Source organism: Dryas octopetala, chromosome 7 (assembly GCF_963921425.1).
Source record: "Dryas octopetala chromosome 7, drDryOcto1.1, whole genome shotgun sequence".
Lineage (NCBI taxonomy): Eukaryota > Viridiplantae > Streptophyta > Magnoliopsida > Rosales > Rosaceae > Dryas > Dryas octopetala.
The window spans coordinates 12,759,505-12,820,452 of NC_141372.1; the positions used below are offsets into that span (position 1 = coordinate 12,759,505).

Consider the following 60,948-nt stretch of genomic DNA (forward strand, 5'->3'; position numbering starts at 1 on the left):
GGAGCACAGCCCGACGGCTTCTCCGCCGAATCAGATTGACGAGCTTCAAGATCCAGCCGCCATTGTATATGGGTATAGGCGCGGGATCGTTCTTGACGAACTAGAAGATCGCTTCCAGGTCTACACCACTCTTCTTCTCTCTCTCTCGACGTATCAAGTCTCCTTCTTCTCTCTCGTATCTCGGTGAACCAGGTAGTTCATCTCTCTGGATCGTTATGATTATTGATGCATGTGTTGCTGTTTTTTATTTCTTTTTTTTTTTTGTTTTGAAATTTTTGTAGGCAGGAGGTTGATGATGAATTGATGGGTATTTCGTTGATGAAATTTGATATTAATTCGTTAGGGATATTGGATGATAGTTTATAGAAATTGGTTTTAATGGTTTAGGAAAATTTGAGGCACAATCTGAAAATATTATCCCTGTTCTTGAGTACAAAATATTTGTAATTTAATTTTGCAAATGTTACATTGCAAGCTGTTTTAGAGAAACGTGATAGTTCGATTTTATTGCAAATATTATGCACCATTTATGTTTGTTTATAAATGCAGTCGTAATTTGTTCCTAGATTGCTTCTTTATTTCAAGTTTACATGTTTTTTGCTAGATTGTTGTTGTTTTGAGTGTTTGTGTTTTTTAACTTCTGAAATCATGTTTCTGCAGGATATGAGTTTCAGCCTCTTTGACTAAGAAGAGATTTTCATTTGGTGGTATGCATGTATCAATGTCTTTACTCTTCTGTTAGAACTCTTAGAAAGTTAGATATGTTATTATGCTTTTACTCTGTAGTTGCATGATGTAGTTTTCACTACTACAAAAGCACTTATTCATGGCGGAATTAAATCGTCAGGAAAAACAATTTTCTGGTGGAAAAATAGCTAAATCCGCCAGGAATACCAAGTAGTGGCGGATAGAGTTTCCGCTAGCATTAAAACCGCAGGCAAAACACTTTTCCTAGCAGACAGTTATCTAAATCCGGTAGGAATACCATTTCATGCTGACAAGGCATAAAACTTTTCCTGGCAGATGTATCCGCCGGCATTGACTTATTCCTGGCAGATATATCCGCCGACATTGAGTAATTCCAGGCGGATATATTCGCCGGCATTAACTAATTCCTAGCGGATATAACCGCCGGCATTGATAGTATATCTGCCAGGAAAAATAATAAAATATATAAAAAAAATTATTTCTTGGCGGATATAACCGCCGGCATTGATAATATATCCACCAGGAAAAGTAATAAAATATATTAAAAAATCCTTTCATGGCGGATACAACTGCCAGAATTATTAAATAAAAAAAAATAAATGAAATTATATTTGAAATAATTAATATAAAATAAACTAATTAATATAAAACATTTCCAATAATAATTATACACTAATAAAGATAACATATTTCAATTAACAATACATATCAAATAATATTGTTCCATTAATAGAGATAAAATAAAGTAGGCAAACAAAAATAATCTACTCAAGTCCCGCAACAGAACCTGAACCAGAAGCTGAATGTGACCCTGATCCTCCCTGCAGACCAAATTGTCTCATAAATTTTTCATCACCTAAATTACCGGAAAGCAATCCAGAAAATCCAACACCCGTAGAATGATGTGACCCACCAGGAGATGACTGAGAAGGTACCTCTGGCCGATATATAGGCATCTGCAAAGGTGACTGAGGCATAAACGGCATCTGGTACATAGGATGCATCGAGAACATTCCATAGGGAGAATGTGGAGGCTGACTCTGGCCAGAAGGCTGTTGTGGATGCGAGCTCTGCGGGTGTGTCTGTGTCTGCATCATCACTTGCTGTTGCTGCTGCATAAACATCATCATCTGTTGCTGCTGCTGCTGCAGCTGAGTCTTTAACAGCTCAATTGCCTCATCTTGGGCATCCTGCTTAGCCTGTATAGCCTCATGCTTCTTCTGCCATTCAAGGCACTGTGCCTCCAAAAGAGCTTTTCTTGTCTTCGATGATCTCTGAGAAGAAGTACTAGATTGAGCTCTAGCATAAGGCACCATTTCAGGTGTCACCCCATCTCCATAGAGTCGAACTCTATTTTTCCTCTCAGGACCCATCTCCTCAACATACACTTCTGTGCGAAGTTCAGAAGTGTCATCCGCTCCAGACTCAACCCGTGAGTCAACAGAATTCTCCATGGACATCTAATAAACAAATATTTAGATAAATTTGTAAGTAAAATTTAAGAACATAAAATACACATTATGGAAAAAAAAAAAACTAGTATAATTTATACCCCTATCTCCTCCGATGGCACATCAATTCAACTATTGTCTTTGCACGTGTGGGTGACACGAAAGAAAGTAACGGGATCGGTTTCAACTCCATGCTTTTTCTTCTTAAAATTTAAACCATTAAAAAAAATAATTTAGAATATATTTCTGTGCCCTAATTAAATAAAATTGTAACTCAATAAGATGAAAAAAATTAACTATACTCACATAATCTTCACGAAGACGTTCAAATGTCCACGATCCTGATGTATAGCTTATCGTTTGTTGAGAACGATTAGCTTTATTTTTCACAGCTATCTCCTAAAAGATCAAACAGAATATAAATTAGTTATAATTGCACATACTAATATTATTAAATATTTAATTAAAGGTTGTCACCTGAGTTTTTGGGTTATCCCAATGTTCCACCATCTTCGCCCACTGCACATGATCTACATTATTGGGACATCTCAACAGCCGCTCACCCGTCCTGCAAGTGTAATACTTCCCTTTCAAATATGCTCTGTATTCTTTATAAGCATGTTCAGCAATGTGCAAAGTTATGCTCTTAATCACTGAAAGTTTGTATTGGGTGATCTATTCACTTAATAAACTTGATTAATTTCACTTTCAGTGATCGGACCCCAATTTTTGATTTATATGATCATTCAGGAACTAGTCAAACATACACAACTCAGACGATTCAGTAACTAAAATCTGAAACTCCAGATTGACTTCTAAAACCAAAAATCACTTTTGTGAACAACACAAATCAAACATAACAAAGGATCAAGTGACATCCTATACACTCAGAGGACCCATCATAGTAGGCATCTCAGTGTTATCCACAACTACAGTGGTGTGTGATTAGCTAGACAGTTCTATAAGACATATATCAATTTCAAACAAATAGCTACAGTGCAGATTTGTGTTTATAAGTTGAGTGAGTCAGTAAGCATACCAACACAAAAGGGGAGATGAATGCACACAAGATGTTCACCCAGAAAAATCACAAAGGGTAAAAACTGGGGGTCTTTTTCAGCTGATCGGGCAATCCACTAAAGAAGAAGTTCAATACAAAGGGAGCATACAGCACACAAGCTCAATCACTAAGTCCTAAACTAAGTGGCAGCTTTCTTACCCCTTTGTACAACTTCCATAAGCAAGGCAATCAGTCATTCATGAAGAAGGCAGCTCCAACTCCAAGCTCATCAACCCATGTCACCAATTCACACCAAGCCCAGTAGATTCATCAATGTATGAACATGATATGAAAATTTTGGATTCTTTAAAAAAAATCAACCTTCTCAAGCAAGATGCATGAAAAGGTTGATACATAATCCTTCAACTAAAATCTAAATGAATGTGTTTGAAAAATATATGAAAAGATTTAAACACTCAAGCCCATTCAGATTTTTAGATGAAACAAACAAGTTCAGAAAATCATTTTGATTTTGAAAATAAAAAGAAACATTTTCTAACTTGATAAAAGATAAGCACTCACCCCGAAAATACCCAGATAAGAACACATGAAAATACCCACTGAAAATATGCTCATCAACACCCACCAAAAAGTCTGAACCGAATATCTCATATACCCGTACACACACACGTCATTTCCATGTTTGCCCGAGCCACGTGGAAGCCAATCAATGGCTGTCCACAAGAGACGAATAAGGGACATATTCCTTTTGTCCTAGAGGGGTATCCTAGTATTACTAAGGATAGGAATTAGGAGCTGTAAAAACAAATATTGCTTTATTTTGCAAAAATCAGAAATGGAGAAGATGATGAATAGTGCTGAGGTGTGTGTAAGTGTGTGGCGTGAATGAATGAGATGCAATCAGATCTGATTGATACAGTGGGGGAACCAAGTCATGTGCAATGCACATGCATGTTTAGTAAAAAACAGAAAATGAGCTTTCAATGAAATGGGCTTTAAAAGTAAAACCCGAAATGGCCCCACTGCAGTGTCTGTCACTGTATCAACCACTGTACGTGAAAAACATTGTTCTTTATGACTAGTCAAATGGACACAAAACTGATATTTTCATGAATTGAATGAAGTGCAGTATACCTTGAGTCTTTGTTCATTCTTGACTTCTTCAATACAACTGATTTTGTCCTTAATCTAGCCTAAAGCTTGTGAGTGATTAAATAAAAATAAATACAATGGTTTTGACAAGGAAAATAGCCAATATAACAAATCCTAGAAACTAACAATCACGAGCATTTTTACCAAATCCTCATCACGAAAAGTGATAGTGCCCTACATCCATAAAAGATTAAAAAAAACAATTATAAGTAAATATTTACAGGTATTTTACTTTTAATATCATTTTAAAAAAATAAATTGATACTCGTATTCTGTCCCACAAAGTATTCTTTGTTTCTTCTTCAACCAATCTCCAATCATGCACTAGAGGAGCATTATTGGGATCTTTTACTTCAGAAGATATAAACTTGGAAAACTCTATACTGTTTTGAGAAACACACTTCCCGCTCGGACTAAATTCACAATACTCTTTACCCCTATGATCTTTACCAGCCTACTTAATCTTTTCGGGACCACGTCTTCTCCTTTGGGGCATTGCTACATATTAATCCAAATTAATATACATGAATGACAAAAATATTGGAAATAATAGAATAAATAAAAACTTTATATAAAAAAACTATAGCTTACCATTTGAATTAGTCTCAACCTACTCATCATGGTGCTCGTCCATATATTCTTCATTATCACTCATCTAAATAAATTATAATTAACCATATATATATACACCACCAAATACATACTACATAAATATTAATTAATTAAATAAAACTAAATTACTATAAAATAAATATATAAACACACAAATATATTTTAACGTGGAAAATCCTCGAAAGGTAAAACCACAAGACCTAGTCCAGCACAAAAAAAAATTATTACATAAGAGTTCTTTATTACAAAACAACACCAAAAAAAAATTTAATCTAAACATCCATATCATTATCAAGCTCATCGTCAGCAATTGAATTAACCAATTCAATGGGCAAAGGTAATGCTTCATCAAAAGGTGTCTTTTCCACGCCAACCCTTGTTTGCATATCTTCATTGTCAAGTACTCGATCATCCAGATTTGGTATGGCATAATTATCAATTGTATCTTTATCATCTAATACATCAAAAAAATCTCTCGGATTTGTTCGGACCACTACATGCCAATCTGTTTTAATCAAATCTGCAACATAAAATACTTGCATTGCTTGTGAAGCTAGTATGAAAGAGTCATCCCTAAATCCTAATCGATTGAAGTTCACCAAGGTAAAACCATATTGATTTGTCTTCATACCCCTAGGACTTCCACTATCAACTTAATCACACTTAAACAACATCACACAATGACCCATATTTTCTGCCTCGGTAAGACCATAATATCTAACCAGAAACATATTTGTGACAACACCATAGCAATTAACTTGCCCAACACCACCCGAAATATTTGCAGGTACAAATACACCACAATTCTGATTCTTATGCTTATAATTCACCGATGTTATTCGAAATCTAAAACCATTAATAGCGTGGCTTTTGTATTTTGTCACAAGTGTGCGAGGAGGATTAGCAAGCCAATGCAAGTCATCGGATATCAACGGATCATTAACATAAAACCTTGCATTAATCTGTGAAAAAGATGATGTAGAAACATTAGGTAAAAATTAATATTAGGGACATGACGTAGAAACTTAGTAATTGAATTCTTACATGTTTCTTGAACCATTCAGGAAATTCCTTCTTGCTTATCTTCATGATTTGTCGCCTAGTGAACCTTTCCCTTCGATGTTTATCTCTAAAAAGGATTACTTCATCACAATTATCAAGAATGTATATGTGGCATCGATTCCTATCATTTAGATCAAGCTCCACATTTTCACCTGAACCTAGATATTGGCATGTGGAGTCAAAAATTGATAACCCACCACATATTCCACGTCCAATATCATCTGCATTTCGACCCTTACGATTACGACGAGTATCAACATCTCTAAGGTACATGGAACATAAAGATAAACCTTCATCAACCAAATACCCTTCAGCAATAGAACCTTCAAGACGACTCTTATTTCGCACATACCGCTTCAGTGTTTGCAAATACCTTCAATATTTAACATGAAAAAAAGTATTAGAGAACCAAAACTAAAATTAATGCAAATTAAACAAAAGGAAATGACCATTACCATTCAATGGAATACATTCATCTATATTGAACTGGTCTTGCAATAGCAGCTTCATTTGCCAAGTGAATTGGGAGATGCACCATGACATCAAAAAATGAAGGAGGGAAAATCTTCTCCATCTGACATAAGGTCAATGCAATTCTAGAGTTTAGTTGATTGAATGCTGCCTCAGTTTCCTTCTTGTTACACAACTGTCTAAAGATAGCACTCAACTCTAGTAAAATCATAGTGACAGATTTGGGTAACACACCACGTATCGCAAGCAGGAGTAATTGTTGCATCAAAACATGACAATCGTGACTTTTCAACCCATTTATTTTTCTCTCATTCACATTCACACATCAAGACAAATTTGCTAAATACCCATCAGGAACCCGAATAGTAGACAACACTTTGCAATATGAGGTTTTTTCTTCTTTGGTCAATGTGAATATTGTCGGGGGCAAAAATGTTTTATCTTCTTCTCTACGAGGGTGTTGACTATGTCTTATATTCAACACTTCAAGATCTGCACGTGCAGCTAATCCATCCTTTGTCCTCTTCGCAATATCCAACAATGTTCCAACCACAATATCACATACATTCTTTTCAATATGCATGACATCGAGATTGTGTCTGATCAAAAGATGTCTCCAATAGGGTAGTTCAAAAAATATGTTTTTCTTTCTCCACTGACGGTTATTACTTCTAGAAATTGAAGGCCTTCGTCTTCTTTGTCCAACATGAGCATTTTGGTCATGCTTTCCAAAAGTGAACCTCAAATTAGATAGTTGTTCAAGACATTGTAACCCATTCAATTGTCTTGGTGCCTGACGATCTTCTCGATGACCATTAAATGCTGCTTGTTCCCTTCAAAACCTATGCCCAATTGGTAAAAATCTCCGATGCCCCAAATAACAAATCTTACGACTCACAAGCAAATGTTCAGATACATTATCATCCATGCAATGCGAACATGCTTTATATCCCTTAGTACTCCATCCAGACAACATTTCATAAGCTGGAAAATCACTAATGGTCCATAACACAGCAGCCTTCATCGTAAAAGTTTGGTTTGAAAACACATCATACGTGGTAGTGCCAACCTCTCACAACTCATTCAAGTCATCAATTAATGGTCGCAAATACACATCAATGTCATTTTCAGGACTTCTCGGTCCTGGAATCAACAAGGACAATAATAAATTTGGTTGCTTCATACACATCCATGGAGGCAAATTGTAAACAGAAAGCACTACAGGCCATGTGCTATGGGCATTGCTCATATGGCCCAAAGGATTAAATCCATCACTTGCCAGCCCTAAACGCACATTTCGAATTTTTGACGCAAAGTCAGGTACAAATTATTTAAATGCTTTCATGCCGGAGAATCTGACGGATGCCTCATAAACCCATTCTTGGGACATTCAGTTGCGTGCCACCTCATATGTTTAGCAATATGCTTCGACATATAAAACCTCTTTAATCTCGATTTTAAAGGGAAGTACCACATAACCTTAGCTGAAACTTTCTTTCTAGAAATATCATCTCCTTTGTTATCTTTATATCTTGATTTGCCACAAACCGAACATGCAGTCAATTTTGAGGTGTCTTTCTAATATATCATGCAATCATTAGGACATGCATCAATCTTCTCATATGTGAGACCCAACCCATTTATAAGTTTCTTTGCCTTATAACACGAGTCTGGCAAACAATCTCCATCAGACAACATTCTTTTAACCAACTTTAGTGACGTAGTGAATAAAATGTCCGGTAAACTGTCCGGTAAACTTCCTAAACACTTGATCTGGTACAATTTTACAACGACCTCCAATTTCTTAAACTCTTTACAACCAGGATACAACTCTTGATCTGCCTCTTCAAGCAACTTGAAAAAACTTTCGGCCTCTGCTGGACGTCCATCCACGATAGAAGGTTGTGTCGATGACCCAACCTCTTCTTCCGTTACTGGTTGAACAAATATGTCATTAAGAAAATCATGCATACTATCCATCTCTCTTCCTACGTCATCTTCTATCTCCCTTAAATTTGGCTCTCCAATATTAGGCTCCCTATGATGTCGCCACCAAGCTTTTTTGTAATCTTTATCCATATCATGCCAAAGAAGATGATCCACAATAGTTTGTCTTCCAAAAATATATCTATTGCAACATTTTTTACACGAACATTTGAATTTATTTGGATCAACACCATTCGCAGCCGCTTGATCCAAAAACAAATTAATTTCATCTATGTATGCTTCTAACTGTCGCGGTATCGTCAACCAAGTCCTATCCATGCTTTACCTCTTAGATGAAAACTCTAGACCATGACGCCTACAATCTTTCAATCTCTATCATGTAGGCGTACCTATTCATACCTATTAGATTAAATTCAAAAAATATTCAATAATAACTTATGATTATTTATATATGTCGAACAAATAAATTAAATTCACAAAATATTCACAAATAAGTTGTATGTTTGTTAATCTACTTAACCATTTTTTTTATTTGAACTGTAACAAATAAATTATATCTACATATACATATATCAATTAAATCAAGCAAATATAATTTTTAACATATCTAACATATATTAACACATTTCAACACATCAACATATAAAAACATATAAAAAATAAATCCAAGCTAGTCATAGAAAAACCTTGTTGCAAAATCAAAATCAACGCTTATATGCTGCACCAAAATCACCACTTAATTGGCCTGCAAAAAAAAAAACACAAAAAATCACATATATAACAATAATGAAAATAGATATACAAATACAAAAATTAAATATAATCTAGCATATACAAAAATCAAATTCGGCATACCCCCAAAGAATTCAAGAATGAAGTGGATCTTGGCCTCTCAGACAAGAAATTGGAGAAGATTTGGATAAACCTAACAAATTATAAAACAAAATCAGAAAAAAACTTAACAAAATCTGAAAATAAAATCAGAAATAAGCGAGAGAGAGAGATTACCGGAGCTTGGTGGCGAGCGTGGTGGTGGCAGCGATGAGGAGGAAGAAGAAAGAAGAAAGATGGAGGAAGAGCAAGAAGATGGAGGAAAAAGAAAGAATCGGCGCGAGGAAGAAGAGAAGGAGGAAGAAGGAGAAGGAGGAAGAAGCGGCGCGAGGAAGAAGAGAAAAGGAAGGAGAAGAAGAAAGAGGATGCAGACTAGGTTAAGTGCTCAATCATGGCTGTTTGGGACCGCTAGGATTTATTGATGCTTGCGGTCTAATCCGCCAGGATTGAGATCGCACATGAATTTTCCCTCTCACTTAATCCTGGCGGATTGGACCGCCAGGATTGCTAAATCATAACGGTCTATTCGGCCAGCATTTATCAATCCTGGCGGATTGGACCTCCAGGATTGAGTGAGGCGTGAGAGTTTTTTTCTCACTTACTCCTGGCGGATTGGTCGCCAGTATTGATCAATGCTAGCGGAATAGACCGCTAGGATTTAGTAATCCTGGCGGATAATATCTTCCGCCATGAATTCTTAAGCATTCGTGGCGGACAACTTTAATCCGCCAGCATTGTCCGCTAAGAATAACCATTTTTGTAGTAGTGTTTAGATTCCTAAATTTTTTGTTATGATATAGAAGTGATGTAAAACATTGCTGAGTTGATTCTTGAACTTCATCCCTTTAAGTTATGACTTATGGTTGTTATGAATTTAGTATCTACTTGTTTGCCTTAGTTTATGGTGTGTGCGAATTCATTTTATTTTTGCATATGCCAAGTTTCCTTTCATAATTTTTGAACCAAGCGAAATTTTTGTTTGCATTTTCTGCTTGAAATGTTTAGTTATTCAACCTTATAATGTTAACTAGCAAAGTGGAGTTGCTTTTATACTGTTTACATCAATTAATCACTACTAATCATCAAGCTAGTACTCAGGAGCTGAAAACCAAGCTAATTGCTTGGTGCTTGCAACTTGCTTAGCGTAGTAATTAGAATTAGTAAACGAAACAAATGAATGAAGTTTTTCATTTCCTATATGCATGATTTTTTAGGTGAAGTTTTCATTTCCTATAGCCATTGACTGAATGGCTAACATATTGCTCTGTTGTTTCATTCCAGCAAATTACTCAAATGATTGCAGATGTTGACAAGGATGGCAATGGTGCCATTGACTTTGATGAATTTGTGCACATAATGACAACAAAAATTGGAGAAATGGACACAAAGTTTAGCAATTGTCTTGATTTGGATTCTTGGGTTTAGATAATCAACAATAGTTTTCATTTGGATTTAGTTTATTTTTGGTTTATTTTTGAGTTTAGCTTCTTGTTAATATGACACCACTGGTACCTTAGAAATGTTTGTTGATACTTAGTTGCTGCGTTAAAAAGTGGTGTTTGTAGACATAATTTTGAGTGGATGAATTCCAGGTAACATTGGACAATACCTGATTGTTACTTCCAGGTAGTAGCAATATGTGATTGTTACTGCCAGACAATAGCAATAGGTGCAGTAGAAATATGTGATTGTTAGCAATACCTGATTGCCACTAGCAAGTAGTAGCAATCTCTGATTCTTAATGTCAAGTAGTAGCAATCTCTGATTGTCACTGCCAGGCAATAGCAATAGGTGATTGTTACTGTCAGACAATGTCATTATGTGATTGTTACTGTCAGGCAGTAGCAATAAGTGATTGTTACTATTCGATAGTAACAATTATATTTACTATTAAAACGCAAAAGATTATGGATGCCTCATCTTGATTTTTTGGGTTTTATGTTGGTTATTATTTAACATGTTTATGGAATGAAAAATACCTAAATTATGAATTTTTTTGTGTGTAGTTTTTGTACCAATTGACATTGAAATGAAGAAAACAAAATTGAAGTAGAAAAAAAAAAGGCATTTTAAAAATACTATAGTGTGCCGGTTTTTTAAATGTAGGCCGCTACAATATTTTATTGTAGCGGATAGGCCGGATAAACAGTAAATTTTTTAAAATGGACTTAAAAAAAACCCTATAATTAATAAGTGTAGATGAAAGGTTTTCAAATAAGTAATTAGTATAATATTTATTTTAAAAGATAACAACTGTAAAAACAAGTCTTTACATATTTATTAAGGGCAATTTTGGTTGAAAGGAATTTGTAGTTTCAACTTATTAAATTTTTAGTTTTTTGTGTGAATGAAGTCCACATGGCAAGATGAGAAGGGAAAAGGTAATTGGAGAAGGTAGATGGAGAATGTTGCTAGTAGTGAGAATTTTTTCTATGTAACCGATACACTGTTACGGGGTATAGCCAATCCAACATGTAAGGATATTATTAGACGACATGTTTATCTCTCCTAAGGTATATATAATATTAATAACATTCACTCATATTATGTTACATACACTGCTTACACCATGTGACGGTGTATTGGTTATACTGAAATATCTCTCATTAGCTAGCAGCCTAACATTGCCCATAATTTATTAGAAGTCAATGAAGGTCTATCAGTCTATGTGAAAGTTTATCGATATAGAAGTCTATAAAAGTTTATGAACTCCACAAAAATCTGTCCCTTAAAAAAAAGTTTACAAAATTCTATACAAATCCATATTCAATACACAAAACTCCACAAAAATCTGTGACTTAAAAAAAGTCTACCAAATACCACAAGACTTTCATAGTTTTTTAAAAGTCCTAACTAAATATAACAATACTATTATAGACTCTTTAAAAGTCTACATTAAATACGCCTACACTTTCTAATTCCACCAAAATCTTTCAAATCCAATGATTTCCATATAATACACCCCCAAGTGGGTATGCTTGGTTACGTTTTACGAAATAAAAAATGTATATAATACACATTTGGTAGAGCGGATTGGAAAAACACAGGATATTGTCTTCTTAATACAGATTCAGAATTGCACTTAAATTTTGAAAACGCTTTATAGATATTTGCACCGTATTTAGAAAATGTGGGAAACAGATAAAAAACACAGAAATCCTCGCACAAAGCTTCATCCCTCTTTTGATTATTTGTCTTAAGAAATTAGCATCATACCAAAAATCCATTAAGCAAATCAACATATACAAACAATCGATCACACATAAATAAAAATTAAAGAAAAAATAATACTTAGAAAGCTTCAAGATCAATGTCCTCGAGCCATCACCCGTTCTTGTTGTCAATGTCATCCTTTGATATGATTCACACAGATCTGCCCCAATGGGGTTTTGTGGTTTAATTGGGTACACGAGTGACTGAATGAGAGACTAGTGAGGACGTCTACAGTGTGAATGGGATGATGAGGGAAGGTGAGAGAATCGACTTAAATCTGATTGTAATTGGTGCTATGAGCATTGGATTGGTTGGCTGAGTTTGGTTTTGTAGGAGAAAAGTTTGGATCTTTCAGCTGAACCTTTGTGTTTTTAGATTCTATCTCACTATATCTAAGCCCATATCACTCAATATAGCAAATGAGGAGTTGCAAGTCTAGAACATCTTTCATCGAATGACCTTAGGGTTGGCATTTTTTATCGATCAACAGAAAAAAAAGGCCACCGATTGGTTCGGTTATTTTTGTGCCTTTTCGGTTTTGGTTGGCGGAAAGGACCAAACCGCCACCATCGGTGGTCGGAAGCGGCATTGAAACCACTCCCCGCAAAACACCAAACAATTGAATCGTCCCACCAAATACCGTCGACCGACCCTAACTGATCCCAAAAAGTCGGTAACCGACATCAACCGGTTCCGCGACGGTTCCCTTTTGTGCCTTTCGCCCTCTGTCGGTTCAGTGGTCGGTCTTGGATTGTCGGATCAGTTACCGACATCAACCCACTCCTAAATGAAGTAGAGATGGAAGAGCTGCAGCACCAAACGACTTGATTCTATGGGTTTGGGGCAAAAAGTTGGGTTTAATTAAAATCTTTTTGGATTTTTTAGTTATATTCCAATTGAAGAAAGAAAATAGAAATTGGTTGAACTAAGTTCAAAACTAAAATTTAAACTTTAATAACACACATTTTATCTATTTTTATTTTTAAAAAGTTGTTTTTACACTATGCAACTAGACACATTTTCTAATCCTGAAAATACAAAATACAATTTCTCATTTTGGTTTTACAAAATTATTTTTCAAAAATTACTCTGTAAAACGTTACGGGACCGGGCCTTTGTTCATATTTGCACTATCCTCACCATTTCGACTAGTCATAGGCTTGGGAATAACTTTATGAGTCCATTGTGATGTGGTAATGTGTTGGGAAGATCTAAGGTACCACTTTCAATGGAGCCCTTGGGTCGTTTCAAATGATATCAGATCCCAACCCATCACCTATACAAAGCTCAAAGACTATGTTTATGATGGGGGCCCTTTGTAGATGAGGGAAAAGCCCAAAAAACCCAACGGGCTAAAACTCACAAAAATCGACCCGAAATACAAAATTTTCATATCCCTCCAAGCAACAGCGGGAGATTGATGAGAAGCCCAATCCCCAAAACGTCGGCACCCGCTTATTTGACCTCGATAATCCAACGGCCCACATTTGTTCTTCAAAAAACTAGGAACTAATGACGACCCTCCGATCCGACCTTTAATTTCTTAAGGGTTTACAGCAGCATACACTGCGTCAGTGTCCGTTCTCTTCCCTCTTCTTCTACTCAATTCACTCTCCCTGGAAAAACCGCTTTCCCAATCCAAAAGCGGTTCTTCCTTTTATCCCAGATCGGCTCCTCAAGTTTCGATCCGCGTTTCTTAGGTTCGTTTCTACCATCACTGCGTTTCTTTTTTATGTTCTTCGAACCGCGTTTTGTTTCATAAAAGTTATAAAACCATCTCTCTCTCTCTCTCTCTCTCTCTCTGTGAATTTCGAAGTTTTAATTTCTCAGTTTTCGTTCATAGAATTCGACTATGAACTCCTCCTCCCCCCCTTTTTTTTCAAAAAAAGAAAAGATTTTTTTTTCTATGAAAAATTATTATAGTTTATTTCGGTAATGATATATTTTATTTGAAATTTTGAGAGTTTGGTTCCTTATGTACTATTATTTTGGCTTTCTCTGCTTGTAGTATCGTATTAGAAGTCAGACAGATTTTCTTGGAAATGAAGGATAGGAAAATTCGAATTTTGTTGTGTATTGGCTGTTGAAATTTCGGATTTTGTGATAAATAAGACTTCCGAATATCTCAATTCTGTGAGATATTTTCTTTTAAAATCTAATTAATTTGGCCTCATATTTTTCCGCTGAGATTTTTTTTTTTTTTGGGTAAAACTTCCTTTTTTTTTTAAAAAAAATTTAAAGAAAAGAAAAAAGGAAGAAGACCCACATGTCTCTATCAGAAGGAAAAAGGGAATCTAAATGTTTTTTACTGAGGCAGAATCGAATCTTTCCAATGCATACCTAATTTTGTGGCTTTGCTAATGTGCGCCTGTTGCATAAGTTGCACCCCTTTTTCATTCTCTTTTGAAAAAATTAAATTTTCTTTTTTAATTTTATAAAAGGAAAGCTTAAGGGTTAAGTTCCGAGTGAAAATATTGTTATATTTCCCTAACTGGAAAGTTCAATCGGCTAGGGTAACAGTGCTGGACTCTTATAAACACTGGAAGAATAGGAGCTTTCCCTTTTGACTAACCCTTGTTCTCTTCTTTTGCTTATTGGGTTCTTCTCTGCTGGTGGGTTGTAGGCTGAATTGGGTTTCGAAGATTGATTATGGCAGGCGAAAAGAAAATTGGGAAAGGTAATTTTTTGTTGTTGTTTAGTGGGATTTGTTTGAACTTTTATAGAGAATCATAGTTTCTGGGTTTTTTTTTTTTTTTATTATATTCAATTTTTTGCGTACTCGATAGAAATATTTCTTTTGATGCAAATTTTAGTTGTATAGACAAACATCTGATGCTTTTCTTGACCGTCTGTATCCAGCTGAGCCTATAGCCACTGTATTGACATCAGACCCAGTTACTGGATTGGGTGATAAAGAAGTGGTATGAAGCTATCTTTTCTTAATTTACCTTCTCTCTCTCTCTCTCTCTGTCTCTCTCTCTCTCTCTCATTGTGTTGCCAGTTTCATGATTGATTGGATCCCGTTGTCCATTAATACCAAGTTTGCTAAGGTTCATTGATGTAGCATGATTGTGTACATAGTATGTGCAGTGTTTCTTTTTTGTTCAAATTATGAGATTTTCAGATTGTGAGTTTTAATGTATATATGTTTGGTAATTTTCTTTTTTTCATTATAGAGATTAAGTAGCATTAAAGTTGTCTTTTCTAGAGGGAATATTTTAATTTGGTAGTTGGATGTATCATTGTGGGCTAAAACAAGTATAGGCTGCAACGGGGATGGTTTTGATTTGGTTTTCTTGCATACTTTGGAGCCTGGGTCTGAACACAACAGACCTGGCCATGTTGGTTGGTCCCTTGTTGGATGGTCTGAATAAAAAGAATTGAGAAGTAGCCCATGTTGGTAAGTCAAAATACCTCACTTCCTTTTAGCATTTGATTTCTTCCTTTGCCTGTTGTGTCTTCGTGTTAGTGCGGTGCATTGCTTGTCTGCCCTGTGTCTTAATTTTTGGACCACTTATGGTCAGTTTAATTGCTAGATTCAAACTAGTCCATTCTGGAAATCCCAATACCTTTGTAGATATGTTTAAACTTGATACAATGCTTTATGCTCGACAAGAGATATGCATGTATATTCTGTCAGAAATACTGCCTTGGAGACTTGGACCTTATTAGTGTGGATCTTTTCTTTGTCTATAAAAAGAAATTTTATTATTGTTCTATTCATTATAAAATTATTTGGCTTCCTTTATTTTTTTTCCTTTGGTGAGGGGTCGAGTTTACGTTAATGTGTGGCTTTTTGCTCTTGATAATAGTTTTCTTGTTATAATTGTTCTCCTTGTATTTTTCTTGCAGGTTTCCGGGAAAGACGGAATTCCATCTTATTCAATCTCTCCCATGTCTTCTTCGGTGGATGCCACCTCTAGCATCAAAGGTGAGACTGATCAAGAGTCTGTTGGAGAGCATGGTGTTTACTATCCACCTACTAGCTGTTACAATTATTATTACCCAGGTTAGATGTCAAAATGGTTATTTGATTTTAATGATATAGAGTTCTAGTAGAAACTCATGAAGTTAATGGCAAATTTATTTATTTATTTATTTTTTATGGAAATTTAGTTTAAGAGTTATCAAGATCAGTTGTCCCCAAAATTGATCTTGATAACTCTATCTTTGGCCAAAATAAATGTGCTACTTTACTGCCTTAATATGGTTGAGGTTCAACTTAAAGTAATATTTATTTGAATAAACTAACATGAGAGAAGGGCCATGACACAAATATTATGCTTTAATCAGGCGTTAACTTTAACAGAATGCCTAAATTGTGATATTAGGTAAATATGATTCCGGCTTGTGAAATGGAAATATAGCATTATTTATGCATATAAGCAACATAGTGTTCTCTCAGTCATGCTGATTGATCTTATTATTCAGATCTCTTGCTTGATGCATACACTCATGTTTTTGCCTATGCTTTTTTGCATTATGGCTTTTTTAATGGGCAGTGGCTCCTATGGAGTGGTATTTTACATTTATTTATTTTTTTTAAATGAAGCACTGTACCGCCTCATTAAAAGTATGTTTTGTGAAGTCCCATCTTTTCGTATTCTTGGCACAACAATAAACAATATCTTTAGATGGGGGGGGGGGGGAATGTTCATGGGCCAAGTGAGTTTGATTGCTGATTTCTTGAGTTAAGGTGGGTTTGGGTGTGATAAGGGGCATCCTGGGCATTATTAGGCTGGACTACTGTAACAATGCAATCTTTTCGAGATTGTGTTATCACCGGTATGTAGTAGATACATTGAATTTATCATTAAAAACATGACAACCTGTATGAAAATGTTTATGCACTAATTGTACTTTTGCTCTCTTCAGCATTTCTGTACTCATTCCTATTTATTTGTTGAAATTCTACTTTCAGTTAAAGGTACATATAAATTTTTCAATTTCTTGATTCATTTGAAAGGGAAATTTTTAATTTCTTGGGTATTTTGCAGGATATAATGGATCGTTTACGCAATTGGATGATAACAGTTATTTACATGCTAATAGCTCACATACGGTATGTTCTTCCTTTTGAAGTGTTAATCATATGTTGGAAGTTTCAGACAAATAAGATTTTATCAAAAAATTTCCAAAAATGTGTCAATAAACATGTAATGATTTTATTCTTCACTGGGTGCTGGTCCAGGGTGTGCAGTCAGACAATAGTTCAATGGTCTACTATCTTCCCAGCTATAACCCATATGCCCCTGGCACTCTAATGGGAGTTGATGGCCAAGGTGTTGGTCAACAGCAGTATTTTTCGTCCTCGGGATATATTCAACCACCTGTTTCATATGGTTCAGAAGCTGTGCCTTGTTATTCATGGGACACAACATTTGTTGGAGATGTCTCAGCTGCAACAAACACTGGTTTTAGAAATGTAAAGTCTGGACCAGATTCTACCGCTTTATCTAGGTCGAGTGGCTTCGTCTCAACTAAAACCAATGGAAATCTTGCTAGCAAATTTTCCAAGTCTCTCCCTCATACACAACCCATCAAATCCTTTAACAAGGTTTGTACATTTTGTTTAAGCAAGTTTGATTCGGTAACATTATGGGTTTAATGTTTCATCTTATCACATCATTTACAGCTTGACATTATTAGTTATAGAAGGCATATGTGTTGCACTGTACAGTTACCTTCGCACTTACGCCTGATGGTATATGGAATCTGCTAATGTTAAATTCATCTTTTCAATTTTGTGCTACAGGTGCCTCATTTAGGTTCTGATTTCTCAGCCAGTCTTTTGAAGGGATGCCCCCCAACTGGAAGGTTCTCATCATTTACTAACCCGAAGCCTGGTCTGTATTTTCCTAATGGTCACACGAACTACAAATCTAATGGGAGAATTTTGAATGGAAATGATAGTTTGAAGTCAAGGGAAAAATATAACAGGAATGAAGATTTTGAATCTTCAACTGAGCTGACACGTGGTCCAAGGTCTCGCAACAAGAGTTCTCCTTCGGACTCATCAATTGAAAAGGAAGAACTAGGGTTTTCAGTCTGTAGAGATCGATACAACCTACCAGATTTTCAGACTGATTATGAAAATGCGAAGTTCTATGTCATCAAGTCTTACAGCGAAGATGATGTTCATAAGTGCATTAAATACGATGTTTGGGCCAGCACGCCAAATGGTAATAAGAAACTAGATGCATCATTTCGTGATGCTGAAGCAAAATCGAGTGAGACGGGCACACAGTGTCCCATCTTCCTCTTCTTCTCGGTGAGTTTAATATGCAATAATTGGTATAATTTCACATGTTTTGAGTTGGTGAAATGAACACGATTTCATGGCTTCTTTAGGGCAAACCAATTTAATTTTGAAAAGATCGGAGTATCAAGGTCATATTGATAACATTTCAAGTTTTTTCTCCTTTTATTTGACTGTTCTTTTAGCTTGTCCAAGTCTTCATCGTATTGGTTTTTTTTTTTCTTAAAATGAAGGAAATTGTAATCTTTCTTCACTTTTTAGTATGAGGATTTAAAGGACAAAATGAAAAAAAAAAAAAAAAGGTCGTAGGACTAATGACACATGTTTGCACCTTCATTTCTGTTGATCGTTTGGTTGAGCTTTTGTTACTTTTTATTTTTAATTATGCTCAGTCCGATAATAAGATCCCAACTTTTTTTTTTATTCTCAGGTAAATGGAAGTGGACAGTTCGTTGGCCTAGCCGAGATGAGTGGGCAGGTGGATTTCGATAAAGATATGGACTTCTGGCAAGTTGACAAGTGGAGTGGATTCTTCCCAGTAAATTGGCATGTAATAAAAGACATACCTAACACTCAATTGCGGCACATTCTCCTTGAAAATAATGATAACAAGCCTGTTACTTTTACCCGAGACACTCAAGAGGTACTATGTTTTTCTTTTTTAATTTCATTGAAATTATTCTATTTTAAACTAACTTTATTTTATATACTGATGTCAGTCTATTAGGTCTTCTTTGAATTTTTTCCATTAGCTTTTTCATTCTATTTGTAAATTTCTGTAGCAATATATTATTGCTTTTGATGTCGAGTCTGTTAAACAATGTGTACTTGGTCCCTTAGTCAATGTTTTGATTTTTCTGACACGCTGATGCACAAAAACATGTCTGTTTCATTTCCTTTTTGCTCCGATTTTTCTGTTGGAGGTCAGATTTTAATCTATACCATTGTTTATGACATTTGTATTTAAGACTATTCTTGTATGTATTACAATTTGCAGATTGGGCTTAAGCAAGGTTTGGAAATGCTGAACATATTTAAAAGTTACGCAGCTAAAACTTCATTGTTAGATGACTTTAATTTCTACGAAAATCGAGAGAAGTCTCTGCAAGCCAAAAGGAGCAATAAACCTGCTACTTTAAAGATGGAAACTTACGATAATGGAGATATCCCCGTAAGTTCTCTTTTCCTTTTTCTAATAGTTTTGAAGAACATCATTCATTGAATTCTTATGTGTCACATGACTTATTCGGTTAATTTGCATTTTAGTACTGAACAATCAAGTTCACTGTGGCATTACAGTTTCTTTCTTTAAAAAAAAAAAAAATCAAAATGAGTGGCGCCATTGTTGTCATACAAAAATGTTTTAACCACTCACCTGTTAATATAATCTTGAATACAAATTTTGTTCTCTTGTAAAATTACTTTATAGGACAATGATTAACAAAATTTGAGGCTGCCCTAATGCTAGCCCTAAGCTGCTGGCAGCCATCCTTAGAACGGAGACAATTGGGTGTGATTCCCTGTCACTCCTGACAGTACCCCCAACTGGTACGCCTCTTTGGAGAGCGCTGGTGGTGGCCAAGCCTGCCGCCGTTGAAACTTATAAAAGGAATTTGGTTGAGGGTATTTTAGGGATACTGATTTTAAGAGGTGGGTGGGTTTTGTGAAGTTTCTTTTAAAAAATAGAAAAAGGGGGTGAGGGGTTGAGAATGAATAGTAGGATTCTGGTGGGTGGGAGTAGTGTCACTCTTTTCTAATCAAAGTTTTAACAATTTTGTTGTCCCATTCGTTGAGTAGACCAGTAACACGAAGTGTAAGTCAAATCATTTCAGTTATATTTTATTTTTCATTCATAGGTAAATTACTACATTTTTTTTAATTAAGTAAATTATTACACTGATCCCCTCGATTTGTCTTTGCATCATTGCATCTGTTCTATTACTTTTTTACTTTTTCAACATTTCCTCGAAGCAGCCTTTATGATGCTTTAGTCTTACTTTACTGCTTAGGAGAAAATAATGGAAATAGAAAAGACATTTTCTTGTTTGCTTGTTAATTTCTGCATATTCTAGTTTTCATTGCCTATTGCTGTTAACTAAGGCTTGAATCTTGAACTCCATTATCCACATTTTGCAGAAGCATATAAATGCAGGAGGGAGAAACATTGATGTTGAATCGGCTGGGATCAGGATGGCTTCTGATCGAGCATCTCTAATTTCACTCACCAAAAATCTATCCCTCAATGCCTGCCCGTGAAGAGCAATGCTTTAAGGACTGCATATACGTTCCCTGTCTGCACTATTGGCATTTTATGAGTTAGTCACTGACTGAGCTTTAGGTCTAGAGCTTTTGTTTTCATGTTTTTGTTTATCATTTTCTTTCTACTTATATTTTCTGTCCAATTTTTCAGTCTAAGTTGGTTTGTGGGGCTATTTTTTAAATTGGGTCGTTTAATTTCTGAGCAGTGAGTCAAAGTTGAATTTCATGTTACGAATTGGAGTTTGGTAGAAATATTATCCTTCCTTTTTTTTTTTTCCTTTCACTTTAGCATCAAGTTTGATTTTCTGTTAAATAATGGGTTATTTACCATATTGTCCTCAATTGTGACGCTCTAAATTTCATTCTGCTTTAAAATTCTTCAATTCATCAAATTTGTCCATTTAACACTCTGGCGCATCTACGTGGTGTCATGTGGTCGCTTTTCCAAGGGTATTTTTCTAACTATAGTACACTTGATTATAAGATAATTGCTAATTTCTAACATATTAAACTTTCTTTCTCTTCTTAACACCAACGATAGTTGAGGCCCTTGAGGGCATTTTAGCTTTCTCTGCTTGTGACCAAATTTGCCCTAAAAAATGTGACACATGTAGCCTCGTAGGCAGGGCAGATGAAGACATGTGCGTCGCAGTTTGAATCGATTTTGGATCATCTCCTAAGCTCTCTAATTTCCCAACTTACTTAAGCTTTAAGATCTAATGCTAAATGTCCAAAACTACCTAAGTCCCATTAAGATAGGATGCTCTATGTTGGATGAGATGTTTAAAAATGTCATAAATACTCGTTATTGATGCTCTTACTTTACTTACGACCCAAGATAGGTTTGCCAACAAACCTAAGTTTTTAATAAAAAAACAATAAGCACCAACTCTTAAGACAAATTTCCTTGTGTAATGTTTCAACTTTCAACTTTCAAAATTTAAGTTGCTTTGTCTTTTGTATAAAAACCTCTTTGATTATAAAATTATCCAGCCTCTGCACAAAATATTTCATAAACCTAAACTTATGCGCATAAAAAAGGAGTAATAATTTATTTAAATTTCAAATAGCCATAAAAGTTTGGTAAATTCAAAAACTTGGTTTTAAAATCAAATAGCAACTTCCCATATCCGTGCATAATTAATCTTAATCGTCATGTTCATTGTGCTATATCCCTTGTTTTCACCCTTCTCATCTAGCAAGTTCTTGCTTGTGCTTCCAATGTTTAGTTTCTTTGCAATAAATGCATTTTCCCTTATTAGGAGACAAGCTAATTACAAATAACACATCCGAACTATGCCCTGCGTGACACTTTGCACCCTAGACTAATTGTTTTATGTCAAACACTTAGCCCCAGTATTAAAAAAAAAAAAAATTAATCCAAGTTTGCCCTTAGATTTTGTACATGTGGCACCACATGACTTCCTCTCTTTGGCGTCATGCGTGAAAAAATGATAGACAAATGAATTTTTTGACAGATCGGAGTAAATAGTTTGACGTAAAAAAGTTTAGTGGTAAAGTGTAAAAAAAAAAAAAAAAAATTAGTCTGGGGTAGTATAAACAAAATTAGTGTGTTTGGGGGTGGCATATGTAATTAGCCCTTAGGAGTTCATTAGAGTGTTTTGTTGCATAGTTAAGAAGGATGTTAGTGTATTTGGTTATATGTTTAAAATGGTTTAAAAGAAACACATGCCTCCTTTTTATTGGGCCACATCAAAGCTAAGAACAAGAGTGTACTCAAAACCTAACTATTTCCCTAAAAGTTAATCCTTGTTGAGGTACTTATAAAGGGGAATGGATCCGAGACATTCTATTTTTGATACAAGTTTTCAGTAAAGCTCACTTCATATAAGATTTAAATCTTTCGAATCATTTATTTTTAAGGTTTCCACTAAACGATCATTCTTGCAAAAAATTAGGTAAATTAGAAATCATTTACCTATGAGGACTTGGGGTAGGCCAATTGACCAAGCAGTTGTGCTGCTCCCCACCTCACCGGGTTTCGATCCCCCCTTCGCCCTCTAGGCCTCTTTTCTTGGCCTCCCTTTGTAACAAAAAAAAAAAAAAATTTATTTACCTACAAAAATTAAATGGTCAACAAAATAAACACTTGAAATATTGACCATTTAATCTTATATGGTAAATGGTTTCCGATTTATCTAAATTTTTGTAAAGATGATCCCTTAATGAAGACCTAAAAAATAGACTGTTCGGATCGTTGAAATCTTATATGGAGTGAGTCTCATTAAAAACTTATGTAAAAAATATGATGTTATGGATCTTTCTCCCTTATAAAATAACCAAATAACACAGGCAAGTCCAATTCTCTCTTTCAAAAATAGGTCCAATTTGATAGAATCTCTATCAAACTTGGTACGTGACTTGGTACAAGAGATTGAAGATGACACCACCAACTTATAGTACCAGTTTATAAAATGAGTAGATCCGTAACATTTTATTTTTGACACAAGTTTTCAATAAGGCCTACTCCATATAGAATTTAAATGATCTGAACCATCTATTTTTTAGGTTTTTATTAAAGGATCATTCTTGCAAAAAATTTAGGTAAATCAGAAATCATTTACCTACAAAAATTAAATGGTCAACAAAATAAACACTTGAAATATTGACAATTTAATTTTATATGATAAATGGTTTCCGATTTATTTAATTTTTTGCGAAGATGATCTCAAAATAAAGATCTAAAAAATAAACTGTTCAGGTGAAATCCTACATAGAGTGAGTCACATTGAAAATTTGTGTCAAAAATATAATATCATGATAGGTCTCATTGAAAATTTGTGTCAAACAAGTCCAATTCTCTCTTTCAAAAATAGGTCCAATTTGATAGAACTTCTATCAAACTTGGTACGTGACTTGGTACAAGAGATTGAAGATGACACCACCAACTTATAGTACCAGTTTATAAAATAATTAAAGATTCCAAACTTTTAAAGAAAGAAAGTTAAGAAACGCCACAACAATCCAAATTAAGTCATAGTAATCAAATTGATAAAAGGGAAATTAAACCTTCCTCTAAGATGTACAGCAGAGAGGACCACCTGACCACCCAAAGTCTCCATCTCTCAGTTCCCTCTTGCTTAATCGGTTTCTATAGTAAAAAGATCGACCACTAAAATTTTCTCACTTCTCATCATAACCCAATATGGATTTCCCTTTCTCTCCCTCGACCCCTTTATTCCATTTGGTTCCTCATAGTACGTTGCAATCACATTCACCAGTACACATCTCAAAATTATAGAACTCAACTCTCTCATCACCTTGGTTGCTCTTCACTTTCTTAAGCTTACAGTACATGGGTGTGGCTGATGTTGGATTAGATAAAATACTTTCAATGCTTATAAATTTACACACCAATTATGCGATTTTTCCTAGGTGGTTAGGTGGGTTTTCTTTTATTTTTTTTTCTTTTCATGATTCATTAATGTAATATGTATTTTAACCGCATTGAATTAATTGATCATGATTTTGATTCAAGAGCTTTCTGTGATGCATGTCCTTCATAGTCGATACATATTAACTATTAGTAAACTTATGTGATTAGAACATGTGGTCTCTCTAGCATTATTCATAGTCAAAGCACCCTCGTGTTTTTCTTTTTTTCCTTTTTTCTCGCTACAAGTAGCAACTATATGGACAAACCTCTCTTAGGCCCTTGAAAGTAGGGAACTATATATACATGGCCAATACTATTTGGGTGCCTTACAAGCCTGACATTCATTGATCCTACACTTTACAAAACAATGCCAACTTCAACTTGCCGTTTATAGATTGTGATCCTCCTCCTCTAGTTCCATATCGATCTGAATATATGAGCCTCAAAACTCCAATCATCATCGTTGTTGCCGCCGCCGCGGTAGTCCTCCCCACCAAGGCTAGGAGGTGCATGCTCATCATCTAACCATATATCCATATATGGCAGCTTCCGACGACATCCTGCCACCACCTCCTGGCCACGGCCAAGACAAGAAAAGCAACGCTTCCTCTACACAACGACATGTCGTTTTCTCCGAATTCCCAGCTTCTTCCAAGAAGGCCGACCACCAAGCCGTGGCCCTCGAAGAATACGACGAGAATTCCAAACACACGTTCCGCCCGCATTGCTATGCATGCTGTGCATGGGGCAGTCTCTTCGTCTTCGCTTTCTTCCTCCTCGCTCTCATCGTCGGTCTCATCTTCGTCTCCATCTTCAACTCCTTCTTGCCCCAGATCCACATCCGACGGTTCAACTGCTCCACCCTCAACTTCCCCACCTCCAACAAGGACATGTCCGTGAAGGGAAAGGTGGGTTTTATGGTCGAGTTTTGGAACAAGAACGACAAGACTGGGCTCAAATATGGGCCTTTCAAGGTCACTGCTTCCTCGGCCCATATCCAGCTTGCCAACACCCAGTTCGGTGCGTTTCAACAGAGCCCAAAATCCACAAAATCGATCAACGTCACCGTCGGGGTTAACCACATTGGGGTCGACGCATACGACGCGGACCAGTTGAAAAACGACATAAAAAACAACGACGTCACGCTTCATCTGGGGTTAAGCGGGAGTGTGAGTTTCCCTATTGGAGGAATGCATATGAATAACATTCCAATCATAGCTTCATGCGATGCCATGCAAAGGGAAGTTGATTTTGGGAAAAAGGCTAAATGTGATTATAGGATTTTCCCTCAGAGTCGTTGATACATTTCAATATATATGTTGTTTGGAAATGCTTCAGAAGTCAGAACCCAATTTTATTTTATTTTTTTCCTAATGAGTCTGTTGCATTTGGTGTGGTTTAATGAAATTAATTATGGGAAAAAAAAAAGTTGGATTCGATAACATGTTCATATGGGGACAATTAGCTGCCAATAGTGTTGAGATGAGGAAGATTGATGGATCAATCGTATATATAAGATTGATTGCTATATTTTGTGTGGAATATTGTTAAGATCGATTTTTCCCTTCTTGCATGTTTAGCGTGGTAAGACTAATTTAGAATGATCAATAAAGATCTCTAGATTTTGAGTACTCTTGAGTAATATCGAATTAGTCCTCATTGTTGTATGAAGTTCTTTAATTTTCAAGATTGTATATTCTTCACTATGGGTTACTACTTATGCAGAAGATCAATTTCATATCAAGAAATATGAAATTAATTTGACTTGTATGTACAATATATACAACAAGGATTTTTAATCAATCACTTATTATTGGATCAAAATAATGTGATAGTACATGTACCCACCAATGGGGCAATCTCTAATCAATAAGAGAATAAAATTTCTAAGTTCGTTACACCAATCTAATAATTTAATCCTTTTATTTTCTATAAAATTCTAGGTCATTACACTCGCTTGGTCGTTTGAGAAGGTTGCGTGTCTCATGCCATTAGTACGATGTTCCTATAGTCAGTGTGAGTGAGTGCCCGTTGGCATACATATTAATTCACTGAACATGACCATCTAGAGATCTTGTATGGAAGTTTTATGACATATATGTTAAGCAAGAGCTTTAAGGTTATTATAGATACTGATTAGTGCTTAGACCTGAGACACCATAGGTAGGTGTCTCATAATGGCTAGGTAGTCTTTGACAACACAACATGAGACAATCCTACCATGGTACATGCTACATGTGTTAGGATTTTTTATTTAGTTATCGAGGAAAGTGAGTGTGCAATAAATTAAGGATCTCTCACCTTTTGTAAAGATAAAATGTGCCATCGTAGGGGCGGAGCCAAGAATTTGTGTATGATGGGGCCAATACATAAAACAAAAAAAATAATCTTTCCATAAGCATAACAATGTATATAAAATAAAAAAAGTACAAAAAAACCATATATAGTATAATAAAGTGTTTAAACTCAATTATGTATCAAAATATGGGTGGGCATGAACCCGACCAACCCGATTCACCGCCTATTTCTAACTCGGTGGGTCGGGTCCACATCATCAAGGCTAAGCCCGAAGGGGGTGGGCCGCCAGGCCAAAGGTAATTGGGCTGGAGACGGCTTGGGCCCTCCACCGCCCGCTACTAATCTCATTACCCCAATTATGTGGCATTAATTAGGCTATTAGCCAAGTCCAATACCCATTAGCCCATTAGCCCAAGTATGTTTTTTTTTTAATTTTTTTTTTCTCAATCTGTCTTTCATCTCAAATCTCTCAGTCTCTCTCGTGACTCTCAGTCTCTCGTCTTCTCAGTTCTCAGTCGTCACCATCTCACCACTCACCAATTCACCTCATCGGCTTACCATCTTAGATTCTCACCAGTTACCATCACCTCCACCATTCGAACACCACCACAGTCACCACCTCCCACCACCACGACACCACAACCACGAGATCCACTCTGAAAAACTGAAACCCTCGATCTTGATCTGAAAGATTGAAACCCTCCCCCACCTTCAATATTCCCCAAAACCCTCGATCCCCATTAGCCATCTCCATTCTCCACTACACCAGTCACCAATCATCAGAAATTTTGGTCTTTAGCTTTTGGGTAAGTTGATTTAGGGTTTTTGTGTAGATATGTGCACATTAAATTCATAAATTGTGTGTTTGCAAATTAATTGGACTTATATGGTTTGGTTGCAGGTTATTGGTCACCCGAGTCTCATTTGGAATTGAGAGGGCTTTGCTGCGGTTGGTTTTGCCTAAGTTAGTAAGTCATCTTCACTTTCTGGCTTCTACTTAGTGCACATCATCATCTGTTGATTCTGTTTGAGAGCTTGTTATGATGGAGGGTTCAAAACAAACACCAACAAGTCCAACACCACCTCAATCACAACCACCCAATACTTCTTCACAAACTCCTCAATCTAAAGTTGTTCAAACCCCCAACCCTATTGTACCCATGGGCCCTCCTCCCCCTCAACCTCCAAATACTAGGAAAAGGAAGTCCACATCTATGGTGTGGGATCATTTCACTAAAGAAGACCCCCCAAAAGACCCAAAAAATCTTACAGCTAGTTGTAATTATTGCAAGCAGGTGTATGCATGCCATTCTAAGAATGTAGGTACTTTTTTTCTTAAAGATCACATAGAAAATAAAAGTAAAAAGTACCCTTTTAGATTGGAGCAAAAAAAGCATAAGATTTTAACTTTTCAAAGGAGTGAGAGTGAGTCATTGGGTAGCAATCAGTTAGTGGCTATGGGTTTTGATAAAGAGGCATGTAGGAGGGCATTGACTAGGATGATAATCATTGATGAGTTGCCATTTAGCTTTGTGGAGGCAACGGGGTTTATTGAGTTTTGTAGGATTGCTTGTCCTAGGTTTGACCTTCCTTCTAGGAAAACAATTGGTAGGGATGTCCTTCAGCTTTTTCATAAAAAGCTGAATTGATGAAGTTTTTAAGTGGTCAAAGGGTTTGCCTCACCACTAATACATGGACATCAGTGCAGAATATCAATTACATAGTGCTTACTGCCCATTTCATTGATGCTGATTGGGTTCCTCATAAAAGAATCTTGAACTTTACACATATCTCTAATCACAAGGGAGATACAATAGGGAAACTCATTGAAAAATATTTAGGTGAATAGGGTATTGTAAAACTGTTCACAATAAAAGTTGACAATGCATCTGCTAATGAGGTTGCTATTAGCTATGTGAGAAGAAAACTTAGGGATTGGGACAATGGTCTGATCATGGAGGGGCAATTTTTACACCTTAGGGGCACAACCCATATACTTAATTATTTGATTGTTTGTGATGGGTTGAAGGAGATGCACAACTCTGTTGAAAGCATTAGAAATGCAGTTAGATATGTCAGATTTTCCCCTAAAAGGCTAGCTGAATTTAAGAAGCTTGTAACACTTGTGAGGATAGATAGCAAATGTTTGTCGGTGTTGGATGTTCAAACCAGATGGAACTCCACATTTCTGATGTTACAAGCAGCTGTCAAGTTCAAAAAGGCTTTTCAAAGGATGTTGGAGGATGATAGGGCTTATAAAGAATACTTTAGTGAGGTTGCTCATAGGGTTGGTCCACCTAGTGATGATGATTGGGACAATGCTAGCACTTTTCTGACATTTTTGAAGAAGTTTTATGATATGACTTTGAAGCTAAGTGCTTTCCATTATGTAACATCAAACACAACATTTTTTTTATTTATGTTTTTTGTAATTAATGTTGACTTATTTGTGTTCAAAACAAGATCCCCTCTTAGGGAAAATGGCACAAAACATGAAAGTTAAGTATGACAAATACTTTGGTTCAATTGAGAGCATGAACAAATTGTTGTTGGTTGCATATGTTCTTGACCCTAGGATGAAACTAGAGGGTTTGAATTTTTGTTTTAAGAAAGTATATTAGCTACCTAAGGCCATTGAGCTTACAAATGTGGTTAAAAATGTTTTGGCATCCTTATTTCATGAGTATAATGCCCAAAGTGGCAGCACTAGTACCACTAGTGCTTCCACTTAATATGCTAATTCTACGCAAGATAAGTGAGATTGGTGGGGTGGGGGTGATGGTGAAGATTATTTGATGCAAGGTTTGCGTGCCATGAGAGCAGAGGCATCCTCATGTGTGATTAAAAATGAGATGGATAGGTACTTGTTAGATGCATGTGAGTCAATGGATGTAAGGAACTTTGATGTGTTGAATTGGTGGAGAGTCAATGGGGTTAGTAAGTACCCTATCTTAGGTGCCATGTCATTGATTCATATAGGAGCTCACTAACTCCTAATATGGTCGAAGCGCTAATATGCTCCCAAAATTGGTTGAGGTCGACTCCTATTTGTCCATTCAATGAACCAACCATTTCGGAGTTTTGTGAAGTTGTGGAGTAAGGTAATTAATAATTATTATGATATTCCAGTTTATTCCTTGATTTTTCTTGATTTTTGATATGCATACTTTGCTGTTTTTCGTGGTTTGCAGAGTTCTTGGTATCTGGAGCATCATTGTCATTTCCTTCAAGTTTTTCAACATCTGCTAGTACATGAAATTGCCCTTAATGTCTCTGCCAGTGCCATTCTGCAAGGCTGGAAGCTTAGATTCATGTGAAATTGTGGATTGTAATATTTGTAAATTTCATTTGGTTTTCTTTAATAATTTATAAACTTGTAATATGAGTTTGTTCATTTATTGAATTGTTGGTTTGAAACTTGCACCTATTTTTATATGTTTGATTGGTTGAACTTGAATAAATTTATGTTATTGGATAGCCTGTGATAAATTTATGAATTTATGCTGAATGTTATAAACTATAAAGTTTGTTAGGTTAAAGGATATACGGATTGGGCCCAACAAAATCAAACAGAAAAACTATACAAAATGAGCTCATCCAACTAAAGGAAAAACCTCATTTGTAAACGGGCTGAGGCTGTCTCCGACCCACCCAACGTACCCGTCACCCGCCTAACCCGATTAATTAATGGGTAGGATGGGTTGGCTATTTGAATTACATTTGATCTGCATATATTATGAAAATTATAGGTTGTTAAATTTGAGTGTTGACTGAAAAAAAAAAAAAAAAGGTGGTTATATGTTATTTTGAAAAAAAAAAAAAGTTCAAAAGGTTGGCACCATCCCACTTTGTTCCGTATGGATATGGGATGAGATGTGACACAGGACCATTTCTGAAATGGTCATCCTATCTCGATCCCGATCACGACCAAAAACTTCGGGATGGGATGAGATTCATCCCGTCCCATCCTATCCCGTGCCCAGCCCTACTACCTACATCCTAGAAATGAGAAACTAGTTAATAATCCTATATAATACAAGCAATTTCAAACAAAAACAAAAACCCAACTTGCAAAAATGGCAAGCCATAATCCATTATCTTTAAAATCAAAACCTAGAATCGTCATTTGATAAACAATCAACCCAATTTCATATTCCTATTTTATATACACTATAAACCTTAAAATCATGTGTGCTATAGAATATGCAGATGAGAACATACTTCTCAAATATGTGTGATTAGCAGCAGCCAAGGAATGCAATAAGACATAACAGATCACCAATCCTTTTGAGTATTGGTGCAATTCATCTGAAGTTGGGATTCTACATGTCGACCCATACCCCGTGATTGCAGATTGATAGCAAGAATCACGACACCAGTCAAAATTCAAATGAGATTGAAGATTCAAATGAGATTGAAGGATGATTGTAATAAAAATAAAAAACTCCAAATATTAGGTTAGAGTTCACTAGAAGCCTAGAATGGAGGTTGATTTGTAGAGTCCCTAAATTGTCGTTTTGACGACTATTACATACATGGGTTAAGACAGTGGCATACAATGTAATTTCTAACAAGAAGGAGTTCTGTTGGTTTGCTAAGTTGGAAGAAATTAGGTCGCATTTTTGAAGTTTGAATAGGTGAGTTGCATCCATTATACTACACACAAATTGGGCTTATATCCAAAGCTTTCCAAAATCATTTAATCAATCAAAGGTTTAATTATTTGGTTATGACCCATTCACCTTGGACTAATAATAGAATAATTTATTAATGAGGAATAGATATTTTGGGTACTAGAGGATGACCTCGATAGGTTATCTTTACGGACAGCCTTGACGACCTAAGATTTATTGGCGCGCACGATCTTTGTTTAGTGGCATACATGGCCTAGTTGGTCGGCACATTCTATGCTGTGGTGCACATGGCCTAGTCGACTTGCCCAACCTATGCTTAGTGGAGCATAGCTTAGTTAGCCTACTATGTTTTGTGGCTCGTACGGTCTAGTCGGCATGCCTATCCTAGTAGGCTTGCATGGCCCATGTTTAATGGTGAACATAGCTTATTCAGCTTGCCCGACCTATGTTCAATGGCACGCATGACCTAATAGGCATGCCTAGCCTATGTTCAATAGTGCGCATTACCTATTAGCATGACTAACCAACCTATTTTTAGTGGTGTGCATGACCTTATTGGCGTGCCCGACTTATATTTAGTAGCACGTAGGACCTTATTGACATATCTGGTCTCTATTATTGTATTGGAAACTGTAGACAACCACTATAGTTGATATCATATTTTGTTTTAAGATGTTACATGACACATTAATAGAATTTATAAACATGTGCACCTAATAACGCTATATTTTTGGAAATTGATGTGCACTGTATTTTTGAAAAGGTTTTGTTTTTAGAAATTCTTTCAAAAAGCCATGCCATATGATGTTTTATTATTTGTTTATTATATATATGTTATTAACTTATGGTTCTTCACCTGAGTCCACAATATTGTGCACGTCATCAAAGTCATATGCTTCCTCTGGATCCTTTAAGTCTTGCACTTCTAAGTCTTCAACTGCTATACCTTGGTAGCTGTTGCTTAGCATTTCTTCTCTGAGATCACAATCATGTGAGTACTTGTTTGACTCACAGTAGGCTGCATGCACATGTTGCTGAGCAACTTCCTCTACAAAGCTTATCATTTGAAGATGATTTTCATCATTTGGGTAATTTGGATCTTGAAAGACATTTGCTCCATCTTCACTTGCATTTTTATCCAGACTCTTATTTACAAGTATATTCTCATTTACTCCATCTCCATTTGCATGTTTATCCACATTCTCATTCATAGGTGCATTTTAAGTAACTTCCTCTCAATTTGCAAGTATATCCTCATGTAGTTGAACATCCTCAATGTCATCATTTGCACACCCTTCCTCATTACCTTGGAGAGGATAATCAATTGCCAAAAAATTAACTTCCATCTTTTGCAGCAATAGTAGCTATTTCTAGCTTAACTCTCACAGGATCATTCCTTGTCCTACTTCCAGTACTGTAATGTCCTAAAAATAAATAAATAAATAAATAGATAAATAAACTTATTTTTATTGGGCTACATTTCTAAGTTTGGGCTTTAGCCCAATTGTCTACAAAATACAAAGTCCAACTTAAAAAAAATGGAAGAAGGGATAACACCAATGTCCATCAACCTTCTCAAATTAGAACACCGAAGCTTAAGATCAATGATGATGAACCCTTTAGAGGGATGAGTCCTTATCTAAATAATTATTAGATTCATTCTTCTTAACTGAATATATAAGCCAATTAGACTATAAAGTGTGCTTAAGAATACTCTTGAGCAGCAAAACTGAACAGAGAAAAAGAAGAGAGCGAGAGAAAGAGGAAGAGAGAGAGAGAGAGAGAGTGTGTGTGTGTGTGTGTGAGTGAACTGGAAAGGGACAGAAAGGGGAGGAAGAAACTTGAGAAGGTTAGAGTTCAAAGTTAAACTCCATCATTCTTGGTTGTTTATACTTTGCTTAAATAATTGAACTAACATCTTTTAGTCTCTGTGATTTTTCTTTTTACTGTAGGAATCACACGTTTTAGCCTCTTTTTAACTCCAAAGGATAGGAAGGAAGATGAGCTCAAGGAACCATGGGTGTTTTTAGCAATTTTCTTTTGAAACTTTTATTTTTAAATTTTGTTTATACCTCTTTGTTTAATGTTGTTAAACTAAAAATAGTTCATTTATAACCTTATTATAGCCATATAAATAGGTTTTGAGGGTTGAAAACAAAAGAAAATGAAAAACCAAGAAACATGGAAAATATGGAAGTTTAGGTTTTGAGGTTTCGTATGGCCTCCTTTCGGGCCTTATAACTTTAGTTTTAACCGTTCGTTTTTCATGTTCTTTATATGGTTGTAAATAGGCTGTTCAGAGCTTTAAAACAAGTATACGTTTGCTCAATTTGGTGAAGGTTTGATAGGTCAAAAGTCGAGTAAAAAATGAGATAAAAAAACTGGAAAATCAGGAAAATATGAGCTGTTTTAAAGAGACGATGAACAGTGACCGGCCAGCCACCCCACTCGCACCGTCGGCGCTTGGTGGCGCGTGCGGCTGTTTTCGACGACTGTTTTCACCCAATTTTCACCCTCCTAACTCTATTTTTCGATACGAGTCCATTGGTATAAGTTTCGCGTCAATCCGACACTTCTAAGTTGGAGTGTGAGTTACACTCTTCTTAAAAAGAGAGTGAAATAAATTTAAATTTAATTAAGTTATATCTAAACTATATCTTTTAAACTTTTTAGACCCAAACACATAGGAACGGACCAAGAAGGAACTTGTGCTCAAGAAATTAAGGTAGGGTCTTTATTTCCCCCAATGATTGGACTATATTACAATTAATCCTTGTGTCATGTTGTGTGATTTATTTTCTTGTGATAATTTATCTTTTTTACTTGTGATACTATTTCTTCATTAAATGTATCAAGTGCATTATATTTGTGAATAAGCTTTTATTATTAATCTTGTGTGTGCACTGTGAAATTTCCTAATTCTGTGATACACTTAAATTGCGTAAGGTTGAATTATTATGCATGTACAATTTAATTTCTCTATACATGCATTAATGTTTATCTTTACATGCATAATCATAATTGCATAAAGAAAGTGTGATTGTGAATAAGGTTAAGAAAATGATTAATTGAGACACCAAGAAGAGAGAGAGATGAACTTGGTGGTCTCGTGATTTATTAGAGACACTATGGAGAAAGGGAGATGTACCTGGTGATCTCATGATTTGTGGAAGAATTATTGAAGAAAAAGTGGAATTAATAATATTCAAAATATTTGGGCTTAAGGGACGGATGAGTGTTGGCTCATACTTGGGACATTCGGGGCCACAGTGGAAGGATGCATGGTATGGGACATGTAGGCCTGTTTGTCTTGGGTATGTACGTGTCAACGAGAATGGTTAAGGAGTGAGTACACACATTCTCATTGCATATAATTGAAATCATTATCTGTATTTCTTTTCTTTTACTGAGACATTGATTAAATGTGATAATTGGCCATAAGGGATCACTATACCCTACTGAGCCTTAAAAGCTCACACCCTAATAGATCGTGTAGGTGACAAAAATATGACTGATGATGTGGAATACCCAAGGAAAATTTAGAGAATTTGCTCAAGTACTATGTTTTGTTTGTTTATCAATACATTGTAATATATAAGAAGATGAACATCTAGTATAGTACTCTTGGAACAATAGTTTACTAAATAAAGTTTATTTTTCATTTTCACTTTACTTAGTTTCTTCAATTATTTTATATTATATTATTTTCTTTTCTTTTCTTTTCTTTTCATGTCTTAATTGTAAAAATAATTTTATTAATCTACGATTAGGACGTAAGTCACGCTTAACTTCGAGATATTAGATTTTATTCAAGATTGAGGCGTGACAAGTACCCTTTCTATTCATTCCCCCTTTTTCTCCATTCTCAGTACCTGCTCATGCTCTTCATCATCATTGTCCTCTACGTCCACAATAACCACACTGCTTGGTGGTTTAGTAACCCTATCCATAAACTCTTTGTGTCTCAATAATGTTTCCTCTGGTGTCATGTGCTCGAAGAACATATGTAGTATAATCTAGCACAAAGCTTACCATCCTATATGAGTCATACTCTAACCTGGTACAAGACAAAACTGCTATTATATCCCAACAGTAAGGTGATTTCATCTATCCTTGTAAGGCTGAACATGTCTTTATCACAATAATCAAACCAATTCCCTTTTCCCATATATAATCATGAATCCCTAACTCCCCACCATGGATACAACCGAATGAAGAATAACTCAGGGGTATCTGCATTGCTAATAACAAATAAGTCCAAGTTAGTTAGGCACATGCAAATAGTAAGTCTGAAATATCTATATTTTAATGTGTTTAAAAAATACACATGTTGGACCCCTAAACCACAACAAAGCAATACACTTTTCATGGAAACTTTCTTGGACCACCAAACAGTCAACAATTCACTTTAATATACTGCCAACTAGTTGAGCAATCCTGACGCCATTAAATGATACAGTCTAAAAAACAAGTCCATTATAGATACTCGGTACCAGACAAGATACAACTCACATGACCATACTCACACATTCCTCCCTAAACAATGTGTTTTTCTCCACTTATTCTCTAACGCTAACAGACAATAAACTACTCTATCACCATTCAACCCTATATAAAGTGCATATCATCCCTCTTTTCACAACATATCGAAAAAAAATTTAGATTAGAAAACCAAAGAAAATAGCAGAATGTCACACACGAAATACCAGATTCAAACCCACACAAGTAGAAGAATAAAGGAAATGCTTAGCGTAATTAATCTCAAAGGTTGTAGTCCTCTTCAAGCTTTGGCGGGCATTCTCCAAACCATCTTCAATTTGTTACTCAAGTACACAAATCACACTCAGTGGCCTTTAAATCTCTGCCTGTAATGCGAATCTAGTGTTCACGAAAGTCAAGATGGGCTAGGGTTTTGGGGTAGAAATTGGGAGAATATGAGAATTAGGGGATGAAATTGAATTTGAAAGTTTTTTTTTTTTTTTTTTTTTGCGTATGGTTTTAAATTCATATTAAGGGGTTTGTATTTTAATTTTTAATTATTATTTTAACTGACGTGTCAATGTGTCAAGCCATTTGCCACTAGGTTTTGGGGGGAAATTTTGGGCTAGAGCGGACGAGGACAATTTGGGCGGGAACAATTGGCCTGAGTCTTTTTTATGGGGCTATCTCTCACAATGAGGTGGGTCCCATGTGTTGAGGGGCCCACCTTATTGTGAGAGATGCCCCATAGAAGAGTCATTCAAACGATTGTCCTTGCGCCACATAGAGTCTAGCGATGCGCTCGATTGGTGCCTCGTCATGACAACGTCATCGTTTAACAAATCTATTGACAACCAACCTAACAGAGGGATGATTGTGTTGCAAATTTGTAATTAGGGTATTAAAATCTCATTTTTTGAACTCGAGGTACAACCATCATGGTATATCTAAAATGAATTTTGCTCAAATAAATTTGTTAGGGCTAAATAGTAGGACCCTAAAATTTCCCATATTTTTGTTGTAATCCTGGTTTGGTTTCGTACAACCCTGCATCCAAACACTAGCTAAAGGCCTTAAACCCTGTTTCCGGTCGTTCGAAGTTCGAACCCACAAAACCCTAGAATACAATTTACCGTTTGGGGGCCGAGAAATTGCTAGAAAAATCAATGACACAAAATCTTAAGCACCCAGTAGACAGTAGCTCGCAATCTCCCCAAAGGCCTTCAAAGGTTTCCAAAACCAGCGACGACGACCAAGAGGCACAACAACCACAATCAATGAATCAACACCCTAAAATTCAACGCTATCTGGTCGCAATAGAGTACATTGGGACTCGCTTCTCGGGGTCGCAGCAGCAGTCCAATTGCCGTACAGTTGTTGGCGTACTTGAGGTGATTATTATCTTATTAGCGTTTTATCAAAGTCTTTATTTTTACTTTCTGTTAGGTTGCTGAGAAAATGGAGGAACATTTTTTTTTTTTGAGGAACGGAAGAAAATGGAGGTTTTTAAATAATGCTTGTTTGTTGCATTTCTGTGAAATGGACCAAAACATGAAAAATTCATGACTTTTAAGTTATATTCTTATTTCCTTTCCTTCATCTTCTCTGCAACTAATGGATTGCCTTAAAGCAGGAAAAAAGCAAGCAAGCTGCCTTTTTGTCGAGCTGGATGCTTGAGTTTCTGTTTATGTTGTATTTTATATTTTTTTTTGGTGGTCTAACTGTTTATACTTTATTCAAAATGGTAATTTTGTTTCAAATCAAGTGGTTCGTTAATTTGGTTTTCATTTGTATAGGAGGCTTTTCATAAATTTATTGGCCAGCCGGTTTCAATATTCTGTTCAAGTCGAACTGTAAGTTTATGTTGTGTTTACTAATGACTTTATTGTATTGGGAATTTATTATCACTAGTATTTTCTTTTCTTTCCTATGCATATTGCATTGTCGAGCATATGATATAATTTTTTGATTTGGTTCAAGGTGGGTTGGGATTTTTGAGCAGTAGTCTTTCTGTTAGTACACATATAATTCAAGTGCCATATAGGATTGACATTTTCCAAAAGAATTACTTTGTTAAATTGTAAGGTAAAATTGTTATTATTATGACATGTAATTGGGATTCATCTCCTTAATTGATCAAATTCAGTTGGATTTCCTTGACTGACAAGTAATCACCTCAACATCAGTAATTCAGTAGCCAACCTTTTTTTTTTGGTCGCCCATTTATCTTTCTACCGAAAGAATCATTTTAATCTAGAAAAAGGATTGGTGCATGAAGAAAGAATAGGAATCCTTTTTTATAGAAAACAAAACGAGGGAACAATATTAATGTAAAAGAGTTGTTAGAATATTGTATTAAAGTTCTCATCAAATAGAAATCAATCTGCTTGAGATCCCTACATATTGATAGATATAAAAATGGGAAATTGTGCATGATCGATCAGAAATTTTCCTCTTAAAGTTACAAATGGGTAGTATAACCATAAACAAAACTTACTGAATTTATTAGGCACATTCTTTGCTTCTGTCCGCAAATCCTGTGTGGTACTTTTGAAGAATGGAAATCTAGTTTCTTATGAGATTGAAATCAGTCAGAAAATATGGAAAAACTGATCAGTTGTCATCCTTATTAAAAATGTGTTCTTTTGACTTGCTTTATTATTATTATTTTTTTATTATTTTTTTTTTAACTCACAAAATAATGGTACATCTTACAATATTTCTAAGCAGTATAGTTCCTGGTACTTGGGTTTCACCCCCTTTGTGCCTTTTATGAAGACTATGGGTTACTAACACAAACACATGCTAACCCTTAGAGCATTTTTACATAACTCCCTGCGCTTCTAAAATTAACATGAACACTTGGTTCAAGTTTACATAACCCCTTCTGTGAGAAAAGACAATTGACAGAGCTAACAAAATCATGAAAAGTCCAAAATACCCCTATGGTGCTAATTTTGTCAAAGTAGTTAAATTACACACACACCCCTGAGGTTTAGCAAGTTTTCACCTAAGACTTCTAGGCACCAAGTATGCGAAAAAATAAAAAAAGCATGCAAATATAAACATTAAAAAAAAGTTTTAAAATAAAAGAAGTTAAAAAACTTTTAAAAATGTAAAATTTTCTTATATTTTTCAAATAAAACACCCCAAATTTTTTATTATCTATTTTAAATCTAGCACCTCTTTTGGCCCCCTACTTCAGGAAGGGGTGCAGCACTCTTCCCTCACTTTTGATGGGAGGGCCTAACACCCCCGTGAGATGAGTGTTTGAGTGCTGTTGTAATTTTAAAACTGTAAGATTTATTTTGTAAACTCACTTAACCTTATGGAGTGTCCTTGTAATTTACTATTTGTCAATTTCATTTAGTATTTAATGTAAGTTTTGTCATTTACAAAGGTTTAATGCTAACATAAGGGGTTATGTGCAACCATATAAAACCTGAGGGGTGTCCATGTGAATGTTAAAAGTGTAGGGACTAAGTGAAAATGTGCTAAACCTGATGGGGTGTTTTTGTAATTAATTGTTTAGACAAAATTAACATTGTAGGTGTACTTTGGACTTTTCATTTGTTCCGTTAGTTTCGTCAATTGATTTTTTTTTTTTTTGTGGAGGGGGTTATGTGAAAACACGCTAAATCTTAGGGGGTGTTTGTGTAATTAACCCTTAAGACTATTTACTTCGTATAAATACTATTCCTAAGCTAGGAATGTAGAAAGTAAGCACAAGAAATGGTCTTTATGTGTTTGTAACAACTTCTTGATGGAAACATACTTTTTTGCAACCCTATATTAAATGTTGTCGGTGATCCTTATACAATAAGTATCCATATTGGGCCTTTTATTGATGTTGAACTGGGCCTACATCATCTGGCCGCTAATATTGTGACCACTTAAGCTATAGATCAAGTAGTAAAAGGGTGTGGTAAGGATGTAGAAAGTCTTAAGTTCAGACCCTGTGAATTATATAATATATAAAGAAAAAAAGGATAAAAGGGTAATGCTATGTCCTGTAATTCATTTATCCTTCATATGTGTAGTCTGTAAAATGCTGTTGCAATAATCGAACATGTCTTCACTCATTTCAAGTTAATTTTCTTATGTTTTGTGGATTGACAGGATTTGCTAGAACTTCCTGAGTAATTTGACTGTGTACAAGTGCTGCTGAACTAACCAAAGTTTGTCATATAATTATCCCTCCTAGCAAAATAGGAATGAAAATTTTTTATATGCTCACAGAGCATTTTTGTTCAAACCTTTTTCACAATTGTCTAACAGCAATTAGTTTAAAGAATACAAGAAACTTGATTGGCATTGAGGATTCTTTGTTTCTGTATCTGATTGTACTAGTTTGGAATCAGACATTGGTTCTGCAGTAATTCCTGGTTTGCCTCTATCACACGTGTTTATTTATCTCTGTAGTAACTGTTGTGATTTTGGCTCGCTGGAACTTCCAGAGGGTGGTGGCTGACTGGTCGCCCAAAGGCAGCGAGCATCAGTTATTTTTCTGGGGCAGTTTTTTGGCTTTCCTAGTTGGGTACGGAGATTGAAGGGCAAAAGGGAACATGCGCATAACCTTTCCTAAGTCCGGAAGGAGTTCTATTGTTTTTCCTTTATCTTTACCTAATTCTATTAAAATAGAATCCTACTGTAAGCAGCAAACCTATGTCTATATAAAGGTTGCTACAGCTCTAGAGAAAGTGTTAGAATACTGAAAATACCAGAAACAGTGTGAGACTAGAGAGAGAGGGTGCGGCAACACTAGGAGGCTAGGGTTAGGGTTTCAACAAGTTCTTGTAATCCAATTCTAAATATAGTGAAGCTGTGATTCTCTACGGATCACACGGGGACGTAGGCAAAGTTCGCCGAACCTCGAGAACAAACTTTTGGTGTTCCTTGTGCTTTCTTTTGCTGCTATATATATTGTGTGTTTGTTTGCTAATTAGTCTAACTCTAGAATACATCTAAGACAAGGCTAGAAGGTGTTTTTCACTACAGTAACTCTGAGTATACATGGTTATGGGTACCAGAATAGTGACATCCAAGTATGAAGGATTTTGTAGAAATTAGAAAATTCAGCAATCAATGCAAATATACTCAAGGACATCATTGTGGACGACCAAAATCTTAAGAAATCCACTTATACTAATAAGATGTTTGCCAATTGCAATTTGTTTGTGATATAAATTGATGTACTTGTTGATAAATTTAAGTAGCAGTTATATAATGATGCTGACCTTAGCAATCAGTTTGTTCATCTAAAGGCATACATCTATTCTGTAAAGAATCTCTGTTAATTTCTGTTAGGAAATTATATATTTGCATGCAGCAGAATTCTTTTTGTCAGTGTAACTTTGTTGTGTTTACTTCTAGCCTGCTTTATATAAAGTGGGACATGAGGTGACCGTATTCCTATTTGTTGTTGTAGGATGCAGGAGTCCATGCCTTGTCAAATGTTTGTCATGTAGATGTTGAGCGCGTAAGCAAAAGAAAGCCAGGTGAAGTGGTATGTCATCTAAAAGTTAATCTATTAGTTAATGGATGGTGCAAATGAAGTTTTAACTTCCTAATTTCTTAGATTTTTGGGGTTAATACTAATAGGAAATGGTAAAACTCCTTAAAAAAAAAAATTGAAAACATATATTCACATTGAATCTAAAACCAAATTGATAAGTCTCATTCTTGCTTCTCATTTTCTCTTCAAAGATTCAAATGGTGATTGTGAATTTCTGTGATACTTACACTTCGTAATTGTTGTACTTTTTGAAGGCCATCTCATTCCATTAAGGTTGCAGTTAAATTTGTTGGATGTTTTCTGATCAATCTGTTACAAAAGCATCATATTTTGAAGCCCAAGACTAGGCCTGTGAGTCCTACAGATATTTCAAAGACTTTTTAGTTGAAGAAAGTATGTCAATAATAGTTTTTTTTTCTTTTAATAGGGCCCTATTTTGGTCTTCCGCCTCCAGGTAAAATTATCACCTCCAGTAACTTGGGGAAGAGGAGAATCATTTTAGACTTTTTAGTTAATAGGTGTTGTATATGCAATAATGACATAATGTCAAGGAACCAATTGACCACTTTATTTTAAAACTGCCAGGTGACCATAGAATTGTGGTTTTCTTTATTTGGATTTTTGATTTTGTCTAGTGGGTTTTGCCTTGCTCAATGAGAGGTATCTTATGGTCCTAGTTAGGAAGGGAGTATATAGATTGTTGGTGCGGCTCCCTTGTTTATATGAAAGGAAAGGGACAATAGATGTTTTGAGAATGCGTAGGTTCTAATTAGGGCACTTGATCATTCCATTTTTCATATACTGTCTTTTCGAACCACAGGGAGTCTTTCTTTTGATTCATGTTTAGAGTTTCGGAATAGCCTTAGACTTTAATTGTATGGAACTAGAGAGTGAGAATTGATTGAGAGTGTTGCAATGGGGAGTCCTCTGGGTTTATATAGACTTCTTGGTGCCTGTTCAACAGGGTTTTGTCTACTTGAACAGACTACAATTCCCCCCATGCATTTGATTCTACATTTAAACAGTTTCACTCATGTTTATATTGGTTTTCAAATCCCCGTTTGAATCTTCATTGGTAGATCTAGGTTTGATATGATTCCTTTTATTGTTTCACTACTAAATATGTAGTTATAGAAGTTATCATTTTAAAGTTTGAATCTCAAACTTCAAGACATCCGATGGTCACCGAACTTGACCAACTCAACATGACCTATCTTTTAAACTTGAATTCTAGTTTAAATCTTGGCAATCAGATCCTTATTCAAATCTCCTAAAAAAGATCCTTGATCAAATCCCAACATGTTTCTCAACCATCGGATCATCTTTATGATCACTATCTGTTGTCTTCATCAAATTGAAAAAAGGGTTAATCCAATTGGATGGTTGTAATATTGATTCTTCAATATCATGCAGACACATGGTGCAAGCATCATATAACTTATAAGTGACTGCACACAATATCTCATATAAGTACCACATGTATGGGGTGTTTCTTTATAAACGCATCTCATGTTTTTTTCTTGCTTATGTGGACTCTTATTCGTGGCTCTCTCGTAGGCTTTCATAATTTTCTAAAAAACAAAAGAAAAAAAAACCTCTATTATTAAAATCACGAACACTTGATATAATTGTTATTATCATTATTCTCCAAGTTATTGATAACATATTGTCTTGAAGCGTTTCTTCTTTAGTTTATCTTGGCTTGCTTTATGTGCATACAAGATTTGTTCTAGTGTCCTCGCATGTGTCCCTCCCTTGTGCCATTCCCTGAATCACTGGGCTACCAATTGATTTGTGATATGATAATTTGTATGATTTTACGTGCAAGCACGCACAGATTCTCTAAGTAGTTTGACGCATATAACATAATGTGATAATGATGTCTCATTTTCATTTCTCCCTCTCTCTCTCTCTCTCTCTCTCTCTCTCTCTCTCTCTCCCTCTCTCTCTCTCTCTCTCTCACACACACACACACACACACACACACACACACAAAGCATGCACGCATAGGAACTTGAACACCACAGACCCAATAATGGATGAGTCTTGCAGGTCACTTTTGAAGAAATAAATTTTCTTTGTAGTATGTGTATACCAGATAAGTTAAAAGAATTGTGATGATATCATATTTTGAAATCTTGTGGTTGCTGTAAAAGTTTCTTTTATTTCTGTTGAAATGCAGTTAGCACCGCATGAACCTGCAGTGGTCAAAAGAGCTGTGAATCATTTCTTACAGGTGTGGTTTTTTTCGATTAAAAAATTGTGAATTAAACACCTGTTTACTCTTTCAGCAACCACAAAAATATGAGATGGGAAACTCAGTTTGACTATATTATCAGGAATTGCAGATTTGAAATCAGAGCCAATTGAATACTTCATGTTTTGTTTTGTTGAGGTGATTCCGACACTTTTGTTTTTGTTCCATCAGAAGAATGAAGGTGACGTAATGGTGATAGATGTTCGAAGTGTTCCGGCTGATTTTCATGCTAGATATAAAGCCCAAGAGCGCACGTAGGTACTCATGAATCTAAAATTATGTAGAAAGAATTTACAATCTTATGTCCAGGAACTCATAGTCATGCTATTAAGAGTACTCATGCAGATTTTTCTATGCACATTTCACTAGATTGTATAACTTTTGAGTTAGTCTGGTAATATAAACTAGGTTGCAGATAGCTGCCATTCCATACAGCATTGTGGTATCCACCAGAGGAACTGCTGTAGAATGGATCATAGCCTTCCAATGGCTGAGTTACAGTAACCTAATTGGCATTAGAATATTTAACATAGCAATATGTTGTTTGCATTAGTGTCAGAAGAATGCTGTTGTGAGGCCTCGCCTTTATGTGGCATTGTTTTCAATGATTTGAACCATAGTTACCATATAGGAAAAATATTTGGTTTGTTTCATTTCAAATTTCATTCAGGTACTTCTACCGCTTGCTGTCTGGACCAGAGCCTGTGTCAACCTTTGAAAATGACCGGGCATGGCATGTACCTGAGGAGCTAGATCTTTGGGCTATGCAGGTTGGTTAGCAGTTTTCAACATATTATGTTTTCTTAAATATATCTGGTCATTAGTTTATCTTGTCCAGGGCAATTTCATTAATTCAAATTCATGCAGGAAGCATGCAAAGTTCTGGTTGGACATCATGATTTTAGTTCCTTTAGGGCAGCAGGTTGTCAGGTTGTTCCTTACCTCCTAGTTAGTTTGGAGTTGTTTTTTTTCTTGCTTGTTTTTATTGCTGTAATATGAGGTGACATCTTTATCAGATAGAGTGAGATTTGGGCATCGGTATCTGCTTCTTTTAGAGATATTCCTTTTCTCATTCTTTATTTGGATTAGGGGCATTCATGAGTTAATCTTAGTTTTGGTTTTCTGTGTTCAGAGAGATGTTTGAAGTATGTGTTCTGGATGTAATAGAGTTAGCATTTGATAGTTTGGCCTGGATTGTGGACATCTTGTCCATGGCTAGGAATTTTTGTTTTTTTGGTAATTATTGACTTTTATTAATAAAGTCTTTGTTTTCGATAAAGAAAATCTAGGTGAATCATTATTAAAGGAATATCCCTAATTGACAAGGAAACCCATAAAGATACCTAAACACTAATTCTTTCCCGTAGAAAATCCATTTCCTTCATGTTATCTTTAAAGATTATGTTATTTCTCTTCATCCAAATAATCCAAAGAACTGCCAAAACTGCACATCTCCAAAGAGTAAATGCTTTCATAGTAGGCCCCCCAACATCTACTCATTCCAGTTTTGAACTTTTAAACATCACCAAAAGGGTCAAACTTTTATCTTATTTATTTCAGGTTGAGCTGCTTGCTTGGTTAGCATGAACTGGCCAAGGAACAAAGCCTCTACTGCGTCATTTACAAAAGTCTAGGGCTCTGATTCCCGGCTAAGCACTGTATTAGGAACAGTTAAAGACTGTCCATAGTCAAACTTATTGGTGATAGGGATTTCTGTTACCTGTAGTTTCATCATTTAGAGGTTTGGAGGAGAGGTTAACCCTGGAGAAAATACTCCTTAATATTTTTAATGGCAGCCTTTGATTCCGTTGGTCCGGTGACAGTAATGGGAGCTCTTCTACATCACTAGAATAAGTTGTGGCACTGAAACTAAGGAGATGTTAATATTTACAAGTGTCAGACACTCCTTATACATTTAAACAAATTTTAATAGATATATATCGGCATCTTTCTTTCATTTCAACAATGAAACTCAATAATTGATAACTAAAATGAGGGCGGACCAACACACAAGGTTCGCTTCAATGTGAGGTTTGGAGAGGGCAAGAGTAAGACATATGCAGCCATACCCCTTTCCAAAGAAGTTGTTTCTGTTACTTAAAACTCCACCAAGTTACTTGGCACAAGCTATACCCTTGCTCTAAGGTTGCACACTCATAATTGACAATAGAGTCTATGTGTCTGTCAGTTATAGAGCTTTTGGCTTTATAATATCAGACATTTGCTATTTTTCATGGTCCTAATGAAAAATAGTGTCCTTATCTTTCATTTCAACAACGCTCAATTTTGTTTTGCTCATTTGAAAAAGTAGAAAGTGTTATAGATAATAACATTTGGTCATTTGTTATTCTTCCCCATGTTGTGTGACTTGTGGCCTACGTTTCTTGTGATTTTCCCTGCCAGTATGTTCCTGCCATAAACAACATGTTTGTGTCCATATAACATAAAATCGAATTAATGACTAATCCTTGCTTCTGGTTGCAACCAAAACTAATGTGGATCTCCAAAAGAATACTGAGTATTGTGGTTAATAGAGATATTCGTCTGTTATTATTGTAGTTTACTGATCTGTCTCCCACCCTCTGCATTATATGATATGTGCACACGAGCTAGACAGATTCTGAAGCAATTATTTTTAAATGTCTGTTGGCTGAATTATATGATTTGTGTGCACACGCTGTGACAGATTCTGAAGCAATTATGAAGATATTTCTAAATGCATGTTGGCTGCTTTACTTTTTTTTGTTAAGGCTGCTTTAGTTTTGACATTATACCATGGCATGCTGAATCTAGCTAGTGATTTTTTAATTTTTTAATTTTTTTTTTCTTGCGTGTGCGTGTTGAATGTTCTCTACACCTTTTTTTCCTTTTTCTTTTTCTTTTAAAGACAAAAAGACTCTGCAATGTTCTAAAATTACATTATTTACAGGCAAAATCACCCATCAGGACATTAGATGAACTTAATGTGTCCGAGGTAGTCTCAACTCCTTATTTTCCATCAGTGATGGAGAGGAAACAAAACAATTTAGTGGAGAAAGATCCTCATGCCGGTGCCAACAAATCTGAGACAGGCCTGCCCTCTACTTTCAATGGAGGAACTGATCTAGGATTTGGCTTGAGAAGAAAACACCGTTGCTTTGTGGTAACAACACGAGCTCGCGCTTTTCTATACCACCAGGTTGACATTCTGCTTGTTAAACCTTTTTCTTTTTAATTCTTATCCTAGAACTCTTGTTTTTTTTTTTTTTTTCCTTTTTTATTCCTTGCTGTTTATATTCTCTAGATTTCTGGTTTTATCACTTTATTTGATTGTTCACTGTGCTTTGTTTCTTACTATCCACCCATAGGATGGTGGCACGTTACTTGAGTTTGTACTGTTTTTGGTTACTTTTGGGTTTGTACTTCAATAGCTTCTTAAAGCATTTTAATGTTCTGGACCCCTAACACTGTACCACCCATACCCTGTCAAATAAGCTACAAGTTTATCATTAGGTTCAGTCATACACAAATATAATAAACAGGGATTCAATTGCAGTATACATGTAAATAGAATTTTGCTTACCTTGACATGAAATGTTTCCTTTTCTCCTTCCCGAGTTCTCAAATCGAGTTCTTAGTCTTCTGGTGTAAACGTATTGTGCCTCCTTTAGTACCGTATTATGTATTCCTACAGAAATGCTTATATTCTGAACCTAATATATTTTGATAGATCTCATTTCAATTTCCAAAATAATATTTTGGGAAATTTGTTTTTCAATTAATGCCAAAAGAGATTCAGATTTGTACCACTAAGTAATTGGAAATTCATATTGGAGTCTTATGTAGTCTGTCCTACTTCGAATTCAAGTTGTTTATGACCAGTTTACTGAGATTGTTGAGATTCTTGCAGGTTAGACTGCTTGTTGGTGTCCTCAAATGTGTTGGCACTGGAGAGTTAAAAGTACCTGATGGTGCGGTGCATTTGTTTTTTTCATTTAAATTTTTTTAATTTGATACTTCTCTTGGAATGAACTAACCTCTTGAATAAAAATGGAATATTCAGTTGAGAGGATCTTGAATGCAAAGACAGTGACTGCTGCTAGTCCCATGGCGCCTGCTTGTGGTCTATACCTCGGACATGTGAAATATGATTTGCCATGAGAAGAAAACTGGATTCGATCATATGCTTATGATGGGCTTCTGTGAGATTGCATTCAGGTTCAACGTTTTATATCTGCACCAACTGCACTATCCATGGGATACACCCTTTTGCTAATCCTCCACAGGCTACAGTAGGTGTTTTTGATTTCATGGGATATACCTCCTCGCCAATTCTCCACAACCTACAGTTCCAAATTTCTCAAAGAGTTTATAAACACAGGAAGTATTTATTACTTGTAGATAATTTAATAGCTAGAGATCTGCGACCCTCGTTCTATGTTTTATGTGTACTGCTAGGATTACCAAATCTGTTTAACAAAATTTGTGCACCAAATGGTGTGACAGCGTTTCATTTTGTTCATTTCTTCAAATCTAGGCATCATGCAAGATTGTTTTTGAGAATACACAAGTCATCAATCAATTGAATGGGATCAACCAAGTATTTGTCACATTCTTCAAAGTCTCTCGTATGTAATCAATTCTAGTAATGGTCACCAACATATTCCAAATTCCAATTAATATATCTCATTTTAACTTCTACTCAAATATCTTCTCAACTTGGCCAACACGTTTTTATTGATGTGTTGTGAACCGTAGGAAATACTTTCTCAAGGGCTTTCATTGAGTCAAAATCTGTGTTTGAACAAATACAATCTATAATATCTCGCAATTACTTAAGGCTGACAAATCCATTTTATTAACAAAGTTTCATACGTTGACAATATACTTGCAAACGAATGCACTACAACTACCTTCAAAATCAAGTCATTATCAATGGCCAACTTCTCGCTTTTAATTTAAAAGAACTTCCACATTTTTTTTGGTACAAGTACACAAACTTACACACAGGAATCTCATTAAGGGTAATTTACTTACTGCATATGGAGTAATTCATTGCTGCATTCAAGTGTTGTAATCGTCTTTAATTGCAAATTAAATCAAATTTTAGGGGACTTGAGTGAAAATTAAGTCAACTTACAAATACTAAAAACGTAATTTAGTCTTTGTTAAAAAAGACAATAGGAGTTACGTATTACAATACTACTTGTGTACGTTAGGTTTGAAGGGAGGGTTGAAATTTATGATAGAAACTATCTTTTGTTCGTTTAGAAAATTTAATTGTAAAATCTCAATTAAAAATTTCATTAAAAAAACAAAAAGAAGCACATAATTAAAGCTCTCAATGTCCAAGGATCTCAGGATAACTAGAATATCCCCTATGCACTTTCTTGGCTTGGTAAAATTTAAAAAGAAGTGAAAAGGATTGGTTTACCAACCATTTCCACTTTCTAATTCAACTCAAGTCCCTGCGTTATTAGCATCACTTCCCACAATAAACACACACACACACACACACACACACACACCCACACACCCACATGTGTTGGCTCGCTACATCATAAGTATATATACAATCGAAACATGACCTGCAAATACAACATCAAAGTTGAAAACAACCAGTTTAGTGCGGCTTGCTACATCATATCATATTTAGCTCAATTATTCGGTCTCTGGCTATGGGAAAGAGGTGTCATCTGTTTCATTTCTTTCACTTTTGCAACTATACAAAGGATCTTCCCCATTCTTCACACTAAGAAAAATCTGTACCTATTCCTCCTTAATTACAACTAGAAATAAAGTAGAGAGATTTCAGGATCTGCAGGATTATAATCTACACAATTTGTCTCTATAGTTAATATATATAGAAAAGTAAAAAATAAAAATAAAAAAATTGAAAGCATCAGCATCTCCTATTGCACGTACCCATGTCAAGCTTTCAAATTGTATGGTTCAGCTCTCACCATAGCTAACTTCCCATCCTCTGCTCAATTTGCAATTTAGTATCAGCAAGTCGGTAACAATTAAACAATGGATTTGTGCACTGCAGCGCAGGCATGCACGTATATAAGAATTTGTAAAATTCACTTGTGCATTTGTAAGGTATTTCTAGTTCAGGAAAAGTCAAAAATCAAAATCACTCAGTCCATTGAGATAATAAGGATATGAAAGAAAAAGATATGGATTTGACACAAAGCTTACACTGGTTAAAGAAGTCATTGAAAAAAATATTGAATACAATATACTTGAAATGACCAGATACAATGTAATATTATGAATTTGAAATTACTAAGAACAACAAATCATTTGAAATCAACACATTCCTTCAATTTCTTTCCATATAATTACAAAATTTTATGTATTATTAACATTATATTTTAACAATTTAATTCTAAATACGACCTAAAATCCCTTAGATTCAAAATCACATGTTCCAAATGGAGCCTTGGAATCTATTTGGATGTAAGGATTTTAAAAAATTGGATTTGAATTTGGACGCTAAACTTATATTGTTGGAAGAACTAAAAAAGTAAAAAACACTAGATACAATGTATTTAATTGGATTTTAAATGACTAGACACAACATAATATTATGATTTTGAAATGACTAGGTACAATGGATCATTTAAAATCCCTTTTATCGTTTCTCGAACAAATACAAACTTTTATGTGTTGTGATATTCAAGAAATTTTAACTTTAAACAGTAAAAATTTTGTATTCCAAATAGAGCCTTGAAGTATTCTAAAAATTGGAGATATATTAGGTTACCTCATATCTCCTTGACAAAGATGGCCAAAGTATCTCCAGGCACTTGAAATAGTACCTACTTCATGAGCATGTTAATAGCTGCGTGAAGGGAACTAGTACGAGAACTGCGATGCTGAACCAGTGAATGGGGTCCACTCCAGATAGACTTACTATTGTTAGGAAAAAGAATCCCACATAGGTCCAAAAGCATGGGATTTTCAAACTGCTGGTTTTCATATGCTTTAACTTTCTTATGCCTTTCTTGAGATTCCTGCAACTAAATTAGGCCATTGAGTAAATTTTCCATATACACATTTGAAACCACATCAAAATCTAAAATGCAGAATGTGAACCTTTTGCAGTAGGAACTTTATTAAACAACTCCACAGTTAGATTGTTAAAAGCAATAAAGAAAAAGGTGTTTTACATTTGTGAGCTCAATCCTGTTAATTGATAGAAATTCTCTTGCATTTTGGTTAGTTGTATGATGTTCATGAAGACACCAAGATCCTTATGCCCCCTTTTACATTTGGTTTCCTGCTCAAGTAAAAAGATTCATTTGAATTGTCTAGTGATACGATTATTATATTAAGATGGAGGTGGATGTTCTACGAGATGTAGTATTATGTAAAGATTTTTCTTCGTACTTGGATAAAATTGTTTTTATCAACTTTTATTTTTAGCTTTGGAAATCCTACTTTCTCTTGTATATATTGCAAAATTATAAAGTACAACAAAATGTAACCAAAGCAACCCTACATCATGACTATGCAAGATGTGACATTTACAAAAGCTAAACAAATGGTTGATGACAGAGAAAATAAAATGTTCTACCTCCTGTTGTTTATCTGCAACAATCTCTTCCTCATGCTGCACCAATGTATTCTCTTTCTTTCCATCGGTTTGGACTCCAGCACCAAACTTCTCCGCTGTTATTGGTTGCAATTGCCTATTAGGCTCCTCTCTTGATTTGTCAAACTGCTCTGGTGCTTCACCAATACCTCCATCTTTCATCTCCGTCTCACTCTCTTCCTCCTCATCCCCCTCGTCATCATCATCCTCCTCCTCGTGCTTCTCCCCTGAAGGACCATCCTCCTGCTTGGATACCCCCATTTTCTCATCTTCTTCTCTTTCTTCCACCTCAGCATCTGCATTTGGATCCAACGACCCATCCATATCTGAAGATGAATTCTCACCAGAAGGACTTTCGGCAAGTGAAGAGTCCTTTTAGAGAGAGAGAGAGGGAGAGAGATCAATGTATTAATCAAGAGAAGATTCAAAAGTATAACAACAACAACAACAACAACTAAATTAAATTATTAAGGTTAAACATATTTGCAATTAAATTCAGGTTAACATATAATAACTATTAAGGTTAAACATATTTTGCAAATTAAAGGCCTTTTTTCACAAGTAAAATGCCACTGTCCAAGGCACTCTTTTATCATGTATCATCTCAAAGTCTAGTTAGTGGCATGCTTCATTTCTTTTCTTTTTCCAAAAATACTCTTGGAGAGCTTCCAGCTATTTAGGAGAAGAAAAGCTATGTAAGTAAAAGAAGAATAAGGTTTCTGATGGCTAATATGAACTAAGAAACAGAAAATTACATTAAAAACAAAAAAAATTAAAATGATGATGAACCAGCAATCCACCAAGATAAGGCACATAACCCCTACACAACAATCAATCAGTACAGCTTTCAAACATAATGTACTTCAAGGTCAATTAGCAATGCATCTGATTGCAAGAATTCAAGCCAAATCCACTTTAATAATCATTTGTTGAATGGGGTTAAACCTTCAATTTACCTCTTGCTTGAACTCTTGGGAAAGATTATTATCACTAGCTCCAAGCTGGCTCTTAGCAATCCGAGCATTCTCTTCACGCTCCCTTCTACGGCGTTTTAGAACACAAATAGCACATAAACAATCAGATTTATGACGCCTTCTGCAAATGAAAGAAACTTCAGAGAATAAGATCATCTTTTCTATGCAACACTAAAACAGTGTCCAGATTAAATGCTCTCAAGGAAAAAATAGAAATGCAAGAAAGAAAACATGTGAGTTGGAACAGATACTTGCTTTATGTTCCAACAAACTTGAGGTGTCAGCCACAGCAACTTCCAAAAGTTTTCCAAAAGTTATAGGACAGGAAAAAAAAAATGACCGTATATGTTTCTCATTTTGAATTTTTATAGGCAAGAAAAAATTTGAAAAAAAAATTATGGAAAGTAACATAAACTCAAACAATTCCAAATCATATGTATTAAAAGTTGACTTGTGAGGCCTGGCCAAAAAAAAAAAGTTGACTTGTGAGGAACAAATTTACAGACTAAAATGTAAAAACATACCCATGACCCTTTCGTGTCTTCTGTTTTAACTGACCACCTTTAACATGTACTTTTCCCTGATCAGATGGTGCAATATTCTCTGGAGTGCTTTCGACACCTAACATGAGGAAGATTAAAAATGCTCAGACTGCTGCCATAAACATAGACACTAGCGTCTCTGAAGTCTAACCAACAATAGAAGAGCATGATAAGCCATAATAAGCCACTGAACAATCTGCATAAGCACTCAAGTTCAGATAATAATCTGATATAACCACTTCACAACATTTTCCCTAGCAGCAGCTACCTGAAGCAGAGTGCATAACTGAGCATATATTTGCATAAGACAAGCAGAGGAACCGCAAACTATATATAAACTGTCAGAAAAATTATTTGCCTTAAGTTTTAATAAATTTTCAGATTCAGCCAAAAACACACTAACCATCCATTGCACTCAATTCATACAATATTCTCCTCACAACTGCAGCTCAAAACATCAACCTTTGATGATTCATATTCAATTCAAGACAAAATAACATCACACAAGTAAATGTTGCAATACACTAAACATTATAGCTGTGCAACAGTGCTACCAGCCTTCCCGGAACAACCAACAGCCCATTGCTGGAGCAAGAGAAAATATGCCCTCCGATGACCACCTTCAAGCCACCCTTGCACCATACGCACCCAAGAATTGAATGGAACCTCCAAACACTCCTAACAGAAATTTGAACCACAACCCCCCATCTTTAGACTATCTGAAAGAAGCTAAATGGACAAAACAGAAAAATGGTTTCCCCAAAGCAAGAGAAAGATGGAATCTGTCGACAGTACCATTAAAGAACCAGTTGGGACCAAATGCTGAAACTTTCATGATTGCCTCCTGGTTTTTAGATTCCATGGAACCTAGAACTAGCAGACCAAATTCATGATCTTTAAGTGTGATTCATGACACCAAACAGAAAACTTCATCTTGAGGAAATACTTGAATACTCTTTATGCCTTGTGAGGTAGGAGTTGGATTAATTCCAGAACAATAAGATGGTGTGTGCTGAAGATACCATTCTACTTCAGAAAATGACAGAAGATGAGGGAATTTTTGAGTTCTTAGCTGCTCTCAAATCTCAATCCTGACTTAATCAGGTTCATTCCCAAGTTCTTGAGAAAGGACCCATTCCTTCCCTGACATAGGTCTACCCTTATGCTTATGCTTATGCCTGATAATCCTATATTGTTAGGGATGATGCTTACAAAGTAAGTGGTAAGCATCCTGGTGATAAGGGCGACATGTACTAACTTATTGTTGCAATCTAGACAAACTGAGGAGACATGTTGGAAGCTTCATAGGAAACCCTCAATTGGAGGTAACACAACCATTGCCTTAAGGTCATCTTGTAGTTCTTCCAATGAATTTTAGGTCATTGATATCTAAAACTTAAATCCACTAATCCCAACATTTTTGTGGGGATTCAAGGGGATAAGTTTTAGATATCATCCCCTTATAACTAATCCATTTTATTCCTTCAAGTTAGAAGCTTCTTCCTTGAATACACATTGAATCTAGTCATTTACCATATCCAAACCAATCCTAGATACCCAATGGGGCCTAAGGTTCTTACCATGGAGAGAGAGATTGGTTTAGCTTAAGAGAGGGATGGTTCTGAAAAATGTTTCTAACCATGCTGTAGCTACTGCATCACACCAAAACAAAATTGACCCTTGTCCTCCAAAACGTTTCTTATTGGGTTATTCATCCACTCAGAGTTGTACACATTATTACTAGAATATGACCTTTTTTCATTACTACTGTTAGGTTTTGCTTCTGCATATTTACTTTAAATTGCATCTCTATATGCCCAAACATTGCGTCTTTACAGACATTACTGTTTTAACCATTCAAAGACAGCCTAAAAAAATTCCAAAGGGATGACAGATTGAGACTGTATTATCATTGCACATTGTCCCTTTAGGCCTCAATCTCAATAAAGGAATTACATTATTTTCACATCACACGCAAGAGTAAGTCATTCAAGATTCTGCATAACACCAACTGTTTAAGATGCTTGTCCAACAACATGCCTAAACATTTTGATGGAGGACAACACAAGGTGGATGTTGGCCTAGGGTTATCGTGGGCTTAAGACGATAGAATTTTTAATCAACATAATGTTTTAGAGAACAAAAAGGGTTTAGGCTGCTGTAAGTATAGATAAATAAGAGAGTTAGAAGAATATAGAAGGGAAGGAGAGGAAAAGGTAGAAGAGATACCAAGGTACCCAGCCTTCAAAACACTTAATTTTCATTTTCATTCATTCACAACCTGATTTGATTACAGAAAACAGCATTATTTATAGGCTTAAGATACATCCCCCAAAGACTCCTTAAAATACTAAAAGACTCATTAAATACTATAGAAATATGAAAAGACTCATTAATACTCAAACACATTGTATTTTCCTAAGACCCAAATAAATTGACTCTTAATAACACTAGACTCAAATAAATACTCTTATTAAAACTTGATATTAACTCTAGAGTGACTCTTGATTTATTTATTTATGTATTTTTCTTTAATGACCGACTCTTAAACTACCATGGACACTTCTCTTCGGACCAAAAAGACTTTAGTTTAGAGTTGGGCCAATGAGCTTAGCCTAGGGCTTCCAAAGAGGATACTTCTATTCTAACCAAACTGTAGCTACTGCATCACATTTGAAGCATCATTCCTTCAGTGCCTAGGAGGTATCCTAAAATGTTTAGCAAAACATTTAACACCCTTGCAGCAAAATTTTCCAAACACAAGTAAACATATTTCACTTTACACACACCAACATGAATTATCGATCAACTTAATGCATTCCATAAACCATACACCCTAAAAGTCATAGGAAAGTAGAGTCTGAAGAAATAACAATGGATAGATAAGCTCTAGCTTTCCAGGATACAATCAATGATATGTCAAATAAAATATACTAAAAATATTTTAATAATACATGTCACAAGTAATGGGGGAAATGCCCAAAGAAGGCTACGTTATTAAAATTAAGACATTTGAGGAAAATTCAGGATAGTGAAGAAAATTAAAATGTATCAAGTGGAAGAAAGGAAAGGCTATAAAACCCTCACCATTGGTTACTCTTGGTTGTCCACTATACAACCCAGCTGCTGTCCAATACTTTGTAAAATTCTTCTTCACCCGCCTCATAAGATCCAAAATGTAGTCACCCTTATTGTTATACTTATAACAGTTATCCCAAATGTATTGAACATCTATGAAGACATCCTCAGAGTTCCTATACTTAACACCATTTTCAAGATTGCTGCATATTGTTCCAAAATCCATTGGTGTATCTATTACATCAAAATAATCCTGGTTCAACACAAATCCCACCCCACCCCCAGAAAAAGAAAAAAAAAAAAAACAACAATGCAATTAATAAAAATATTAGACAAACAAAATAGTTATGGACTCAAAAAGAGGAAGCGGGGCATACATTTAACAAAAAAAGGATAAAACAAGAAAAAGAAAGGCATTGTTCAAGCTCCTGTTTGAGCACGTGTGTGACACAAGTCACATCAATAAACATAAACAAAAATTCCTCAATAATTAAGCACTTTTCAATTTTTGGACTTGGGCAGCAATATTATTAGGAGTCTTGTGCTCATCTGTACGATACATTGGCTCATAATTCTATTCAAGGTAGTTAACAAAAACTAAAAGAGGGGAGACAACATCCCTAACGTACACATTAGGGGCCATGGAAGTCTAGGAAAGTATTGAGAGCAGAGCCAAATAAAATCCACTTAGTTCCTTAGCAGTTGTCATCACCTAAAAGACTTAAACTGAGGGACAATGCATCCAAGGGCTGGATTCATTTCAATGAGTTATTGATTTCAACTGTTGTGTCAAATCCAACCATTAAATGCATTGTCCCTCCATTTAAGTCCCTTAGGTGAGCACTTCTATAGTCCTTGGTGTGCATATGCTTTGTATATTAAGCAAAGGAAGCATGGTTAAATTTTGAAAAGATCTCTACTGTTAGAACATGATTTTAGTATATTTGTAACATATCCCTATTTGTATGCTGTTTGCACATAGGCTAATAGGATTCCGTGCATCAATTATTATTGGAATGTGGTTTCTTTTATGGGCTACAGAGTAGATTGTTGTGCTTAATCATAATTAAGGTAGTTTGGGTTTTAACTCAATCAGCTTCCCCCCATATTTTCAGCATAGATTTTGGAGGTTGTGATATAAAAAGGAGTATAGTTTTGAGGAAATGTGCAGTGCAAGCATTGAAGTATGTCATTCCGAGTGAAATAAATAATAAATTTTTTATGAAAATGAAGAATATTTCAAGATACTTTGGAGGAGAATAATGTATTTTACTTCATTATGAGCAAATTTCAACTGTTTGTTAAGAAATCTTCAGAAGATCTCTATTTAGGGATGGAAGAGTGTTTTTTAGAACTGATTTTCATCTTTCCTTGATGTTTCGCCTCTTTCTTTAATATTGTTCTATCAGCCTAGGATAGACTATTGGTCCAACTTTCTTCACTTTTCACTCTTCCTCTATTTTCAATAAAATTTTGGTTTCTTATCTAAAAAAAAAAAAAAAAAAAAAAAAGATTACATAACATTTGCTGCACCTAAGAAAATACATGTACGTAAGTTCATACTTACAGGTATTCCCAAAGCTTCAGGATTCACAGGGACATTAAAGGGTTCGGCAGCATCCATTTTCATTACCTTCTTTATTATCTGTGAAGTGATAAATGAAGACATATATAAGTACACATATGCATTTAACCACACTTCAAACAGAAACCTATGACAATAAATTAAAGATTTACATGACCCTAAAAATTCACAAAGCTCTCTGCTCAAAATTCTTAACATACCATAAGTGCAGCATCTAATTCTTGCTTATTATATTGAGAATCTTGATGAGGCATCTTTGGTTCTTTCTCATGTGGACTCTGACTCCGTGTGGGTTTAGGATCACTACTTTGGTTAATACTCGATAACACCTTCGATGATTTAATCTTTATACTCCCAGCTTTCTTTGAAACATTCCCAGAAACACCAATTTTCATTTCAGCCAATGAATTGGCACTATCCTCCATCTTCTCAGAAAACACACCTTGTCTTTCCAAACCCATCTGTTGGCTACTCTTATCTGTATCACTTTGTGTGAATGCATCAGAAGAAGTAAGCTGAGGTTCTATGGTTTTCGAAGTCCTAAGCTTCACTTTGACTCTTCCCGCCGATTTGCCAACCCCCCTATCAATTGAACCATCAGGATTAATATTGGCAAGATTGTAATGCTGATCGGTCCCAGTTGAAGAAGGAGTATCAACTTCCATTCCAGACTCATATTTATTATCATAATCATTGTGCTCATCCACATTTGCATTATCCTCCAAATTTACAATAGCCCCACTTGAAAATGCCTCATTTCCACCCGCCCCAGAAGGCCCTTTGGGCTTTCCTTTCTTGTTCTTGTTCTTGTTCTTGTGCCCTCGCTTCCGCTTCATGCTCTACTTTAAAATTAAACTGTTCTTGTTCCACACTGCATGTAACCACAAAATTAAGCTCAATTACTTAAATTTTCATTACAAATCATGCCAAGAAAGAAAATAGAGATTATGACATATTCTTCTGTAAACAAAAAATTAAAAATAATAAACAAACTATTCAGTATTGCTTCAGTTCTTTTAAGCAAGATGAATAACAAACCCTGGTTTCCGTTTGTATAGGCCAACAAAAAGTAACCCAAGACATTAAATTTCCAGGCCTAATTCCAAAATTTCGGTCAATTAAACAGTTCAATAAAAATGTAAAACTTCTCCAACTGAAAAAAAAAAAAAAATTTAAAATTATTACTTAAACCAATTTCAATAATTAAACAACATATTCTTTTCCAGGAATTCTCTAAGCCCGAATTTCAGTCAAAACAAACAGAGCCCGGAAAAAAAGTAAATGAAAGAACAAAATTTCATTCAAAACAAGTAAACACAGTAGAAAACCCTAGATTCATCAAAACCAAAAAACTTAATTAATCATAGATTGCATTAGTGGTAAATCTTGCTGAGCAAGAACTGAGTGGTCCGTCAGAAATCGGAAATCACTGTAAGACAGAGCTAGCCAAAAAATACAAATCCACAACTTAGTTATATAAGAAATTCTAATTTTAGGCGAAAGAGTGAGAGAGGGTACTGTACCACTGATTTTTATGAAGGCAACGATTCGCTGTCTTAAACTTTGAAAGACGAGTGTAGCGCGAGGCGCGAGCTCGTGTATGAGAGAGAGAGAGAGAGAGAGAGAGAAGATTATAGCAGCGATTATTGTAATGTTTCTATAGGGCCTATTAATTGGGGTAGAGCCCGTCAAGGTTGATAACTCAACCCGGCCGGCCTGTTAAAATTAATACTGCGGGTAGTTCTAAGGATAATTTAATTTAATAACTTTTTTTAATATGCGATAAGTTTTTAAGACCTTTTGGCCACGTTTGTTTCACCTTCTTAATAGGGACCGGCTTAGTTAAGACCTTAAGCCCATATTTAGTGAGCTTGAGATTAAAAAAAATTGGGACTTAATGAATTTCCTCTAACTTAAATGAGCCTTCTTAGGTGGGCTTAGTGAAACCCATAAAAAGGTGGAGGTTTAGCTAACAACCTCCTTGGCTGGGTCTACCTAAGACGCAAACGTAAACAACAAAACACGATGTTTTGTCTGAAGAGGATAACCTGAACGAGGGAGAGTGAGAAAGAGTGGGCAGCGGCGACCGGCAAGAAGAACTAGGCAGAAGCAACTGGTAATCTTTCTGAATTTTTTATGTGTTTTCTTTTCTCTTAGTCTATGTTCTGAATTTTCTGGGTAATCTTTTGGGTTTTCTTGACATTGATAATATGGGTGTTTGGCTGTTTTATCTTATACAGCAACCCAACCCATTTCTTTTACTTGCAGCAACAACACTGATGAGTTCTCTTCAAAATTTCTCTCCAGATCTAGGATTTTTTTTTTCCCTCAAATCTACTTGAATAACAAATTGTAGATTACAAATTAGGTTTAATTATCGATTTACCACCCAAAACTGCAACTCATTCCCACTTTACCACCTGAAAGTTTTTTTGTCCCAAATTACCACCTGTAACTTACATATGTGTCCCATTTTACCTTGTTCCGTCAACAATTCCGTTAAAAATGATGACCTAGCTGTTAATGCTGACGCGGTGCGCTAGATGTGCGCCACGTGTCACATCTTTTCTTTTATTTTCAGATTTTTTTATTTTTCTATTTTTTTAAACTTTGAAAATTAATTTAAACTAGCTCCAAACTCAGAAAAATACATGGAAAATTCCTATGAACTCGTCTTGACTAGCACTAATTTACTATAAGGTTAAATTACCAATTTTCCCTCTAAAAATTTCCAAAAAAAATTAGAAAGTCCAAATTTATTTCTAAAAAATTAAAATAAATTTCCCTCTATTAAAAAATTCTAGAATTTTCGTAAAATCTTGGACAAATTCTCAAAAATATTTTGAAAATTACCAAAAGCCTGTTTTAGAGAATTATTTCGAGACTTTACAGAAATTCTAGAATTTTTCTAAAATTTATTTTATAGGGAAATTTATGTTCCTCTAAGACCGAGAGCTCTTTTGGATAGCAAGTGTTCACGAGAAAAGTATTGTTAGTTTTTAGAAGACTACTGGTGCAGACCTCATATTTTTTGGAGTTCGGGAGATTATCCTATGAATTTCCAAAGAGTCTAGAGTATTTTAATTTTTTAGAAATAAATTTGGACTTTCTAATTTTTTTGGAAATTTTTAGAAGGCAAATTAGTAATTTAACCTTATAGTAAATTAGTGCTAGTCAATACGAGTTCGTAGGAATTTTCCGTGTATTTTTCTGAGTTCGGAGCTAGTTTTAATTAATTTTCAAAGTTTATAAAAATAGAAAAATAAAAAAAATCCGAAAATAAAATAAAAGATGTGACACGTGGCGCACATCTAGCGCGCCACATCAGCATTAATGGCCAAGTCATCATTTTTAACTGAATTGTTGACGGAACAAGGTAAAATGAGACACGGATGTAAGTTACAGGTGGTAATCTGGGACAAAAAAAACTTTCAGGTGGTAAAGTGGGAATGAGTTACAGTTTTGAGTGGTAAATCAATAATTAAGCCTACAAATTATGTAGCTTTAAAATTGAGAAGGAGATGAGTCCTGCATTGGCACTCACCGCTTCATGTTGTCTTTTTTTATCATAGCATCTGTGACTTTCTCTGGGTTTAGGTTTCTTGTTGCTCTGACATTTTTCTT

The 60,948-nt window shown here is 35.4% G+C and overlaps 4 protein-coding genes and 2 pseudogenes across 11 annotated transcripts; 3 read left to right on the top strand and 3 right to left on the bottom strand.

Moving 5' to 3' along the window:
- Window positions 1-1,472: 1,472 nt before the first annotated feature.
- Window positions 1,473-4,828, bottom strand: LOC147279820 (uncharacterized; annotated as a pseudogene).
- A 388-nt stretch (window positions 4,829-5,216) lies between these two features.
- LOC147279821 (uncharacterized) lies at window positions 5,217-8,742 on the bottom strand (annotated as a pseudogene).
- Window positions 8,743-14,019: 5,277 nt separating this feature from the next.
- ECT11 (evolutionarily conserved C-terminal region 11) lies at window positions 14,020-21,260 on the top strand. Of its 2 annotated transcripts, none has more exons than XM_086251394.1 (10): window positions 14,020-14,168; window positions 15,092-15,145; window positions 15,328-15,389; window positions 16,321-16,477; window positions 17,466-17,530; window positions 17,660-18,025; window positions 18,224-18,739; window positions 19,158-19,370; window positions 19,725-19,898; window positions 20,864-21,260. In XM_086251394.1, the coding sequence occupies exons 2-10, from the start codon at window positions 15,118-15,120 to the stop codon at window positions 20,981-20,983; spliced, it is 1,701 nt and encodes a 566-aa protein (XP_086107520.1). In that variant the 5' UTR covers window positions 14,020-14,168; window positions 15,092-15,117; the 3' UTR covers window positions 20,984-21,260. The 2 variants fall into 2 exon arrangements, with proteins under 2 accessions (XP_086107520.1, XP_086107521.1); XM_086251395.1 differs by having other exon boundaries at window positions 16,321-16,399.
- A 3,662-nt stretch (window positions 21,261-24,922) lies between these two features.
- On the top strand, window positions 24,923-25,684 carry LOC147279823 (Late embryogenesis abundant (LEA) hydroxyproline-rich glycoprotein family). Its single transcript, XM_086252075.1, has one exon. It carries the CDS (start codon window positions 24,923-24,925, stop codon window positions 25,682-25,684), a length of 762 nt encoding a protein of 253 aa, XP_086108201.1.
- An 11,150-nt stretch (window positions 25,685-36,834) lies between these two features.
- On the top strand, window positions 36,835-48,167 carry LOC147279824 (Pseudouridine synthase family protein). Of its 2 annotated transcripts, XM_086250649.1 has the most exons (10): window positions 36,838-37,185; window positions 37,591-37,647; window positions 41,223-41,300; window positions 43,492-43,545; window positions 43,738-43,820; window positions 44,237-44,336; window positions 44,434-44,496; window positions 46,496-46,744; window positions 47,456-47,516; window positions 47,609-48,165. In XM_086250649.1, exons 1-10 carry the CDS (start codon window positions 36,961-36,963, stop codon window positions 47,704-47,706), a joined length of 1,068 nt encoding a protein of 355 aa, XP_086106775.1. In that variant the 5' UTR covers window positions 36,838-36,960; the 3' UTR covers window positions 47,707-48,165. The 2 variants fall into 2 exon arrangements, with proteins under 2 accessions (XP_086106776.1, XP_086106775.1); XM_086250650.1 differs by lacking the exon at window positions 37,591-37,647 and having other exon boundaries at window positions 36,835-37,185; window positions 47,609-48,167.
- Window positions 48,168-49,224: 1,057 nt separating this feature from the next.
- On the bottom strand, window positions 49,225-58,984 carry LOC147279825 (DNA-binding bromodomain-containing protein). Of its 6 annotated transcripts, none has more exons than XM_086252508.1 (10): window positions 58,848-58,984; window positions 57,525-58,195; window positions 57,307-57,384; window positions 55,749-55,992; window positions 52,644-52,740; window positions 52,102-52,240; window positions 51,128-51,517; window positions 50,465-50,564; window positions 50,315-50,369; window positions 49,225-49,588 (listed from the first exon to the last, which is right to left on the bottom strand). In XM_086252508.1, the coding sequence occupies exons 2-10, from the start codon at window positions 58,158-58,160 to the stop codon at window positions 49,498-49,500; spliced, it is 1,830 nt and encodes a 609-aa protein (XP_086108634.1). In that variant the 5' UTR covers window positions 58,161-58,195; window positions 58,848-58,984; the 3' UTR covers window positions 49,225-49,497. The 6 variants fall into 6 exon arrangements, with proteins under 6 accessions (XP_086108634.1, XP_086108639.1, XP_086108633.1 ...); XM_086252513.1 differs by having other exon boundaries at window positions 49,225-49,528; window positions 50,465-50,570; XM_086252507.1 differs by having other exon boundaries at window positions 50,465-50,570.
- Window positions 58,985-60,948: the final 1,964 nt, after the last annotated feature.

Excerpts from the sequence above, each read along its gene's own strand:
- ECT11 (XM_086251394.1), top strand. The coding sequence starts at position 15,118 with ATGGCAGGCGAAAAGAAAATTGGGAAAG. Across the intron at positions 15,146-15,327 it reads CGAAAAGAAAATTGGGAAAG|CTGAGCCTATAGCCACTGTA; the intron begins GTAATTTTTTGT and ends GTCTGTATCCAG. Across the intron at positions 17,531-17,659 it reads ATGCTAATAGCTCACATACG|GGTGTGCAGTCAGACAATAG; the intron begins GTATGTTCTTCC and ends GTGCTGGTCCAG.
- LOC147279823 (XM_086252075.1), top strand. The coding sequence starts at position 24,923 with ATGGCAGCTTCCGACGACATCCTGCCACCACCTCCTGGCCACGGCCAA.
- LOC147279824 (XM_086250649.1), top strand. The coding sequence starts at position 36,961 with ATGACACAAAATCTTAAGCACCCAGTAGACAGTAGCTCGCAATCTCCC. Across the intron at positions 43,546-43,737 it reads CTGTGAATCATTTCTTACAG|AAGAATGAAGGTGACGTAAT; the intron begins GTGTGGTTTTTT and ends TTGTTCCATCAG. Across the intron at positions 47,517-47,608 it reads AGAGTTAAAAGTACCTGATG|TTGAGAGGATCTTGAATGCA; the intron begins GTGCGGTGCATT and ends TGGAATATTCAG.
- LOC147279825 (XM_086252507.1), bottom strand. The coding sequence starts at position 58,160 with ATGAAGCGGAAGCGAGGGCACAAGAACAAGAACAAGAACAAGAAAGGA. Across the intron at positions 50,571-51,127 it reads TTGCAGATAAACAACAGGAG|TTGCAGGAATCTCAAGAAAG; the intron begins GTAGAACATTTT and ends GGCCTAATTTAG. Across the intron at positions 50,370-50,464 it reads GATTCTTTTTCCTAACAATA|GTACTATTTCAAGTGCCTGG; the intron begins GTAAGTCTATCT and ends CTCATGAAGTAG.